The sequence below is a fragment of the Malus domestica genome, chromosome 11 (genome assembly GCF_042453785.1).
Source record: "Malus domestica chromosome 11, GDT2T_hap1".
Lineage (NCBI taxonomy): Eukaryota > Viridiplantae > Streptophyta > Magnoliopsida > Rosales > Rosaceae > Malus > Malus domestica.
The window spans coordinates 38,836,518-38,891,271 of NC_091671.1; the positions used below are offsets into that span (position 1 = coordinate 38,836,518).

The window sequence follows — 54,754 nt, forward strand, 5'->3', positions numbered from 1 at the left end:
AACTTTTATATTCATTCGTTTAAATCATTGTTTGACATTATCTAAAGTTTCTTTTTTTCTTTGGGGGTCAAACGATAGATTTGTTAAATTATATGTTAGATTAAGGAGCCAACGAAGTTCGAATCCACACCGTAGTGCAAGGGCAACATTCCTCTCCATCATTGTGGTAGAGGGTCACTTGCCCCTAAAGTTTCATTTTAAATTCTCACGTTTTAAGCAAATTTTCATCATTTCTATTGAAGGCAATTGATGTCAAATTAACATATCGATATTTACATCGATACCGATATTTTAAACATTGATCATAAAAAAATGATATTAAAAAAATCAACTAGTTTGTGATGTAGTTTTAAGTCATCTACGGAGAAGTAGATTTTAATCAGACTACTACAATGAGACGAGAACATTATTCTAACTAATTGGACTAAATCAAATCTGCAGGGTCAGCCAACCAGCCAACATCAGAGCGTTACGTGAAAAATAACTGCAACGACCAAATAGGAAGAGGGGTTTACCCAACCCAACCCAACCCACTTCCACGTCCACGTCCATTGTACACACTCAAATTACCGAAATACCCCTCATTATGATAAAACCACTAGAACAATATTATTGACATTTATTTTGAAAAAAAATAATTATTTATATATTTGGATACTTGCCAGACCCTTTATCCTAGTACAAAATTACCTTTAGGCCCTTGCATTTCTAATTTTAGATCGTTGATTTCAGAAATTTTTTGTTCACAAACTCCATGATTAATTGATATATGGTTGAACTTGATTGAAAAAATAAAATAAGGGATGGTTGACCGTCTGGACTTTGACTTATATGATCCATCGGATAAAGTGGTAGGCTAAGAAAAATCATTTGGGATTTGAATCTAAAAGAAGAAATCAGTCAACAACATGAGTTTAATACGAAAGTAAATTCCTATTGATAAGCTTCAGTTACATAAAGATAATTAAACTCGTAACTTTTCAAAATTTCAATCATGAGTGAGTTAAGGCTCTTATTATTAAATGGGTAAATAATCAAAATGGTCATTGAGATTTGCACAACTTATCACTTTGGTCCATAACATTTCAAATCAATCAAAGTGGTCCCTGAGATTGTCCACCATCCATCATTTTGGTTCTTCTGTTAAAAACTTCGTTAAGTGTCCTGGAGCTCTTGACCGGAAGTTTGGGCAATTTTCAAAGCTTCGTAACTCAATCGTTTCTTAACCAAATTCGACCCATAATATATCAACATGAAGATAGGAAAGTATAGAATAAGATTATATCATTTAGAAGCCCAATGGTTGCCGAAGATGGCCGAAAAATAGCCTCAAAATTGATTGGTCCGAGAGAAAACTAGAAAACTCGCCGGAAACTAGGTAAACTTTAAACGTTCATAACTTCTTCAATATTCAACGAAATCAAGTGATTCAAAAACGAAAATCATACTTCTCGACGAGATGAAGAGAATGGTATCTTTTTAGATGGCTAACTCACCTTGTTTTGAATCACTTGATCTTGTTGAATATTGAAGAAGTTATGAACGTTTAAAGTTTACTCAGTTTCCGGCAAATTTTCCAGTTTTCCCTCGGACCAGTCAACTTTGAGGCTATTTTCCAGCCATCTCCGGCAACCATTGGGTTTTCAAATAGGTATAATCTTATTCTACACTTTCCTATCTTCATTTTGATATATTATGGGTCGAATTTGGTTAAGAAACGATTGAGTTACAAAACTTTGAAAATTGCCCAAACTTTTGGCTAAGAGCTCCGAGACACTTAACGGAGTTTTTAACGGAATGACCAAAATGATGGATGGTGGACAATCTCAGGGACCACTTTGATTGATTTGAAATGTTAGGGACCAAAGTGATGAGTTATGTAAATCTCAGGGACCATTTTGGTTATTTAGCATTATCAAATTACTAGTTCAGTCATGTTATAACACGTATTATCGATCACTTTAAAGATTGCAATGTCAAAAGTAGCAATTAAGGGAAATCCTGGGTTCGTTTTGAAGTGCTTTTGAAATGACTAAAAGCGTTTTTAGAAAAATATTTTTGATTTCAAAAGCACCGCTTATGTACTTCTTGCATGAAGCAATTCAAATGTTCTTTTTCAGAATTTACCAGTATTTTTACTAAATATTTGATTCCAAAAATATTTTTACTAGAAATATTTTCAATTATTTTAAAACCACTTCTAAATAAGCCAAACATCCAACATTTCATATCACACATAATTGGAAAAACGTAACCTGATTTCCACCGTAATTCTAGTTGTAAACAAAGGTCAAATAACGATGTGTGTTTTTAATATCCGATAAGGAAACAAATTTACACGCGCTTTAATACTGGGTAATGTTAGAGATATTAAATTTGAAAACTAAATTTGCAAATTAAATTACGTGTCATCAATAGGTATAAACACATTTATTGACGTTTAAATAATAAACAAATTATTAACTTCCATGTCCTTTAATTTTCAAAATTTTGTCTACAAATTTAATCTTCATAATATTATCCTTAATACTGTAGATGAGGACAGAGAAAAGAAATAAATAAATTTAAAATTTTAATTTTCTCCGCATGAAAGAATCCTATTTGGTTCTGTTTCCTGCGAGAGGAGAGAGAGGGACTGAGAGAGAGAGAGTATTTAGTTGCGTTGCAGGTTAGAAGTTGGAACTCAAATTACAACTCTCAACCCTTTCTCTCTCTCTCTCTCTCTCTAAAGTGAAATAAAACCCTGTCTTTCTGTCTCTCTTTCTCTCGTTTTTCTGTCTGTATATTTCCATGGCTGCTCATGAGGAAGGAGAGGTTGGTTTCGAAGAAGGAATGTTGTGGCTGCCGTCACAAGTTTTGGATGAAGCAATATGTGACACAAAGGTTTCTCTCTCTCGTATTTTTTACTCTCTTTTTGATCGGTGAAACGATAATGGTTTTATTGAGCGATATCTCTTTTTGCTCCAAATACAGAATTTAATATTTTCTAAGTTTTGTTTCCATCACTGTTCCGAATTTATTAAAATTTGATTTATCTTATAATTTGCAGGCGTATTCGAGGCTCCATGTAAAACACCACCACTACCACCGTGATCATTTGGTACGTACTCTCTGCCATCACTTTCGTTTTCTTTTCTGTCCATCAATGGTTATCGGGTAGGTTTTGACGTGTACGGAATTGGTTATTAGTTTCTTGCATTCGCTCAAGTCACTTGTTTCATTCCTGCAATTCACGGGTTTTACATATAGGCTTAAATGGTTTAATAACTGACAAAATAAAAGTTTTTGCACGAATGTCAAACGGTACCATTGATAGAGAATTGAAAATGATTACTTTCGAAGATTGATTTTGAAGATTTTGGTTACTAGCACTACAAAAAAAACACCATTTTCCAACGAAATTTATTCATGAGTCTGTCGTTTTTCATAAATAAAAAAAATTAAAACATTTCCCATACGAAAATATTTGTGGGACAAACCTTTTAAAAAAAATTAATTAATTAATTTTAATTTTTGGCAATTAACGATTACCTACTCATGAGACTACATAATATATTACTCAACTGTCACGTTTAGGTCTTATGAATCTGGTCTACCTAATCATTTTAATTGTTAGTTTAGTCCCTCTTATTTTTGCAACTAATTAACTCTTTTTTTTTTTGAACAATGCAACTAATTAACTTTAAGGTATAGTTTGATCTTAGAAAAAGAAATTTAGTTGGAAATTTTTTGTTGAAGCAGTGTTTTTGGGGAGTCATTAATTTAGAGTTGTGATCAAGGAATCTATGAAGGTTTCTTCATAAAATTGTCAATACATGGCTTAGGCATTAAGTAAAATATTTCAAAATTAGCGTATCGAAATTAATAAGGGCTTGTTTGGGACTATGACTAAAAGTGTTTTTAGAGAAAATGCTTTTGCGTTCCAAAAGCACTTAAAGTGCTTCCTGCAAGAAGTACCATTTATATGTTTATTGCATGACGCAGTGTTTTTCAAGGATTCACCTGTCATTGGTTCTAAAAGAGTTTTCGACCATTTTAAAAACACTTCTAAACGAGTCATTAATTAAACAAATTAAGTCCCTTGGTGTTGTTTTTTGCTCGAAATATCTATCTCGAGCTTGAATGCAGTAGCACTATTGTATACTCGTATATACATATATAATTCGTTTGACTAAAAGATAACGTGCGAATTGCAGGATTCGAAATCTAGCTCGATGAGACCATATCATAGGCCAAAAGTCAATGTGAATTGGTCATCCGGAGGACCTGGAATGCAAGCCATCTTCCTGGATTCTAGTAAAAAATCATGTGGCACTGGCGTTTTTCTTCCACAACGAGCAGGCACCCACTTCCACAGAAGTAAAAAACCAGGTAGGTAACCCTAATTTCGGATTCGATTTTAATTTGGTCATTTTTTTTGGGTGTATTATTCTTAGTTTTGATTAAGGTATGTACGTGAATAATGAGCGTATTCAAATGACCAAAATCAAACGACGAAAATCAAAATACCCTTTTTAATGCTTGCTTTGCATGCAGCTTGTGCTCCCGTTCTGCTGCCCTCTCGTGTGGTTCAAGCTCTGAACCTCAACGTGCATGCACTAGGCCTGCAAATTTCACCTCGACAAGGTTAGTTATACGATCCATGCAAACATATATATAGTTGATGGCAGCTGATCCATGTCACCATTTTTTTTACATAACTTTTGACACGTTTTTGTATGGCCTACTTTAATGTATTTTAACGATCTAAACTGTCTATCTTTTAGAATATCATTCATAGATCATCTTTACAAAATATTAGATAAATCCAAAAACATTAAGACATTCATTTGTAGTGAAAAAAATAGATGAATACAATTCTATAAAGAAATCCTAAACTCAAAATCCAACTGTCATATAGTTTCATATTTGGGTAATTTTGGATCGTTAAAATATATTACGGAGTGGGCCACATAAAAACGTGTGTAAAAAAAATGTTGCCAGGAATCCGCCTGCAGAGTTGATATATCATATTTTACTTAATTTGATTGAGGTATCTTTTGTTGTTTTATTGTATGCTGCTAAGAAATTCGGGATTCTAACTTCAGATTCTAAAGAACATAAGCGAAAAAGTGAAGACTACTTGGTAGCTCGAAACAAGAACGGAAATAAGGATGTTTCATCTACTCAATGCTACATTATTTCCCAAAATCCGAATTCTTCACCGGAGTTGCTTCTTCCAAAGGAATGGACTTACTAATGGCGAATACGAACAACGATTATTACACGTATACAAGAAACTATATCATCGTATAAGGCTAAGACTCTCGTAGCTCTACGATTGATGTGTACGGCTAGCTCTGTGGAATGATCGATCTTTGATCATGTAATTGTAAGCTTGAATAAACAGCTAAATGCTTCCATTTTTATACAAGTGCTTTCAGAAATTGTATTTGCTTATAGGCTAGTTTGACATTATCCAAATTATTTTAAAAGAAGCCGACCCCAAACTAGCCTAATTATATGTAATTCTTTTGAATTTAAACTGATCTTAAGAAAAAAACATTATTGTAGTAAAATTTGGAGAAATTTTTAGTTGTGACGGGAACACGGGTGATACACCACGTGTTTTTAGGTAAGTGGTGGAAAATTTTAATTTTTAAGTTATTAACCTTTTAACACACATAACCAACCATTTATATAGAGATACGTGGTGTACCACCTCGTATGACGGTCACACTAAAAAATTTCTCTAAAATTTGAGCTTCGGAACACTAATCCCAATCATGCCTTGCCACGATGGATGGACCTTCGCCGACCTAACAATGGGCCAATAAATATCGTGTCTAATGCAAAACGAGCGAGTAAAGCAGAGGATTATTTCCTCCACCTTAAAGATGAGCCGTTTCCCAGCTTAACCGAACTGAACAGTCCCGCTGCTCCGTGTTGCTCTATCAGTCCCGCCATGGAAGCCACTCTTCTCAGCTCGCAACGCTTCCATCCCAAACTCTCGCCCGTAAAATCTCGAGGTCAGTTTCCCGTTTGTTTCCCGAGAAAACTATGGAAAATCATGGAAAATTCGGAGTATTGTTAGGTTTAGTAGTCTCTTAGTCAATTTAATCCAGTAACTCGTAGCTGTGTATCGAAAATGTTTCCGTGTTGAATTTTGTAGCTTCGGATGAAGTTTCTGATGGAGATTTTCTGGTCATTTACTTGCAGGTGCAGTTTCAGGCTGTGAAATTCAAATTTGTTGTTTGCCAATTGTTAGGAATAGTTGCTATGTTTCCCTTAGGACAAACCCTAGAAATTTCATGTTGCCAAACAGGCCCTTATTGTCCAGAGTGAACAGAAGAGTCTCCGCTAAGTTTTCGAACCAGTTCCTAAATGATTATACAAATGTTGAGGCTACGCCTCCAGAGTCTCTAAAGGTTGAAGTTAATCCGTTGAGTGGGAGTGACGGGACGGAAATTTCGAAACAGAACAAGGTTGAGAATGTAAAGGATGAGCAGGCCAGACCTATGACGTTTAGAAACCGGTTTTTGAATTTCGTGCGCCTGAGTTCAGTGGTTAGTAATGCTGCTGAGTCGTTCTTCAAGAGCGAGATTAGGAGGAGGCTGTTTGTAACAGCTGTGCTAATTGTGATCAGTCGTGTTGGTTATTTTATCCCTCTGCCTGGATTTGATAGAAGGTTGATCCCTCAAGATTACCTAAGCTTTGTATCGGGATCTGTTGGTGAGTAATTGACCGTTCTTCCTCCATGTGTATGGTCATTTTTGTAGTTATCTGATGATTGTTCGTGTTGTTTTCTGCCAGATGAACTTGGCGATTTTGCAGCAGAGCTTAAAATGTCTTTCTTTCAGCTTGGAATCAGTCCTCAAATCATAGCATCGATCATAATGCAGGTTTAATTCTTTCCGTCCGCTAGTTTGGTTTATGTTAACCTAACAGACAAATTTGAAACCAATAAAAGTAAACGGATATCTGTTTAATGTGCTTAATCTTGTGAGGAAAGTTGGCATGTAATAGAATATAGTTATATATTGAAAATCTCAAAATCGATGTACAGGTACTATGTCATGTTGTTCCCTCCCTGGTAAAGCTGCGGAAGGAAGGCTTAGATGGTCATGAGAAGATTAAGAGTTATATGTGTGTCTAGTTATTCATCTCAAGCAGTGAGCCAAGTTCTTGTTGCATAATTAGTTTGTGACTTACTTTTAGACCAGATTTGTCTTTCAAGATTTTGAACACGTTTCATGTTTCTGTCTATTCAAGATGGTGGCTATCTTTTGGCTTTGCAATAGTGGAAGCTATCATACTTGCTTGTTATTCGCTTCCATATTCAATCTATGCGGCTAGCTACAGGTAATGCAGCATATCTATTGTTATTTTCAACAATGATTGTGGTTTCGAATTTATCTTGGGTCTACTCACAAGTTCTTATAGATGTAGCTGCTTAGGTTCTCTCTTCCACAATGCCCTTAGCAGTTAGCATGGTTCTTTTTCTATTCTATTTAATAATAATCTCGTGTTCTCGTTATCATTTACATTTTTCACCCTATATGATACTCTTAACTCGTAGATCTGTTGGTTGTTTTAGTTGGTAAGCTGTATTTATGAGGTGGAACTTTTCAAGATGATATTTATCTATTGGGGAGTATGATTATGTTATGAAATTTTGCAGGGTCAAGCATGTGATGGTGACAAGTATGTTATTGGTCTGTGGAGCGATGACAATGACGTGGATTTGTGATACCATCTCAGAATCTGGATTTGGTACTATATTTGATTTGTTGATTACTTGGTTGGTATTGTAACATTGTGCTAATATTCCCCATAATTCTGTCCTGTTGTCTTTTTCCGAGCCCCTTTTTTTCAAAGAAGGATTATACTTTCATTTTCACCAGTCACTATGGTTATCATTTTTGGATGCTGGATTTAGGAAAAGTTTTTACATAGTTTAATTTTATATATACACAATTGTTCCACACAAATCTCATGCCTTGTAGTAGAAGATATGTCCACAATTAGGAGATTTGGCTTCAAAAGTTTCCATACCTCATAAGGTTTTTCCTGTGAATTAATACTACATAATTCTGTTCATCCTCTTTGATGAGGTTTTGACTACCTTGTGCATCTTCTGTCATAGTAAGCATTCACGAGTCCTTGTGGAATACTCGTTTTTCACCGATGGTGACTGTTATTACATATGTGAGGTCTTAAGATCATAGTATCATTCCAACAGGTCGCTTTTTATTTCTGTAAATGTCCAAAGTACTTTCAAGTTTCAAACAACGATAAAAATTGTTTGTTCATTCTTTTGTCTTATTGTGTATGGGATTATACTCTCTATCTTCTCTGACTGGTGGTTTATATTTCAGGTCAAGGTTCATCTCTAATTATTTGTGTACAAATATTGACTGGCTACACAGAGACGTTATACAAAATGCTGTCTCAGCTCTCAGGTATGTGATTTAATGAATTCCATTAGTTTGCCCTTTGTTGGGCACAATTAATATCCCATCAGATGCATTTAATTCTGTAACTTTACTCATCCTATCAATAGTATTCTGTCAGATGTCATTTAACTTGAAGATTTAAAGTTTAGTGATTCATGTTTTTTTATGTATTTCAGGAAGTTCTGTTAGTTGGGGGCCTTACTTATTTGCAGTATTGGGCGTTTTCACTATAGTCACTATGTGGGCAGTTGTGGTGACCGAAGGGTGCAGGAAGATAAAGCTGCAGTACTATGGTTTTAAGCTTGCTTCTGCTGTAAGGTAATACAACCCATTTGGATGGGCTGTGATCATTCTTAAAGAAAGTGACTGTGTAGTGCATACTTCTCTCTAAACATGGTGTGGTTGATTATAAAGATGGTTTTTCTTAGCTGTTATTGCTTATAGATTGATCTCATTGTCGATTAAAAGCTTAGTAGAAGCCTGTATTTTATTTCTGTTGGCCGACACTATTTTCTGGGCTTTTGTGTTTTGAGCAGAGATGACTCACCTATTACCGAAGTGGAGCCCTATATCCCTTTTACCATTAACCCTTCAGGAATGCAGCCTGTTCTCACCACTACTTATCTCTTGGCCTTTCCCAGCATTCTTGCAAGGTAAATTTTTTTATTTGGTGGCATCATTTCCTGGCCGACCCCGAAAGCTTCCTTAATTACACTTTGGCTTTCCCATTTTGAAGTTGAACTTACAACTTTCTGATAATGTGGTTTGTTGGCAGTATTCTTGGTTCACCTTTCTGGGAGCATGTTAAGGAGATATTGAACCCCGAAAATACCATTGGGGCAGGGCCCTGGGTGTACTATTCAGTATATGCATTTTTTGTGTTCTTATTCAATATATTTGACATTGTAAGTTTTCTCTTAACATTATATATAATCATTCTAGAATCACCTTGCTTTCTGTTCGTTCTTCAATCTGCAGGCTGTAATCAGCAAAAGAGTAATTTAAAACCCAACTAATAAGGATATAGTTGTAAAGCATTTTTTATATCTCTCTTTGTGTGCATTCATTTCTCGTCTTTATGTTTCTATACTTGTGCATGTGCTTAGATGTCTGAATTTGAAAAATATAGTATGCGGTCATCAGTAGTTTCAACGCTAGCACAGTCTATTATGGCTTAGGAGTTTAGCATTCGTGGTTCAAAAGTCCATAGTAACAATGATATTTGTACATTTAGATGTTAATAGAAATTATGTTAATCTCGTCTATTAAAAAGTTTGCTAGTGTTTTTAATCAATAATGCTTGTCCAGGCCAACTTGCCCAAGGAAATTGCTGATTACTTAAATAAGATGGGTGCCAGGATACCAAACATAAAACCTGGGAAGGCTACAATTGAGTACCTCACAAAGATTCAGGCATCGACACGTTTCTGGGGTATAATTCTCCTTTCATTGTGTCTTCCTGTTGTTTATTAACTTAGTTCCTTTGTTGTTGGCCCCCATTGAATTTGTTTTTGCTTGCTTTTTTCTTTCCTGTGGTGGAAATTCTGCAGGGGGGCTATTGTTAAGTATCTTGGCAACAACATCAAGCATAATCGACCATTATTTACGCAATATCAATGCAGGGTTTGCAATCGGGTTGACATCAGTCCTCATAATAGTAAGTACAATACCAATTCTGAGTTATGAAATGCAGAGTATGCCACTTTATCCACTGCTATAGCATGCTTTCGTTTGTGTTTGTGTGTGTACCTTTGTGTTGATCATTAACTGAGTAAAAAAGGTCGTACCCAGTGCACAAGGCTCCCGCTTTACACAGGGTCTGGGAGAGGTGAATGTCGGCTAGCCTTACCCCCATTTTATGGAGAGGCTGCTCCCAAGTCTCGAACCCGAGACCTACCGCTCATGGGCGAAGGCACTTGCCATCGCACCAAGTGCGACCTCTGATCATTAACTGAGTGTAACTGTATAAAAGTTCTGGCGTTTGAATGGATAGTTAGAGGGTTTGAATGAACAGTTGGAGGACGTTAAATATCTTTAGGGTCTTTATTTGTTTACTATACACATACAGATTCTAACCCGGCTTTACTTTCCTCAGCTTTTGTTTACCCAAATACACCATAAACCGACAGTGTTTATTTGATTAATAAGTTTTTCTTGCATAAACTTGATGGGATATGTTTTGATGCTAGCTTTCCTACAACAACAACAACAACAACAACAAAGCCTTTTCCCACTAAGTGGGGTCGGCTATATGAATCCTAGAAAGCCATTGCGCTCGGTTTTGTGTCATGCCCTCCGTTAGATCAAAGTACTCTAAGTCTTTTCTTAGAGTCTCTTCCAAAGTTTTCCTAGGTCTTCCTCTACCCCTTCGGCCCTGAACCTCTGTCCCGTAGTCACATCTTCAAACCGGAGCGTCAGTCGACCTTCTTTGCACATGTCCAAAACACCAGAGCCGATTTTCTCTCATCTTTCCTACAATTTCGGCTACTCCTACTTTACCTCGGATATCCTCATTCCCAATCTTATCCTTTCTCGTGTGCCCACACATCCCACGAAGCATCCTCATCTCCGCTACACCCATTTTGTGTACGTGTTGATGCTTCACCACCCAACATTCTCTGCCATACAACATCGCTGGCCTTATTGCCGTCCTATAAAATTTTTCCTTGAGCTTCAGTGGCCTACGACGGTCACACAACACGCCGGATGCACTCTTTCCATCCAGCTCGTATTCTATGGTTGAGATCTCCATCTAATTCTCCGTTCTCTTGCAAGATAGATCCTAGGTAACGAAAACGGTCGCTTTTTGTGATCTTCGCTAGATTGCTCCGGTCATTAGTGTGGATAAGTATATAAATGGATAGAGATAGGAAAGCAAACACAAGATGTACGTGGTTCACCCAGATTGGCTACGTCCACGGAATAGAAGAGTTCTCATTAATTGTGAAGGGTTTACACAAGTACATAGGTTCAAGCTCTCCTTTAGTGAGTACGAGTGAATGATTTAGTACAAATGACATTAGGAAATATTGTGGGAGAATGATCTCGTAATCACGAAACTTCTAAGTATCGGAGTGTGGTGTCGTCTTGACTTGCCTTATCTGTCTCATAGGTAGATGTGGCATCTTCTCTGGAAGTACTCTTCCTCCATCCAGGGGTGGTATCTTTAACTGGTGGAGATGCACAAGGTAATGTATCAATTTCACTTGAAGCTTACTTGTAGTTTCAGGCTTGGTCAAGCGCGATACAAACCATGTAGTAGGAGTCCCCCAAGTCGCCGAGCTAGGGGGTCTGCTGAAAGAGGTGACAGACAAGGTAAGCAATCAGAGCTCCGACTGATTGTTCACCTTCTCCCCATCTTGCAGCAGCATGAAGGATAAAGAGAAGAAAAATGAGAAGAGATGATATGAGATACTTTTGCTTTTGAAGAAGTAACTTTCCACAGGCTTATTCTTGAACTGAGCTGGAGGGTTTTCTGATTTCCTCCAGAGTATAAGGCCGACTGAAGAATTTGAGGGTCAAAACAAGTCCATCAAATCTAGAGTACGTTCCACCCTGCTGATATGGGATACTTTTGCTTTTGACAGAGTAATGGATGTATCGGCACGTGTGCTGTTACGCTTGTCTCCACATGCTTCCTTGTATCCTTCGCACTTGCCCTATCTGTTCCTCAAGCAGATGCGGAATCTTCCCTGGAAACATAAGATGATGAAGATGAGTACTCGAGAGCAAAGCCAGGTAAGTAATCAGGTAAGGGGTTCCAGGCAGTCAGTTCCTGGCTGGAAGCTTGATTCCAAGTGCTGACTGATTGCTCTCTTTCTCCTTGTCTTGCAGGTAAAAACAAGGCCAAAAGAAAAAACAGGGAAAAAGCATGATATGGGATACTCTTGCTTTTAACCCTGATGATATGAGATATTCTTGCTCTAGTATAGCTTGTTTGCAGAGGTATTATCGGGGGGAAAGAAAGCTGAATATTTCGAAAGGCTTTGTTGGGAGTGCCCTCTCAGATATGATGAAGGGTTGAGCATTTTTGCAGGTCTGCCTGTCCGTTGGGGATGGAGGTCGACATATATAGGAGTCTCCCTAACAACAAGTAGTAATGCTATTCCTTTACCCTGCTTGGTCATAGCACGGTAGTGGGAGCTGCCAGTTTCACATGTTTTAACTCTGTCAGAGCACTTTGAAAAAGTGGTCTGTGGTATCTGGCTCTCGAGATTCGGAGAACGATGCCTCTTCGATTTTTGAGAAAGCAATCATGCTGGGGGTCTGACTCTCGAGATTCGGAGAGCAGTGTCTCTTCGATTTTTGAGGAAGTAATCATGTTGGGAGTCTGGCTCTCGAGATTCGGAAGGCGGTGCCTCTTCGATTTTGGAGCAAGCAATCTTGTTGGGAGTGTTGTCTCGAATGTGAGTAAAGGTTGGACATGTTTGCTAGTCTACCTTGCCACGAAGCACAAAGGTTGACACACAGGGACTTTCCAATTATCCAGCAATGGTACTGTTCCTTTACCCTCTCTTCGATTTTGAGAAAGTAGTCATGTTGGGAGTCTGGCTCTCGAGATTCGGAGGACGGTGCCTCTTCGATTTTGGAGCAAGCAATCTTGTTGGGACTGTTTTCTCGAATGTGAGTAAAGGTTGGGCATGTTTGCTAGTCTACCTTGCCACGAAGCACAGAGGTTGACACACAGGGACTTTCCAATTATCCAGCAGTGGTACTGTTCCTTTACCCTTGTGGGTAATAATATGGTAGCTAGACCTTCAAAATTTATGTGTCTAAACTTTGTTAGTGTTGTTTCTTTGCTATTCTTTTACCTTTCTTGGTCAGAGCGATGTAGTGGGAGCTGCAAGCTTCACGTGCTCAACTTTGGTAGAGAACTTTGGCAAAGTGATCTGTGGTACCCATGAGTTATTGTTGCGTGTGGGAAGTGGGTGATTGAACAGTAAGATTCATGTGCTTTCTACTTCACCAGAAGTCTTCGACAGAATGCCCATAATTTCTGCAAAGCTGAGTGTGCGTGTGACAGGTGCTGACAAGGCTAGAAAAGTAGATGCCTCTTCGATTTCTGAGATCGGCCCTCGTGGTCTCTGAGCAGCCCAGCTTTTGAGAAAGCGAGCGCCTCTTCGATTGATTCGGAGAACGGTGCCTCACCGATTTTTGAGAAAGCAATCATGCTGGGGGTCTGGCTCTCGAGATTCGGGGAGCAGTGTCTCTTCGATTTTTGAGAAAGTAATCATGTTGGGAGAGTGGCTCTCGAGATTCGGAGGGCGGTGCCTCTTCGATTTTGGAGCAAGCAATCTTGTTGGGAGTGTTTTCTCGAATGTGAGTAAAGGTTGGGCATGTTTGCTAGTCTACCTTGCCACGAAGCACAGAGGTTGACACACAGGGACTTTCCAATTATCCAGCAATGGTACTGTTCCTTTACCCTCTCTTCGATTTTTAAGAAAGTAGTCATGTTGGGAGTCTGGCTCTTTAGATTCGGGGGACGGTGCCTCTTCGATTTTGGAGCAAGCAATCTTATTGGGAGTGTTTTCTCGAATGTGAGTAAAGGTTGGGCATGTTTGCTAGTCTACCTTGCCACGAAGCACAGAGGTTGACATACATGGACTTTCCAATTATCCAGCAGTGGTACTGTTCCTTTACCCTTGTGGGTAATAATATGGTAGCTAGACCTTCAAAATTTATGGGTCTAAACTTTGTTAGTGCTGTTTCTTTGCTATTCTTTTACCCTTCTTGGTCAGAGCGATGTAGTGGGAGCTGCAAGCTTCACGTGCTCAACTTTGGCAGAGAACTTTGGCAAAGTTATCTGTGGTACCCATGAGCTATTGTTGCGTGTGGGAAGTGGGTGATTGAACAGTAAGATTCATGTGTTTTCTACTTCCCCAGAAGTCTTTGACAGAATGCCCATAATTTCCGCAAAGCTGAGTGTGCGTGTGACAGGTGCTGACAAGGCTGGAAAAGTAGGTGCCTCTTCGATTTCTGAGATCGGCCCTCGTGGTCTCTAGGGAGCCCAGCTTTTGAGAAAGCGAGCGCCTCTTCGATTTCTGAGATCAGCCTTCGTGGTCTTTGAGCAGCCCAACTTTTGAGAAAGCAAACGGCTCTTCGATTTCTGAGATCAACCCTCGTGATCTCTAAGCAGCCCAACTTTTGAGAAAGCAAACGCCTCTTCGATTTCTGAGCAGGCGCCTCTTTGATTTCTGAAGCTCCGTCGAGTGCAGATTTTTATAGAGGCTGGCATTAAGTTCCAAAGCACACTTGAATCTCCACCAGTAGAAGCTTCATTCTTGCACTTCTAAGATCTTGATTTGTCCGACCTCTTCTCTCTTCAACACCTTTGAAAATGTCTGGCCCCTCCGACCGTCGTTTTGACTTGAACCTTGTTGAAGAGGCAGCCCCGCCTTCTCCAGACAACATATGGCGCCCATCCTTCGTCTCCCCAACTGGTCCTCTTACCGTTGGGGATTCCGTGATGAAGAATGATATGACTGCTGCGGTGGTGGCCAGGAACCTTCTCACTCCCAAAGATAACAGACTACTTTCCAAACGGTCTGATGAGTTAGCTGTTAAGGATTCGCTGGCTCTCAGTGTTCAGTGTGCAGGTTCTGTGTCTAATATGGCCCAACGCCTATTTGCTCGAACCCGCCAAGTTGAATCATTGGCGGCTGAAGTGATGAGTCTCAAACAGGAGATTAGAGGGCTCAAGCATGAGAATAAACAGTTGCACCGGCTCGCACATGACTATGCTACAAACATGAAGAGGAAGCTTGACCAGATGAAGGAAACTGATGGTCAGGTTTTACTTGATCATCAGAGATTTGTGGGTTTGTTCCAAAGGCATTTATTGCCTTCGTCTTCTGGGGCTGTACCGCGTAATGAAGCTCCAAATGATCAACCTCTGATGCCTCCTCCTTCTAGGGTTCTGTCCAGTACTGAGGCTCCAAATGATCCCCCTCCGGTGCCTTCTCTTTCTGGGGCTCTATCGACTGCTGAGACTTCTCCTAAGCAACCTTTGTGAAGGCTCCCTCTTGTGTGTTTATTTTGACTCATGTATATGTACATATTTGTAGCTTATCGGGGATATCAATAAATAAGCTTTCCTTCATTTCAACGTATTGTGTTAAATACACCAAAGCCTTCTTCGCTAAGTTCTTTGAATTTTCTTTTGTTGAAGCTTGTATGTTGAAGCTTTCTGAGTGGAGCATGTAGGTTGGGGTAGTGTTCCCTTAATTTCCCGAGTGAGGAAAACTTCTTGGTTGGAGACTTGGAAAATCCAAGTCACTGAGTGGGATCGGCTATATGAATCTTAGAACGCCATTGTGCTCGATCCTGTGTCATGTCCTTCGTTAGATCCAAGTACTCTAAGTCTTTTCTTAGAGTCTCTTCCAAAGTTTTCCTAGGTCTTCCTCTACCCCTTCGGCCCTGAACCTCTGTCCCATAGTCGCATCTTCTAATCGGAGCGTCAGTAGGCCTTCTTTGCACATGTCCAAACCACCGTAACCGATTTTCTCTCATCTTTCCTTCAATTTCGGCTACTCCTACTTTACCCCGGATATCCTCATTCCTAATCTTATCCTTTCTCGTGTGCCCACACATCCAACGAAGCATCCTCATCTCCGCTACACCCATTTTGTGTACGTGTTGATGTTTCACCGCCCAACATTCTGTGCCATACAGCATCGCCGGCCTTATTGCCGTCCTATAAAATTTTCCCTTGAGCTTCAGTGGCATACGGCGGTCACACAACACGCCGGATGCACTCTTCCACTTCATCCATCCAGCTTGTATTCTATGGTTGAGATCTCCATCTAATTCTCCGTTCTTTTGCAAGATAGATCCTAGGTAACGAAAACGGTCGCTCTTTGGTATTTCTTGATCTCCGATCCTCACCCCTAACTCGTTTTGGCTTCCATTTGCACTGAACTTGCACTCCATATATTCTGTCTTTGATCGGCTTAGGCGAAGACCTTTAGATTCCAACACTTCTCTCCAAAGGTTAAGCTTTGCATTTACCCCTTCCTGAGTTTCATCTATCAACACTATATCGTCTGCGAAAAGCATACACCAAGGAATATCATCTTGAATATGTCCTGTTAACTCATCCATTACCAACGCAAAAAGGTAAGGACTTAAGGATGAGCCTTGATGTAATCCTACAGTTATGGGAAAGCTTTCGGTTTGTCCTTCATGAGTTCTTACGGCAGTCTTTGCTCCTTCATACATATCCTTTATAGCTTGGATATATGCTACTCGTACTCCTTTCTTCTCTAAAATCCTCCAAAGAATGTCTCTTGGGACCCTATCATACGCTTTTTCCAAATCTATAAAGACCATGTGTAAATCCTTTTTCCCATCTCTATATCTTTCCATCAATCTTCGTAAGAGATAGATTGCCTCCATGGTTGAGCGCCCTGGCATGAACCCGAATTGGTTGTCCGAAACCCGTGTCTCTTGCCTCAATCTATGCTCAATGACTCTCTCCCAGAGCTTCATTGTATGACTCATTAGCTTAATACCCCTATAGTTCATGCAATTTTGTACGTCGCCCTTATTCTTGTAGATAGGCACCAAAGTGCTCGTTCGCCACTCATTTGGCATCTTCTTCGTTTTCAAAATCCTATTGAAAAGGTCAGTGAGCCATGTTATACCTGTCTCTCCCAAAACTTTCCACACTTCGATTGGTATATCGTCTGGGCCTATTGCTTTTCTATGCTTCATCTTCTTCAAAGCTACAACCACTTCTTCCTTCCGGATTCGACGATAAAAGGAGTAGTTTCTACACTCTTCTGAGTTACTCAACTCCCCTAAAGAAGCACTCCTTTCATGTCCTTCATTGAAAAGATTATGAAAATAACCTCTCCATCTGTCTTTAACCGCGTTCTCTGTAGCAAGAACCTTTCCATCCTCATCCTTGATGCACCTCACTTGGTTTAGGTCCCTTGTCTTCTTTTCCCTTGCTCTAGCTAGTTTATAGATATCCAACTCTCCTTCTTTGGTATCTAGTCGTTTATACATATCGTCGTAAGCCGCTAACTTAGCTTCTCTGACAGCTTTCTTCGCCTCTTGCTTCGCTTTTCTATACCTTTCACCATTTTCATCGGTCCTCTCCTTGTATAAGGCTTTACAACATTCCTTCTTAGCCTTCACCTTTGTTTGTACCTCCTCATTCCACCACCAAGATTCCTTTTGGTGTGGGGCAAAGCCCTTGGACTCTCCTAATACCTCTTTTGCTACTTTTCGGATACAACTAGCCATGGAATCCCACATTTGGCTAGCTTCCCCCTCTCTATCCCACACACATTGGGTGATTACCTTCTCTTTGAAAATGGCTTGTTTTTGTTCTTTTAGATTCCACCATCTAGTTCTTGGGCACTTCCAAGTCTTGTTCTTTTGTCTTACTCTTTTGATATGTACATCCATCACCAACAAGCGATGTTGATTAGCCACGCTCTCTCCTGGTATAACTTTGCAATCCTTACAAGTTATACGATCCCCTTTCCTCATTAGAAGAAAATCTATTTGTGTTTTTGACGACCCACTCTTGTAGGTGATCACATGTTCTTCTCTCTTCTTAAAGAAGGTGTTGGCTAAGAAGAGATCATATGCCATTGCAAAATCCAAGATAGCTTCCCCATCCTCGTTTCTCTCCCCAAAACCATACCTGATGTACTAAAGTCTACTGTGTTGAAGGGTTTGCACTAGCGCGTTATATTTTACGCAACTCTTGCAAGTAGTTCTGACTATTGATTGTGCAGGTGGGTTCTATTATTGAACTTAGAAGATCATATCAGGCATATAATGTAATGCCGAGTTTAAGCAAAGCCTTAAGCCGGTATGGTGTATAACTCCCAAATAGGCTGTGCCTTCTCGTCTTCAGGTGATGGTCTCCTATCACCCAAAAACCGATAAAGAATTTCTGCGTAGAAGGTGACACTAGTGACAACTTTTTCTCTCCCTTCAATTTGGCAGCGTTGGAATCCTTGGACTGATGAAACACCTCCAGCAGAAACCAGAAATGGTTATCGGCATCACAATATGGTGTAAGTGGTACGTAGTCCTGGCTTAGAGTAGCATCTAATGCTTCATTCCTTCGCTACGAAGCGAAGACTTATAGCCGGCATGGTTTCTGCATCAAATGGAAATGCGTCGATGGCGGTTTAGTTGAGTGCACTGTAGACCAGTACCGGTTTGTATCGCTGATATAAGATACCCCATGTTTTGTATATATAGACACTGGTTTGTATCTTGTGATGTTCTTCTGTGTCGAATGGTAACTAGGTTCTTTTTCTCCCATCACACCTGTTTAATTTTGTCGTTTTTTTCGTTTGATTTATTTAATCGGTAGATCAAAAGTAGGGGTGAATTGGTTTGATTTTCTTTTTATTTGGTCTATAAAACTGAACCAAATTGAAAATACCCGGTTTAGTATTGGCTTTTGATTTTCACAAATCGTAGGTTAACCGAACCAAACTACTTGTGATAAAACATAAAAAATAACACGTAATATGTATGGTATTATATACAAAAGAAAAATATATAATTTTATGTTTTAGTATTTTACTAATCATCTTTTTGAGAGAGTTGAAAAATGATTATCTCGTTGAAAGGTTTTATACATTCGCTCTTTCTCAAGGCATTTCTTTAGACAAAAACTTATTTTTTGTTAATTTATATTTTTGATATTTTCAATTCATTCGATTAAACGACCGAAAATTGAACGAGATGTATAAAAAAAAAAAAATGCGTAGATAACTTCAATTTTATCCCAAAAATATTTTTCACATTGGTCCACACAAATATATGACCACAAAACTTTTAAAAATATTTGCCGCCAACGTAGCAACTGGATACGGGTTTATGTGACTCGACCCGTGTCATCTTCTTCTGGGCCGTATGGTACCCGATTCCATTTGAAATTTCGGGTAGTTCGTCTTGGCTCTCTCGGGGATCGGAGAGATGGAGATCGCCGCCGACTCTCTGGACGGCTCTGTGATCTTCCACGCCATTAACGAAATCTCCGGTTTCGTGCTTTACATGCACCAGCAAATCCCTGCGTAAGTACTTCCCCCCAATTTCCCAAATCCCTAATCATTTCGATCCTTTTTTTTTTCTTCTGAAAATCCCCAATTTCCTGCACAGAATGTTGCAGGATATCACTCTGGAATTCGATTCGCTCTGTTCTGAGTACAAGGATTTGGTAGGAGACTTTAAATCTCGTGAATTTTGCGTTTTTTTGGATCCGAATTCGAATGCTTTGCCCTGAATGTGAATCTGTGAATTTTCAGGAAATGGCGGTTCAGCAAAACGAGGTGAAGCCGTCGCTCCGGAGGAAGCACGCCGGCGAAATGCGGGAGGCGAAGCGCGGGATTCGGAGATTCGAAAAGCTGATGCGTCAGGTTTCCGACCTCCAAACTGCTCTGAAGCAGATGATCAGCGAGGTTCATGAGTTCCGAGACGCGATTCTGATAGTCGGAGGGAGTCCGCTCCGACCTCAGCACGTCTATGAGCTGAGTTTTTCGAGCGGAACTGCTGTTTCCGAACTTGACTTTGCGAAAAGCAGGGCGTCGGAAGTGCTTTGTAGAAAAGCCATTCGGGGGCTGATTGCAAAGGGTGCTGGGTGTGCTGCTTATTCAGGGCCTTCCAAGCTGTTTCTGCTGGTGAAGGCTCCGGTTTCTTTCAATCTGCCTCTCCATTTTCTTCCAAAGCGTGATTTCCGATACAGCAACAAGGTCGTTTGCTATTAACAATTCAGCTTCCATTATCTACCAATTAGCTTACAACTCACTCGTGCATTTTCTTAATTGCAGATTGTGCCTCTGAAACTAAAGATCAAGAGCAAAACCCATGATCCGAAAACGGATGCTTCTTCTCAAACTGGCAGCTCTGATGGTGTGGTTGAGTCTACTCCAAATGATTTTATATGGTACGCCGGTCTGCGAAAAAAAAGGCTTTGAACACCCTCAAATGTCAAATATTTGCCAATCCCTGAGGGCCATATCCCCTTTTGTTCCCATAACACACATCACGCTATGTAGTCACGTTACGTGTGCTATAGGAACAACCGAACAAGGGGTATACACCCCGGGATAGGCAAGTTTTGGTGCTGTAATCTTCGCTTTTTTTCCTTGTACTTCTGCAGTTCATGTATTTGAATGTGTTTGAGTTTTGTGCTGTTTCTTGTTTGATGTTACAGGTTTCAATGCCGGCATGTAATCAAGGGCCTCGAATGTAACACACCAACCGATGGAGAATAGCCCCCAACATGGTCGTTGTGCAAACCAGTGGTATTCGCCAGTTCCAAACCGGTCAAGTTTAGCCATTCCGGCCTCGAATCCATGGTAGACTGAATTGTGCATACTATGCGGTTCGAAACATTGTGTTTTAGATTCTCTCAAACCTTGACTGTATAATGTAACTTGATTAGCAACCTTGTTTCTAACATGTAGTTAAAGAAACTTATGGTAATGGTAACTCTTGGTTTTTTATCATATAAGTAGTGAGTAGCTTGTAACTCAAGTTAATTAAGAGCGTTTAGTATTGCGTTGAAGTTCTTGGGATTGCATTCAAAGAAATACAAAGGATGCCCGTTTTATAAAAGAAAACCCTCGAGTCTGTTTTTTCTCTCTTTCCGTTTAGTTTTGGTTGACGCTCTAAGTCAGGGTCTGAACCAAAAACTTTGAGGACTTGTCTACATCCCGAGACACCACCGTGACATCCCGGCCGAAGAACACGTTGCACATGTTTTAGATTTTCATATTGCATTGTACAATTGATTCACGATTCCGTCACCTTGGCAATCTCGTTTGTAGTTAGTCATTCTCTAGAAACTTGGCCGAATTGTAATCTCGTCCACTCACTCTGCCATGAAAAAGCCCCAACTTTGGAGAGTGGCTGACATGAAACAGATACACCTTGATTGTCACATCTCGAGTTAATAAACAATGGTACGTGTTACACAAGCTTAAGACCACGGTGATAGTATACTCATTACATATATATCATTTACATTATTTGAACTTACATTGACTATTGAAAGAGTTCATAAAAGATATAGATTGAAGCCCATCTTACAATTCGACTTGTTTTATATTTTATGAACAGATGATATTGTCTACGCTAACAAGTTGAAGTGGGCTTAGACTCAACTTTAATTTAAATTCGTCTTTATTAAGAATCGAACTTTAGCATTCTCACTCTATACAGTTACAAGGGGCTACAAACCAACTTCTAACCCAACGTCTACATAAAAACCATAGCCACCGTCCCTCTCGGTCTCAGTCAGTGCCAAAACCCAAAACCTCACTAAAACCATGAAGTTCCAGGTCGAAGACGTGACGGTCTACTTCCCGTACGACCACTTATACCCGGAGCAATACACCTACGTGCTCGAGCTCAAGCGCGCCCTCGACGCCAAGGGCCATTGCCTCCCCGAGATGCCCACCGGCACTGGCAAACCATCGCCCTCCTCTCTCTCATCGCCTCCTACACTCTCTCCAAACCCCAAAACCCCGTCAAGCTAATCTACTGCACCCGCACGGTTCACGAGATGGAGAAGACGCTCGCCGAGCTCAAGCTCCTCCACAATTACCAGGTCAAGCATCTGGGTCCGCAGGCCCAGATCTTGGCGGTCGGTCTTTCATCGAGGAAGAATCTTTGTGTTAATTCGACAGTGTTGGCGGCGGAGAATCGGGATTCTGTGGATGCGGCTTGCTGGAAATTGACTGCCAGCTGGGTCAGGAACTTGGCGGCGGAAAACCCAAATGTGCCAACTTGTGAGTTTTATGAGGAGTATGAGAAAGCTGGGTCTGGAGCTGTTTTGCCTCCTGGGGTTTATACATTGCAAGTATTGCTCAATTGGGTTTTTGATAAATTTTGTTTCTTTGAATTTGGTTTTGAAAATTTTGTTTCTTTGTTTATGTTTTCGATCCGGATTGGAGTGATTGCAATTGGGTTGGTTTGTTTTGTGTGAAAAATTAGGATTTGAGGGCGTATGGGAAGCAGAGATGGTGGTTTATAGTTATCAGTACATGCTTGATCCCAAAGTGGCTGGGATTATTTCCAAGGAAATGCAAAAGGAGTCTGTTGTTGTGTTTGATGCGGCTCATATTATCGATAATGTGTGTATTGAAGCGTTTAGTGCTAGTGCGAGGAGGCAGACAATTGAGGGTGCCAGGAGGAATTAGTAAGATGCAGCATGAAATTGAAAGGTAGGTGCTTCATTTATCTGTCTCTTTATATTCAATCATGGTTTGTTTAAAAACTGGCTAAGATTATTTCGAGATAGGCTTGTTTCGAGCTTTCTTAGTTAGTGCCCTTACATTTAATACAGATTTTCATTCATTTGCTTGACATGATGCAGATAGATTGCTTAAAGAATACAACCGGCTAGTTGAGGGTTTGGCACAAGGAGGAAACCTACCTAGTATGTTGATTGCTCATTCCCTTGATTTTGTCCCAAGTTCTCATAACTTATTATTTCTTCTGTGTATGGAGTCACGGATACTTGGCTTAAAAATCTGCTCTACCTGATGATATTTTGAAGGAGGCTGTGCCTGGAAATATTCGTAAAGCGGACCATTTTGTGCATGTGTTACGAAGATTGGTCAATCATCTGGAAGTCCGTCTTGAAACCGAGAATGTTGAGAAGGAGGGCCCGGTTAGTATTGTTGCCACTATCAGTTCACAAGCTGGAATTGACCAGAAAACTCTTAAGTTTTGTTATGATCGCCTACACTCACTAATGATGACGTTAGAAATTACTGACACAGATGAACTCTTACACATTCAAACGATTTGCGACTTTACGACACTTGTGGGGACATACACTCGTGGATTCTCTATGATAATTTAACCATTTGATGAGAGAATGCCACACATTCCTGATCCTGTTTTACAGGTTAGTTTTGTGTTATTCATTCTTTTCAAATTACTTTTTTTTTAATAAAATGAACATTGAATGATTTCTGAAAATTGAAAAATTGGTTAAAAACAAAAAATATTTTACACCACTTTCAACAATTTATAAAATTTTATGTCCACTCTAATGAAACTAATGATGCGATGGTTTTATAAAATCTTCCTGCAATATGTTTCCTTGCATATTTACTATTATGAGTCTGTCTGCCTTTACTTGATCTACTTATATTGCTTCGGTAATGGATGGACTGAAGACTTATTCAGTTATAATCTAGTCTTTTCATATTTGGTATTCCAGCTTTGCTGTCATGATGCTTCACTTGCCATAAAGCCTGTATTTGATCGATTTCAATCAGTTGTGATTACATCTGGAACCTTGAGCCCAATTGATCTCTACCCCCATCTTCTTAATTTCCATCCTGTCATCAGTCGAAGTTTTACTATGTCATTAACAAGAGATTGCATATGCCCAATGGTTCTCACCCGTGGAAGGTATAACATCAGAAAAGTGTTTTTTGTGCTTACATTTCATTTCTCTTGATTCATTCTAGTAGGGGAGTTGTAAACTTGAGTACTTTACTAATCATATTGTTCTTATCAGATCATAAATTGCCTATTATATTTAGCACTTACTCATATTAGGTTGTATCTAAAAGTTGCTCACGTATGTTATTTCAGTGATCAGGTTCCAGTAAGTACCAAATATGATATGAGAAGTGATCTTGGCGTGGTAAGGAACTATGGGAGGTTGCTGCTGGAGATGGTTTCTGCTGTTCCAGATGGGGTTGTATGTTTTTTCGTCAGTTACTCTTATATGGATATGATAGTCAATAGCTGGAATGAAAATGGAATTTTGAAGGTAACTCCACTATCTATGTCTCTTGCTTTTCCTGGGTATCTATGGACTTTTCCTTTGTCCTCTTCTCCAAGTTTTCGATGAAGTTAGTTTTTCAGAAAGGTGCTTACTGCTCCCATTATTGCCACAGGAAATAATGCAGCATAAGCTTGTTTTCATCGAGACCCAAGATGTGGTAGAGACTACTTTGGCTCCTGACAATTACCGTAAGGCTTGTGACTGTGGGAGGGGTGCTGTCTTCTTGTCTGTTGCCAGGTTTTATAAAAATTCAGAATTTCTTATTATTATATTTCAAACAAATCCTGAAATTTGAAACTACCTGTTATCCAATAAAAACCCAAAATTCCTCAAGCTGCGTTATATACTCATCACCAATACATTGCAGGATTCATCATGACAGGGGCTTTTGCTCATGGAGCTATATTTTTTGTTAGAGATTACAATCCGGAACAGAATGAGGATAATGTATTCTCAAACTATGCAATTAAAATAAAAATGTGGGAGTGCAAAAAGATGGAGTACCCTTTTGCTGTTTGTGTACGCTGTCATATTTAGAAAGCTATCCATTGTTTCTTGCCACACGCAATTCAGACCTTTCAATATTACAATTGATGCGCGACACAGTTTCTGTAATGAGTAACATTATGTCTGTACTTTCACAGAGGAAAAGTAGCTGAAGGAATAGACTTTGATCGATATTATGGACGATTGGTGATCATGTTTGGCATTCCTTTCCAGTACACATTAAGCAAGTGAGTTCATTTTTTTGTTAAATCTCTTTTGTTTTATTAAGTGAAAAAGGGAATTTCGAATCAAATTTTCTGCATGTTTTAAAGTTTTGTGTTTGGGGGTTTTGTTGAACTGAAACAAATGCTACGTCTGGGGGCTTGACGTATTTTTTCTCACAGGATTTTGCTTGCACAGCTGGAATACTTGCGGGATACCTTTCAAATAAAGGAGGGAGACTTTTTGACATTTGATGCCTTGGTATCACTGCAGTGCCTTTCGTATCATCTAAGAAATATTTGTTTGTTTTTTAAGACATGTTTTCTGAACTTTTTGGGTTCTGTATGGTGCAGAGACAAGCAGCTCAATGTGTAGGCCGAGTCATCCGGTCAAAAGCGGACTATGGCATGAAGATTTTTGCTGACAAAAGGTTTGTGTTTTTTTGTTTTATCAATTGAATTCCAAAATCGTGAATTCACAACTGGAAGGTCTAGTTAAAATTTAGGCACTGATTTTTGGGTGCTTAACTTCAACTTCAGATGTAGCCGTCATGACAAGCGATCCAAATTGCCTGGATGGATACTGTCGCATTTACGTGATGCACATCTGAACTTGAGCACGGACATGGCTCTGCATATAGCACGAGAGGTTTGTCCGTATTTGTTATCACATATTTCCACTATCTTAGTATGGTCATTGATTTGCCTGAAATAAGCATATCTATTGTACTTTGTATTTGTGGTTTTACTTGCGAGTCATTTATCAACCATTTTACTAGTCTGTTGTGACCTAGTAAATAATTAGGTTCCATACTTCTATCCCCATCCCTTTACATCTGTGCTAGATGATTTCGAGATCCAAAGAGAATAAACTAGAAGGATCAAAACCGAAGCATTGAAACACAATTTTTTGGTCTGATGAAGTTTGATTGCTACTTCTTCAACTAAGTCAGAAAAACATCTGAAAGTACCTTAGCATTTACTTTATTTTTTTGCCAGAATCACCCAGTGTCATGATGATAAAATCGAACTTTCATCTTGTTAAAGCTCTTGGCTCACTTGCGATTTACCTTTTGGTATTCTAGCATGTTAATCTTCTCTTATCTTGAAAACAGTTCCTTAGGAAGATGGCTCAACCATATGACAAGGTTGGTGGCGGCAGCGGTAAGAAAACCCTTTTATCCCAAGAAGACATATAGAAGACGGGTGAAAGCATTGCTAATGGTTTGCTGTGTTAAGGACTCTGCCTGAAAGCAAAGTGAGTGTCGCGGTTTGTGGGCTATTGGTTCTTCATTAGCTAATTATCAGTCCTACACAGAGGGGTTTGGCTGCGTAGGACACTTTGTTTTCGGTGATCTGAGCATTTACTTACCGGAGCATGGCCCAGGATTACGATAAAAATTTCGCTCAAATTCAATTTCCGGGTTTCAGGACTGAAACATGCTGTACAAATTCAGTCTTGTGGGTTTTTGGCTTGTAGTTTTGTCTTTGAACCTCAGTTTTGACTCGTTATTAGATTTTTACCATCCCCATGAATTTATAAAAGTTCTGTCTAATTATCCTCATTTCTCTCTGCTGATTGGTTCCCCAATGAATTTTCCTTTTGCATAACTTACGGAGATTTTAGATGGATGCTATTATCGGCACTCCAAGACAATCATTCACTCCTCGTGTAATGATGTTCTTGAAAAGATGTAGGATGACGTTATTTTAGTGTTGGTCGTAGCTTTGATTTTAGACCATTTCATTAGGGGAAGGGGAATTCAAACTCAGGACCTCGAGTGCAAGGGAAAATATTCTTAATCAACTGAATTACATGCCCCCTGCTAGAATTAAGCACATTTAATGCATAAGATGACTATAGTTTGATGACGAATGTAATTCAAAAGACTATGCAATGACACCAAAACATGTAAGATAGAATAATTTTGGAGCTCGTTTTAGATTATGCTGAATGTCTCATAAACAATACCGTGTTAGATTACATTACAGGAGAATAAACAATAAACATAAATTAGAAAAAAGAAAAAAAAAATGTTCTACTTAATATGGTACAATGTACAGCAAGTAGTACTGATGATGCTTGCTAGCTAGAGCTACTTGGAAATATGGAATCAGAATTATTTTGGTTTCCACATTTTCCTCCTTCAAAATTCTTTAATTACGTACACAAACCCTAAATGATCCTGCAGATTTCGACACAACTAATAACATATTAAGAGTCAGATTGGGGTATAATTTGATTTATCACCCTCTTCACTTCCGTTATACTTACTTTCTTGCCACTGACGTTATCCTTCACCTGAAAAAATAATTCAAAATGTAAAAAAAATAAGAAAAAAATAATTCTCATTAACTAATATTGCATGGTGATACACTATCTAAATTATGTACCTTGGCTCTTAGTTCAGCTACGAAAAATCCGTTATTCAATGAGGACTGGACCACCGTGGTCTCAATTCTTAGCTCCCTAAGTGTTCGCATCACATCAAGCAATAACCCTTCTCTATACGGGCACTGGAGCTCCAACAACCCATCACTCTCGATTATCGACACCTCTAGAGAAGTCCCCGTCACCATAGGTGTCGGTAAAGGTTCTGGCTGAGGTGGTGGCGGGGGTGGTGAAGGCGGTGAGTCCTCCATTACTTTAGCCTTACCAATGGCGACACCGCCACTTCCCTCCACAATCCTCAACTTCCTTTTATCGGACCCGGGTGGACCTCCTTGGGTCCGCTCCACTAGCGTGAGCCCACTTCGCAACTCTTTACAACTATTGGACCTTTGCATTTCCCCGGATGATCTTGACCGTTGATCTTCCTCCACCAGCATGTTACGTGCCTCGAGATCCTGAATTTTGTTACGCAGTTGCTTTACATACTCGATTGTGTCTCCTAATATCGAAGCCTTGTCCATTTTTGTCACAAAAGGCACCAGGGACCTTAGTATAATAAACCTCTCATTAAGCTTCTCTCTACGACGTCGTTCCGCTAACACATGATTAGCACTGAGCTCGTCTTGTGGGGTCCCTTTCCTCAACCGTGTCGAGCCTTCGCCCTCCTGAAATTTTGGCGAGTTCTCGTCGCGATATTTTGAGTGGAGGAACGGTACACTAAACAAAATATATTTCAAGAGCCATTGGGACGTGCCTTCAACCGGCATGAGGAAGTGGTGATCAACCCGGCTCGACCACTTGGCGAAAGCTGATTGAGTCAAGCAAGCTGTGTAGTCGGTGGACGATGAATCCATCAACTGAGTCACCTGTCCCTGCAGTATGGTGGAGACTGTCTCCGAGTAATGTGTGTCGTCATCATGTGTCAACTCCTCTAAAGCTAGGGGTCCTGCATAAACACACCAAACAAATTAGGTTGCAATAATTTGGTCAAGAAAATACTGTAACAATTAGTTACAAATTATAATAATGATTAGGTTAAAAGCTTGATCAAGAAATACTTAATTCAACAATTAGCATTGAACTTTACGAAGGTTAGTGGAAAAGTAGCTAATCATCAAGATATAATATGAAATCTAACGAACAAATTGGCCAGGTTTTTCGCGTGGCACGAAAAACCATGCATGCAGGTTGTACTTTTGAATTAGGGTTTTATCTTTTTCAAACCATCTAGTAGAATCCCGAGAAGCGATGATGTTTTCAGGGATCGCTGCAGCAAGTGGAAAGCTCAGTTTTGGACGGGAAAAGTAGGACCTACACGTTTGAGAAGTTGACCCATCTCCAACTCCAAGTAATAAGAAAAGAAACCCTACGTTGCAGTTTACACCAAGACAAAAATAAGCAAATAATAATCTGCCTTGCTAATTTCAAGAAGGAAAAAATGTACATGTTGATATGACAACTGCGAGACTACAAGTTAGGAGACATTAATTTCTCTGAAGACAAATGCTAAGAAGAGTTAGAATTCTTGGTAAATTCTATGCCTTGCTAATTATATATTTGATATAAAATTTTATAATATTGATAAGAAAATTAACGTTAAACTGTAAAGTGACCGAGAGTCTCATCTTGAGTGAGTCTACTTAAAATTTCTCCTCTCCATGCTGCTACATAATATTATTATTTATTTACTGTATACAATAGGATATGTATCATGAGATTGATATGTTTAATTTACTATATTAACAAAAAAAAAAAAGCGTAATAATACAATTTGATGGTGTTTAGGTATTTATATATTTTAAAATAAATATGTATTTAGAATGAACACTGTTGACGGTGTATAAATAAAAGCGCCATGGCCATGTGCATAGAAAACCTTGAAGTTATGAAACCATATTGTATAATCAACATATCTAGCTCGCATTTTTAAGGAAACCAATATCTATAATATTATTGATTTTAAATTTTAATTTATAAGATTAAGAATTGAAAAAAAAATAAAAACAAAAGAAGAGTATACCAATTAATTACCAAGTTTTGTAGTACCTGTGTGCGGCGGTTGAAGGCCACTGCTCAGCGGCTCTTGTACTGACGGACGCCGCCTGGTCGACTCGGCTCGATACGAGTCAGCTTGTCTCTGCTGATCCGCTGGGTTCCTAGACTGACTCACAGCTAACAAGTGGAAATCAGAGTCCAAGTTATTTGAGGCATCGTCCGGGGAGCCTAGCCGGATGTCTTCGGACATCTCGAGTTGCATGAGCTCGCTTGGCTCGGCTACCGCGGCCAAAACCTGAGGAGGGTTTGCGGCGGGAACAACGGCTCCACCATTGCGGCCCGTTTCGGCTTCGGAGTCGGACTCGGCTCCTCCGTCGTCCTCCTCCTGATTATCATCTTCTTCTTCGTCCTCTTCGTCTTCTTGGGCGGCGTTGAGAGGAGGGTTGGTGCACATGGCCTGGAGAAGGTGCGGAGAGTGGAAATGTGGGTGATCGGATGAGGCGGCGGGGTTGGATGTGGAGTGCTCGGAGAGGGCGGGTTTTGGTGGCGGAGGGTGGTGGTGGTCAACGAAGAAGGTTTTGACGTGTTCGACGAAGGCGTGGTCTTCTGGAACCTACATTAAATTAATACGTACAATAATAAAATAATTAATAAAAATTAAACATGCATAAATAATTGACCTTAGACTAATGGTAGGGCAAATGGTAGGAAGACAAAATTTATAACCTAAATGATGTCACCCCAATAAGAAATAATCAGTTAAATAGTAATAATTATCAATTTTCAAGTCATTTAATTTATAATTTTTTTGTCTACAATTTAGTTTCTTTGACATTACTCCCCACCTTTTAATATGACCAAACAAAAAGTGTTACATACCCTCTCTGTGGTGCCAAATTCTACGACGCCATCTAGAAGAGGAATGCACACCACGGTCTGTATACGAGCACTCTGTAGAGTCATGCAAAGAAATACAATTTAGTAGTGCATAATACGTGAAAACATAATCTCTATAAATCCTATATGGAAAGGCAGCATTATGGTACTTAGTTTTCATTTTCAAGCACGACATCCTAAACTACGTTAATTTACAATAATCGAATTTGATATATATATATATATATATATATATATTTTTTTTTTTTTTTGACAAATGATATTATCTGCATGAAAGGAGAGGGGATTGACTTAACCTCACGATGGACTAGGAATTAATAATGTGATTTAAATTTTCCTTTGACGAGAATCAAACCTAAGACCTTTCACTTACAAGTATAAGAGGAATACCACTATACCGTAATACTAAGTGGCATCAAATTCAAAATAAAGTACATGGGAATGACACATTATTCTGACATAATTATTACCTACTTATGCCAAACTTCTTTTTGGTTACATTAGAGGGTTACAAACTCTGAACCTAGCATACTCGTACTCATCACCATACATGCTCACACTCACCATTAGGCTAATCTGGATGGCTTACTTTTACCAAACTCTAGTAATTTAGGAAACATGACAACAAAAACAAGACATATATAGGGTGTGGAATTAATCCCTAATTAAGTAGCGTTGGAGGCCGTCTAGTTTATTGAGTTTTACAGAGCATGTTGTATTTATAAAGCTGCACAAAGGAAGATAGAGGTTGGCTTTGTTTAGTGTACAGATGGTACCTTTGCCAAAATAGCTCTGGAAAAGGTTTTGCTATCGACCTCGTTTGCACCGGTGAGCCATACATGCTGCCTCCTTGCGTATGCTTTCCCTGGCAACCTACGTTCGCACACATATCAAAATCTTTCTTAATCATTCTTTTAATTATTATCCTATCATGATCATGTAGTATAAAGCTAGCTATATATGCTCACACAAAGCTTTGATAGATGAAAAGGAAGTTACACATATAATTGTGCAAATAAATGGACAGGCCTATATATATAGGACGTGGGATGCATGTTGCTGCTAGGTTTAGGTCTTGTTTGAAAATGTTTTTCTGAACATCGGTTATGCTCATAACCACTTCTGATTGGAACTCGATTGGAAGAACTTCTATTACAACCACATTGAATGTTTTAATAAAATCCTAGGTACTTTTTTACAAGTATTTGAAATGCTATTTTCAACGAAGCATCTACTCATAAAAAGCACTATCGATTGCTTTTCTAACTCATAAGTGTTTCTAACCTTTTCCTTCGAAAATTATAATAAACACTTTTAATTATTTAATAGGGGTTTTAGCTATGTTATGGATCTTGAACATTTAAATGATAGAAATACCGACATGTACAAGCAAACTAAGTCGAGTGCTACCGCATGTGGTGGGTGCCGAAGGGCATCTCTAAAGCTCATGACCTAGAGCTAGAGAGCTGCAGTATTTACATTATATCTATATATAATTTAACTCATTTTTTTGAAAAAGCATGTTGTTTTACATCCAGTGGAGTTTAACAAGGGGCATAACAGTACGGGCCCGGCCGATACATTATTTGACCTACTCCACACAGAGAGAGACTTTTAGCTGTGTGCTGGCATTGATGAACACATTTGGTTGTATGTTATCCCAAACTAGTAGCAGGTGAATAATATAGTGATGAGAGTATGGAAAAAAGTTTTCAATGTGCTGGAACACAGCCTTATATACCAAGTGCCATAATACAATTGGTTAGAATTTTTTTTTTCAAGTTTGCAACCAATTATATTATTACATTTGATTTATTGAGCCGTGTGTCTGGGCAAATTGAAAAATCTCTCTCCAGCTAACTAGCTAGGTGGTAAAAAAAATTAATTTATATATAATTAATTTCACTCCATCTATAAATTGCCAAATCTCTTTGCAGAGTCCCAGAATATATTCCCCCACCAGTTTCTAAATTAAGTAGTTTCCAATCTCAAATTGTAAAAAATTTAACAAACGTACCTATGCAAACTGCCCTTCATTAACTCCTCAAGAGACTAGAATTCCATAAGTAGTGTAGTTATATAAAAAAGCAAGAAGAATATCACAATGATCAAATACTTTATTCATATAACAAACACAAAACAACATCAATAAAATTAAAGTTTGGTTAATTAGCACAAACTATATATAGGGTGGTGATATCCACACATTTTTTTGACTTTCTACACACTCCTCTTAAATTTTGGCTGTGGATCGAATGAATTGAAGAAGATCAAAGAATAAAAAATAACAAGGATGTACGATAGGTAAAAAGACGTGTGTGGAAAGCACCACTTGTATATATAGAAGCAACTTCTTTAACAAGAATTTCGTTTTACTTTAAGGTTTAGCGTTTAGGGTTTTGACAAGGAGGGACTCGTATACATATCATGTATTATCTAAAATTGACTAAAAGAACAGACATATCATTGATATCTGTATGTATACAGTTTATACGTATGACACATGTACACAAAGAGACAAAGCAAGAACAAACAAACAATACATCACCAAACTAACAACAAGGTACTTCTGTTATAAAGAACTTGTTTGGGCTTGCAAAGGTCTAGACTGACAGACATTGGAGGACGGTGGTGTTGTTGTCAGTGACTCAATGTATTGGAAGTGATGATACTTTCTCTCCAGAGAACCACATGTGCCAAGATGCACTCTTTCGCACTTACCCACAGCCTTACTCGTGTAGCTAAATAATATTTCATCTTTTGAAGAAATACAGTTCCGGACATTTACAGTGTGCCCTCTAGTCTATATATAGAAAGCAAAGTTAAGAGTATTTGTCAAATATCATAAATGTCATCGGCAAGTATCAACCAAAAATGTTGAAATGTTAGATGGGAGGCTCAATACGTAGGCCAGTGTTTGTACTCATGCAACTATACCAATTATTAAATCCATCAACCACAATACGTATGATACCAGAAAGTGAGCCCATTTTAGATAATCAAAGATTTTATTTGCGGTAGTTGTTAGTACTGATCGACAATACCTCTAAATATGTATTATGTATGTGTTAGAGGAAAGTGTATATAGAGTTGTTATCCGTATATCAAAATAGTAAATCTACTTTCATCCCTAATTATAGTACTCGAGTTACACTTAAGCTTTTGGGAATGAAAGAAGATGAGGATAAAACCAATTTGAGTTAATAATAGCAACATTGATAGGGTTTTTCATTATATATTGTAAATCAAGGAAATATTTTAACTAAAATTTTCTTTTTATGTATGCGACATAACAGCAGTGTGAAAAAATTAATAAAAGCGTTGAATATTCACAGTACTATAGTTTTTTTTTTCCTAGTAATAGTTGCAGAGTCTGCACTGAACTTACACCACAAAAGCAATAATATTTGCCATGCGATTATTAAAAATTAAAGAAGCTTGCAGAGAAGGAGAGGAGCATGGAATTCAATGCAAGCCAAGTAATTAAACAGAAGCATAACTGATGAAGCGCTATTATTTGCTTACCCGACGCCGGGGGGAAAGGAGAATGAGACGCACATCAAGTAGAACCATTCAGATTCGGTTAAGTCCTCCGGGGACAAGGAAGCGCAAGGGCGGCGTGCTGGGGGCTGGTTTGTCTCTCCAGCGGACAAAGAGTCGTAGAGTTCTCTGAGTTGCTGGCTCCTCTGGAGAGATGCCTCATCGGCACTCACTTCCATTGGTTGCACTGTCTTCCTCGTCTTGATAGCTCCATTATAGTACCCATCTGACCATACTAAGATCCTGATGTATATTACAATTTATTATTTAATCTTCCTGAAGAATTAATGAATTGAAATGAAATTGAAGGTAGAGTAGGGCTTCTGGGTTAGGTAGACGTACCCTTGTTGGGGACAGATTTGCCAGAAGAGACTGTAAGTCCATTGGACATATTGAACTGAGGCCTGCAACATACCGCGGAGGCGGCTGCTGCTTGGCGGCGGTGCAGCCATTTTTGGTCACCTGACCTTCTCTCTACCTCTACTAATCTTAATTAGAGAGAGAGAGAGAGTTGAGCTTGAGCTAGCTACCCTTTTCCCCTAACTCTCCCTCTGAAATAACATCTAGATTAAGCAAAAATTAAGGATTAAGAGAGAAGAAGAATAAGGGAGTTGTACTTTTGGGGATTTGGGTTTGATTGGTTAGTGAGCAGGCAGCAGAAAGGAGGAGGTGGATTTGCAGAGCTAGCTAATGATCAAACACCTTTGATGTTTGAGAGGTAAACTAACATATGATGAGTACATACAGAAAGGGGAAAGAGAAAGTTGGAGGACTTTAAGGAGAGAAGAGAAGGTGAGGAGAATAATAAAGCAAACCTGCTGAGACCTGCAGGTGTGAGGGAGAGAGAGAGAGAGAGAGAGAGAGAGAGAGAGAGAGGAGTTAAGAAGAAGAGTGAAAAGGTAGATGATGACTTTGAGGAAGATACGTTAGTTGCATCCCAAGAAATACCATCGGCCCTTATCTTTTTAAAGAGTTATATCGCACAAGCATATTATTAACTAACATCATATGACAATGATACAAGAATTTATGTAATTTTTTTTTCTACTTAACGTTTGTTATCAGTAAAAAAATATAATCATGTTACATAAGTTGTTCTCTTCTGTAAACAAGGCGACAATGTTAAAAATTCAGTGGAAATACGAAGGGTCGTTGGATATGGTTGATGGGAAGAGTTAGAACATGAGCGAGAAAGGGTTTAGATATTGTGGGGGGTTTTGACTGGTCGGTCTACCAGACAGTACTGAGTCATGCTGTGCCCGCTTCTCCTGAATTTGTTAGTTGTGCTGAGCCTGCGCGCGTGACTTCATATGATTGCAATATTGAGTGGACCTTTCTTTTGTGGTCTGAGGAGAGAGAAGGGAGTAGGTGGCCAAAGACTGGGCGTTGGAGTGATTTCAGTTTAGAATACATGAGCATGTGAAAGTCGAAGCTACCAATATTTCCACATCCACTTGTCAAAATGTGTTAAGTACATGGCATACTAAAGTTTCATTCCAAAGTCGCAAGAAATTTTTATAAGCTTCAAAAAGTCACGTAGTATACTATTTCACGTGTTATAATAAAAGTGAACGACATAGTTAACATGTTCTGTTTATGAAGTATATCTATTCATAAAAAATAAATCGTGGCATTATATAAGGAGATTACATGACTATGTTCTAAATACACTAAAATTTTAAGAGCGAAATTGATCTTGAAGTAAGACTTTTTTAGAATTAGAAATGTCACCACATAAAAATACAAGAGAGAAATTACTATTTTTCTATTTTAGTTTTCTCTTTCCTCCCTATACTATATATATAAACTCCAACTAATTAATCCGGTGAAATTCAACACATTAGTCAAATTCAAGACATTAGTCACTAGGGTTTTGTTTTTTATTTCCCAGGTCGTTGTCTTTAATTTAATTTTATAAAAAAAGGAAATCCTAGCTAGTTAACATAATCAGTGTGTCTAGTACTTCTATTTTTTTTTTTCAATTTGATTGAGATTTTATTTATGTTAAATTTGTGCTTTGTTTTTACTTAAACATTATTAAGTTGTCTCTTTTTTTGTTTTCCTTTTTTTGTCAGCAAGCATATATTGCTTTCTCGAAGTGTACGTGAACAATGAAAGATCATGTGCTACAATAGGAAAAGATAAGTTTTGCAATGAGACTGAAGCGACCAAGGAGGAGAAAAAGAGCCATAAACAAAACAAAGAATCACACTGGAAGAGTCCACTCTCAAGCCAAATATTTTGCTAAGCATGCGGTTGAGCCAACTTAAAAACAAGGATGACAACATGATTCCCCATGCTCTGGAAGAAATCATCAATAAAACACCCCACAATCCGCACTAGTCACGGAAAACACTTTAAGCTGCATAACCTGATGAGTTACCCTTAGCAAGCACACATTTGTATTTACTTTGATCCTAGGACACCGAGGAGGATGCCAAAGAACCAGAAATATAGAAGTAGCGTTGCAAAAATTACCAAGATTCTGTTAAGAGTTTTAGTTAAGTTTTAATTAAATTTTCAATTAAATAATGCTGACTAATTATGTAGAGACTTAGTCAAGCACAAGTACTAGTTTGTAGGAGTCGGATGAGGATGTTCACCATGATTAGGTTTGCTTCCATTGCTTAGGGATGAGAACTCTCCACGAAATCAGCATATGATCGTGGGAGACTTGTTATTTGTTTTCAGTCTTTCCCCTTAAAACTGTAACCTTCCTTTGAAATTGATAGGAAGAACAGTTCAATATTTTACGTGAGTTTTCATTCTTAAGAGCTCTGCTAGGGTTCTTGAAAGAGTTCTACGTTTATTAAAACCAACATTTGGTATACGAACCAGTTTTTTAGGGATCTCAGCAAGAAATAATGTCAAGTGAGAAGGCAACTAAAAGCTTTGTGCAGCTAGCCATTCCTAAGTTCGATGGTCATTACGACCATTAGAGCATGTTGATGGAAAATTTCCTGAGGTCCAAAGAGTACTTTGACCTTGTGGAAATGGGAATTGATATACCTGAAGGTATTTTGACAGCAGCATAACAAAAGAAGGTTGATGAACTGAAACTGAAAGATTTAAAGGTAAAGAATTACCTATTCCAGGCGATTGATAGATCCATTCTCGAGAAGGATACCTCCCACCAAATATGGGAGTCATATTCGAAAAGCTATGTCAATGTCTACCAAGATGAGAATCCATGGTCACAAGATTGAAGACAATGAAGTCGTGGAGAAAATCATGAGATCAATGGCTCCCAAGTTCGACTACGTGGTCTGCTCCATTGAGGAGTCAAATGACATAGAGGATATGTCAATTGATGAGCTACAAAGCTCCTTGCTAGTTCATAAGCAGAAGCTCAACCGTGGAGGCTCCCAAGAGCAAGCTTTGAAGGCTTCCACCTTCACTGAATCTTCAAGTTCAAGAGGAGGAACATGACGTGGAAGAGGTGGATGTGGTTGTGGAAGAGGACGTCGAGGAGGTCGAGGAAATCGAGATGGTGGACGGTTTGGGAATAGAGATGATAACGAATCATCTTATGTTTCCAAGAAAGATGATGATTGTCAAGGCAAAGGCAAAAAGCAGTTTGACAAATCACAGGTTGAATGTTACAGATGTGGTAACTATGGGCACTGCATAAATGAGTGCTACACCAAGCTTCCTAAGGAGAAGGGAGAGAAGTTAAATTTCATTGAGAAAAATGGGGAAGAAACATTGCTGATGGCGTTTCATGTCATGGAGAATTTTGACCAAGAAACTTGGCATATGGATACTAGTTGCAGCAATCACATGAGTGGGTATAAACCATCCTTTGTTAATTTGGATGAAAGCTTTCATACAACTGTAAGCTCTGGAGACAAGTCAACAGTGAACGTGATGGGAAAAGGAGAGATTCAAATCAAGACTAGAAATGATTTCATTGAGACAATTTCAAATGTCTTTTTCATTCCTAATTTGAAAACAAACCTTTTAAGCGCTGGACAGCTTCAAGATAAAGGGTATAAGATCACCATATTTCAAGGAAAATGTGAAATATATGATCCAAAGAGAGACTCCATAGCTGTGGTGAAGATGTCACCAAACAGGCTGTTCCTGTTAAAGCTTAAGAGTGTAAATACCTGTATGGTTGCAAAGGAAAATGATGAAACATGGCTGTGGCATCACAGGTTTGGTCACTTGCACTTCAATGGAATAAGAACACTTTATGAGAAGAAGATGGTGATTGGTTTGCCTAAAATCATAATCCAAACTAAGGTCTGTGAGGAGTGTGTCATAGCAAAGTAGCCAAGAGAAACATTTCCAAGTGGGAAAGCAACAAGGGCTCACTTAGTTTTGGAATTGGTTCACTCGGACCTATGTGGATCAATTAATCCAAGTTCAAATGGAGGGAAAAGGTATTTTATCTCATTTATTGATGATTTCAGTAGAAAAACATGGGTGTATTTCTTGCATAAGAAGTCAGAGGCATGTGATGCATTCAAGAGCTTCAAGGTTCTTGTTGAAAATGAATCTGAGAAGAAAATCAAGTGCTTGTGCATTGATCGTGGATGAGAGTTATGTTAAAAAGAATTTGAAGCTTTGTGTGATGAAAGTGGAATAAAGAGGCATCTTACTGCAGCCTACACACCGCAGCAAAATAAGGTCTCAGAGAGGAAAAATAGAACCATACTCAACATGGTTCGAACCCTTCTAGCAAAGGGATAAGTTCCAAATCACTTCTGGCTTGAAGCAGTTTATGGGTAGTTCATGTTCTAAATAGAAGTCCCACATTTTCTGTTAAAAATATAACACCCCAATAAGCTTGGAATGGAAGAAAGCTTTATGTAGAGCATTTCAAGGTGTTTGGGCGCATAACATATGCACACATTCCAGATGAGAGAAGGAAGAAACTGGACAACAAGAGTGAAAAATGTGTGTTTCTTGGTGTTAGTGATGTGTCCAAAGTTTACAGGTTATACAATCCTGAAACTGAGAAGATCATTATTAGTTGAGATGTGGTGTTTGATGAGAATGCAAAATGGAGTTGGTCAACAAACAAAACAACTATACAACAGATACAAGTTAATGATGTCTTTGATGGTGAAAACACCACGACTCAAGTCTCACCTTAAATTGAAGAAGTACCACAGCAGGTTGAAGAAGATAGATACACTAAGGGGTGAAGGTTTGAGAAAGAGGCCAGCTTGGATGATGGATTACGATACAAGCTACACAAGCTCAGATGATGACAATGCTCATTTTGCATTGTTTGTAGACAGTGATCCGATTACTTTTGAAGAAGCTTCAAAGGAGGTGAAGTGGAAATATGCCATGGAAAGTGAAATAAAGTCTATTGAAAAGAACAATACATGGGAGCCGACAAGTTTGCCTAAGGGACACAAGACTATTGGCTTCAAATGGGTCTTCAGAACCAAAGTCAATAAAAAAGGAGAAATAGAGAAGCAAGGCTCATTTGGTGGCAAAGGGATACAAGCAAAATCATGGCATTGATTACAAGGAAGTGTTTGCTCCTGTGGCTAAACAAGACTCAATAAGGTTGGTAATCTCACTTGCAGCTCAAAATTCATGGTTGATTTATCAATTGGACATAAAGTCAGCGTTTTTGCATGGAGAACTGTATGAGGAATTGTACGTCGATCAACCACAAGGATATGAAAAGAAGGGAGAAGAAGAAAAAGTGTATAAATTGAAGAAGGCACTTTATGGACTGAAACAAGCACCCTGTGCTTGGTACAGTAGAATTGATAATCATTTTGGAAGGCTTGGGTTTCAGAAATGTCCCTATGATCACTCACTCTATGTCAAGAGTGAAATTGGAGGTCAAATGTTAATTCTTTGCTTATATGTTGATAATTTGATATATACTAGTAACAATGTTGAGATGATGAAAGAGTTCAAAAAGTCTATGATGGAGGAATTCGAGATGACTGATCTCGAGCTGATGAGATATTTTCTGGGAGTTGAAGTCATTCTACTAGGAATTTTATTTGTTAGAAGAAATATGCACAAGAAATCCTTGAGAAGTTTAAAATGGCTGATTGCAAAGAGATTGGAACACCATTAGAGCCTGGACTGAAGTTATGTAAGGATATCAATGGAGTAGCAGTGGACAGTTCATTCTACAAGCAACTCGTGAGAAGTCTTATGTATTTGACTTTCACACAACCTGCTTTAATGTATGGTGTGAGTGCCATCAGCAGGTACATGGAGAGACCAACTGAAATGTATTTGAATGCAGCAAAACGTATTCTAAGATATGTAAAGGGAACAATTAACTATGAAGTGTTCTACAATAGTCAAGGAGGTTCAGATTTTGTTGGCTTCACTGACAGTGACTACGCTGGGGACATCGATGATAGGAAGAGTACTTCAGGACATGTTTTCATGATAAATTCTGGAGCAATTACATGGTCCTCAAAGAAGCAGCAAATTGTGACCCTATCCACTACTGAGGCTGAGCTTATGGCAGCTACCTCATGTGCATGTCAAGCTATTTGGCTAAGAAGGATGCTAGAAGCACTTGGTGATAAGCAAGAGGGTTCAACAATCATTTTCTATGATAAAATTTCTGCCATAAAGTTATCAAGAAATCTTGTAATGCATGGAAGAAGTAAGCACATTGATGTTCGCTTTCATTTTTTGCGAAATCTGTGCAATGATGGTGTAGTTGAGCTCGAGTATTGCAAGAGTGGAAATCAATTGGCTGATATACTCACAAAGTCACTCAAGCAGCCCTCTTTCTAGAAATTGAGGAAGCTACTTGGAGTGCATTCACTCAAACATCTTGAGAAGGAGTGGGTTGAAAACCTGGCAGGATATGTGATGGTCGAAGAAGTTGATGAAGATTTCCTGATGGTGTCTAAACCCTAAACTGTTTTCAGTAGAAATCAGTTTAAGGGAGGGTGTTAAGAGTTTTAGTTAAGTTTTAATTAAGTTTTCAATTAAATAATGCTGACTAAATATGTAGAGACTTAGTCAAGCACAAGTCCTAGTTTGTAGGAGTCGTGGATGAGGATGTTCACCACGATAAGGTTTGCTTCCGTTGCTTAGGGATGAGAACTCTCCACAAAATCAGCATATGATCGTGGGAGAGTTGATGTTATTTGTTTCAGTCTTTCCCTTTAAAACTGTATCCTTCCTTTGAAATTGGTAAGAAGAACAGTTCAATATTTTACGTGAGTTTTCATTCTTAAGAGCTCTGCTAGGGTTCTTGAAAGAGTTCTAGGTTTATTAAAACCAACAGATCCCAAGAGAAACTAATATTTCTTTATCCATAACACCACGGACATTACTTGGAGAAAGAGCTCCAACCTGCCTATGTCATATTGCATTTGCTAGTGTTCAGGGCATTAGCTTAATTAATTTTCCAGGTTCTGTGTCACTCTGTGATCATAGGCCTGGGAATTAACTTCATCAAGAAGCAGCAGCTAATGCAAGTCTCCTTCCATTTTTCTGATATGAAATGAATCTTAGCTCCGAAGTCTATATTGTCTGCTTGGCATCTGCAGTAAATTAACAAACAACGACGGCCCAATTTTTTCTCATTTTTTTTTTTTATTTTTTATTTTTTTATTTTTTAAGTTCAACTAGTATCGTTCATGAAATTTACACAACTCAGTACCTCCTCCAAAAAAGACCGAAGACTGTCACTACACCATAGAGTCGTGAAACACCAACTAAAAACATGAAACTTTTCTTCCAGTTATATTCTGGACAAGACCAAGTTGAGCTCACTTCAAGCTTTAAGAAGTCTACCTACCGGCCCTTCGGGCTTGTTTTGGTTCTCCGGAGGAACGACAAGCCCTCCATGTTGACCAAGGAAAGTGGCGAGTGCGAGCACTTGCAACAGTGTGTTAAATAGAGGCTAAGGGTACGTGTATTACCTTTCTAACATTACACTCTCTGTGGTTGTTCTTGAGACATGAATCTCTCATAATTTGGTGCATGTTATTTTCAAAGGCATGCATGGTTAAATAAGAACCACAAGTGCATGCGTCTTTATTGCAAGTCTCAATTTCTCGCAGATTGGTAGCCGTTCAAACATTATGTCTCTATGACATGTACTTGAACTAGAGAGATTTTTAGTGTGCCCGGAATATAGGGCAGAACACCACATATCATTATACAATTGGAGACACTTGAAAAAAATTAAGGAAAACTAATGAAAATGGCTTGAAAACTTTGAGTTTTAACGAAAATGACAAAATAAAGGGTAAAGTGAATAGTACCATAATTGAATTTTTAGTGTAAAATGTGGTTTTTCGTTAAAGTAAATAATACCGGGAGCTTTTTGTTAAAGTTCTCAAAAAATTAGTCCTCCAATATGTATGATGACTGGTGTTCCACTCCGTGTTTTGGACACACTAAAACAACTCTCCTTGAACTAAGAGTACTACTCAATGCAGTTCTGTACAGTTGGGTTGGGTAGGATTTATAGAGTTGGATCATAAGGCGTGGTCCATGAAGGGTCATATTAAATCAGAAGTGTTGCCTATTTTCCAAGTCACCATTTAATATCATCCACGCAAACATTAACTGAATCTAATCGTTTATTCACGTGAGGTCGCTAGCATCTCCCTCCAAAACAGGTTTTTAGTGTTGTCTTGTCTTGTACTTCCACTCCTCCACCACCATATGTCTTAATTCACACCATATAGTATTCTACATTAGTTTTGTACTATAAATTAATGGAGGTCTAATTTTTTAGAGAGAGGATTGAAATAGTGATTTGTAACTGGGCCAAATTAACATTTGCCCAATTGCCAAGCAAGACATATAGTTCTAAAGACTGAACTAATGGCCGGTCCTAAGCGCAACTTTACCATTGTTGGTCCGGGCCCGAAAAGCTATTCGATCATGTCAAACCTGGGCTCGAGAGACGTAGATCTCTGTGCGAGTACGTTATTTTGTTCGTTCCTTTCCATAAGTGCTCGCTGCACTTAGTACTAAACTTTGCTAAGTACGTTGTTCATGCTATCCAATATTTAGGAGATTCTTTCTTGAACTCATCGTGTTTCTGTAGGTCTTACTGTAACAAGTTTGTCTAAAAATATGCATGCCCGTATTTTTCCACTACGGCATGCATTTTGTGTCTTTGCTCGCCACCACGCTTGGAAAGCATACCTATCAAAGCAAATATGATTACCTCGATAAGACATTCCTTTCATTCTTTCTACGTGTTGTTTATGTGACGATGTTCGGTAGCGGAGGCAAAACCAGGAGGTGGCCCACCCCTAAAAACATAGAAAGTAGAGAGTGTGCTTACTTTGTTACGAAATTTCTTTGCTTGTATGAAATTAGGAACAAAAATATGATGTTTTAAATAAAATATTAGTAGGGTTTGAGATAATTTTCATACATGATTAAATATAGTTATTTTCTCGTTTTATGTTTTAAGGATGATTTCTTGTTAATATGTCCTCTCCCCCGCCCTCCCCTCCCCGCCTCCCCTCCCCCCCCCCTCTTCGGGGTGAAATTCTAACTCCGCCTATGAAGATGTTACTATAGATTAAACATGAATTCTCCAAGAATCTACGATCTTAAATCACATCTCCATACATAGCCAATTGACTGTAACATAGCTCAATTACTTCAACATCGAGAAGTCTCCAAGAAAAACAAAGAAGAGAACGTTCCAAGAAACAAAAAAATATAGATATATATATATATATATATATATTTTTTTTTTTTTGGACCAACAAATATAGATAATTATAAATAACATCATTGTGTGGAGAGGAGGCATAAGATCGAGTACTCCACCGAAATGGAGGAGGTGTATTAGTGGACTCTCCACTTATAATATGTCCTTTCATTACAATTTTTCGACCTTGTTCCTATCTGATGTCCTATCCTACATATATTGATATATGAATTTAAAGAGACCACGACCAAATTTTTGTGGCCCGCACAAATTTTGGGAAGATTTTTTCAATCTGCTGATAACACGGCTTAGTACACAAGGGTAACAATATAGTTGATTATAATTTTTTTTTTTAACTTTCAACCAATTGTATTATAACAATTGCTATATTGGATCGTGTTTCTGACACACTAAAAATGGCTGATACAATTAATGGGTTAATTAAGGCTCCATATGGTATTTAGTTAGGAAGAGTCACGTTGCTTCTAGACTAGTGATGCTTTTGGGATTAGAAAATATGGTTTTCTTAAATAATTAATGTAGGATCAATGATTAATCATAAACGTGTGACATGCACTTGAAAGTTGTGGTGGAATATATGATATGAATGGATCTGTTACTGCTCATATCACTATTTGTGTTCTAGACTAGTGATGCTTTTGGGATTAGAAAATATGGTTTTCTTAAATAATTAATGTAGGATCAATGATTAATCATAAGCGTGTGACATGCACTTGAAAGTTGTGGTGGAATATATGATATGAATGTATCTGTTAGTGCTCATATCACTATTTGTGTTTTGGTAAACTCCTGATATGCACACTTTTTCTACCTAACATCATATTATCATGTCAATAAGTGGTTATAATTTAAAAAAAAATGTTATTTGTGAAAATTATTTAGTTATAATTTAAAAAATGTTATTTATTGTGAATAGAATTTTTATTAAGAATGTGATTGTGTATTATTAATTAAGAATGTCATTTGAAGATCAAATCTTCATAGGTTTGTATTACTCTCAATGCAAGAAAGAGAACTTATCATGATTAATATAAATATAGGTACAAGGTCAATGGGTGAGGATACAATTCTCATACACATGATTCATTCTCTTCCTGTTGTCCCATCTCTGCACCCACTTTTATAATTAGTTTCACAACATCATTTTCTTTCTAATACAATGTGATTTGTTTTTCATGCATACTTTTGTAAGTGAATACGATCACGATTTAATTTCGTTTACTTCACACAATTTTTTTAATTAAATAAACTAAAAAAAAATTAAACTATAAAGTTGAGGGGAACGTTATGTTTGGAATGTGATGTGCGAACGATCTATGTAATGATAATTTTTTTTTTTTTGTCAACCGATAGATTTTGTTAGATTATATGTTATATTAGCTAACGACGATGTTTGAACTCACACCGTTATACAAAAGCTCAACACATTTCCACCACTTTGAAAAATGACCACTTGCTATATAATGATATTATATTTTGACCACTATTGCATTTTCATAATGTTCATCACCGAGTGATTAATTGTTTCCTACCATCAATCATTATGATTTAGAAATTTATATTGCTTTAGCCAAAAGTATATAAGTAGCTCATCCTTCGGTACGAATTTGGTACCAACCCATTATCTCAGTTAAACCTTTTAAAAAATAAATGGACCGTGAAAAATTATTAACCTTCCACTTTCAGGGCATGATTCTGAAAAATGTTTTGGCGACAAGTAACTTGGTCATATCAAATTAAGTGGTTTTTTTTTTTTTTTTTTTTTTTTAATTTTATTTTAAAAGATCAGCTGGTGGCTACTAGTCACCCTTCTAAAGATAGGGAAGACTCATATAAGCATTTCAGTATCTCTCTAACCATTATCGTGTGTGATTCTTAAGCAGTAGATTGAAGCTTCAGATTTGGTGTTAGACAAAGCATTGTGTCCATTATTCAAGCCTTCATGATCTTTTAGAAGGCGTAAAAACAACTTCAACGGCGAAAGAAATTAAGGGCATAAACATACTAAAAAATTATAGTAAATGGAGTTTTAATGTGGTACGTAATCAACATTATCAACCTTTATTTATAAGTTCAATGCGTTGGATAGTTTTTTTGACAAGCAACAATATTTGGTATTTCATTACTCAACCGAGAGCAATACATAGGCGCCAATTGGGTACAATCCTCCAATGACAAAAAAAAAAAAAAAAAGGTTTGGAGGTTAATTTGCGCAAATGAGACAATAATGGTAAACCCCTAAGCAACTATCACATGTACAGGAACTTCCTACAACACCCATACAAACCTATCACAGAAACAACATATAACAGATTTGTATAGGTGATTGCAAACAGTCACCGCTAAATAGCGCGGTCACATAAAGTCATCTCATGAGCGAGACAACATAAAGTCATCGTTAGTAGACGAGACCACATAATACAACACTTCAAGCAAAAGCCAAATACAGCCATTGTTGCGGCGCAGCCACAACACTTACTAGGTGAGACAATTAAGCTAGACTAAACTAGCTCAAAACTAAACTAACCTAAATTAAACTAAACTAGGCTAAAATAAACTAATGGAATCACAAAATGGACACTATACGATGGAAGGATAGGACCCTCAGGCAAGGATCACAGCGGTGCGACAACATAAGATAGGTCTGGTTGCCACATCCATAAATCCAGTAGAGCAGCAACTATGAACCGCATGCGGCAAAGGTTCCAGATGCGACCATTGACAAGAAGCCCAAACAAAGCCACCGCTAGATTTGCATGCCCAAACCAAAGCAACACCACTAAGGAGGCGCTACACTCTAATTTGAGCATGGATTTCGACAAGTCCATAACACCAAAGTAGAGTGACGAAGTGTGGCTCCAATCCACCAGCAGCCATAATTCCAAGCACAGATCACACGCCATACCTTGAGGCAAGGAAAATGCCTTGAGCAAGGCAAAACCCGGATCTAGGGGAGGCGTGAAGCTAAGAGTCAAAACGGCGAGAGAGAAGACCCACCTGCATCCGCAGACCCACCCTTGCACCCAGAGCACAAACGCCATAAACAAGAGAATCTTGAGAAGGGCAAGGTCTGGATCTGGAGGTTGGGGGAAAGACACGAAAAGGGGAAGAGGGTGGAGGGTTAAAAAGATTGGGTTTGGGAAGATGGCATAAAGAAACAGAGGGGGAGGTGGATGGCGAGGCTTGGGAAATCTGGGATGAAAGGGGGGAATAGAGGGGAAAGGGAGGACGGTAAGAAGGGAAGAAGGCTAGGAGAAGAAAGAGAATCTGCTATCGGCCCTCAGCCTTAGCCAGAGGCCACTAGCCATGGAAGAAGGTTAGGGTTTGAAACTGGTTTGAGAGGGTTTCTAGAGGGAAATGATTTCTAGAGAGAGCGAGAGAAATTTACTGTACCATTGTGTTAGATAGTTTAATTGTTAGTTTTCATTGTACCTGTGGGAGGTAAAGAAAACTCACAATGAGTTTGTGGCTCAAATAGTTAAAAACAATTATCTTTGCACTCAGAAATTTTTGGTTCGATTTACCCTCACTTATATAACAAAGATTATTAAAAAAAAAGAGAGAAAACAAATTTTTTATTCCCTTAAGAGATTTCAACCTAAGATTCAAGTTCTATTTCAAAGAACAAAAATGAAAAAACAACCTGATATTGACTCAATACAAAAAAATTGGTCAAGTTAATTGAAAATTCTATACATCCGATGTATGACATGCATTAGAGTAACATATTATTAGATGTGTACTCAAGAATTTTCAACAAAAAATCGAACGATCAAGAATCTCACTGTGTGCATATTAGAAATAACCTTAGGTTGACTTTCTTTGTTTCTTTTCTAAGTCCAAGAGCGTGGCGGGCATAAGCAAGGCCGGCCCTGAGAATTTGGGGGCCCTAGGCGAGCCTTCGAAATGGGGCCCTAGAGTTCTCTGACTCCCGACCCTTTGTACATTGACATGTGTAAAAAAAATTCACTAAATACATGAAAAGTCTATTTCTACATCAAATATCATTAAAAATTAATATCAAAAGAATAAAGATATACAAACATTACTCAAATATTAGTATATTACCCGTCTCGCATTTTTAGATGCAAATGCACTTATTAAGTTTACATAATCTAATTTTTCAACCAATTCAAACCGAAAGAGAAGTCCCTACCCATTACGCCGAATTCCAATCATTTTTCTATTGTTACAATGTTACTTATTATATTCAGTAAATGAATGAATAGTTGGATTACAGAGACAACATCTTACAACTAGGAAAAATACTAGAGTGAAGAGAATAGTAATTTTCGTATACACGCCTAGGCTGACGAAACGGATTTAAATAATTTATTATATATTATATAAACTAATTAATTTGAACATTTAATAATGTCATTTTTCTAAAAGGTGAGAGTTTTGGCCCTTTAGGTACATAATAATGATATATGTGGTGTGATCTTAAAATAGGATAATAAAACCCCATAAAAATAAACATAAAGGTGATATTTAAGAGAGAAGCAAAAAAGTAAAAATAAGATGGTGAAGACTATTTAAAGAGGAGAAAATGTGCAAATATATAAATAAAAAAAGATGGTGGAACCATCTTAAATAAAATCGTGCAATTAAAATGATGTTAGAAATGGGGTTGTCTTCTTCCTCGTGCGAGACTGACTCTACAACAAAAGATTTCCAAATTCCGACTTTTACATATAAGCCCGCATAGCTCCCGTCCATCATCGTCCAGACCCATCTAACTCCGCCTAAAAATTGGGGACTCTTCTGAAGTGAAGGCCTAGGCAGGCGCCTACTACGGCTATCCTTAGGGCCGGCTCTGGGCATAAGGTGGATGATTATGGATGATAGTGCCTCATCCAATAACGATGTAAAAGTAAGAGGAAATCAGAACAAAAGGCGAAAGAAAGAGACAAGATTGATATACAAGTGAAACGAATGTACGGCTGATGGTTTCCGTGGCACGGACTTAAGAGATAAAAAGTTGTTTGCCTATTGTTAATTTGGTAGGTATATGTCCCCTGTCGCCACCAAAACTTATTACAGTCGTTTAACTCTTCATCATTTATCCCAAATCCTAATTGCTTTGCTGACACATCGGAAGTCAAATATAAAAACAAACCCGAACAGTCATCTTTTTTTTTTAAAGTAAGACAAATAGTGGCAAGTTACGGTTATCCACTTCTTTCGAGGATCCCGAATGGTCATTTTTTAATAGTATTTTGAAACATTAGAGAATTAAAAAACATTTTCAAATTTTGATTAATAATATACAAGATGAATGAAAATAATACCCTAAAGTTGCTTATGTAGTCATAGGAAAAATCCTAAATGCAATTGAAAATAAAACTAATTCAAGATTACAAAAGTTCTGAAAACACTCCTAAAACTTTAAAGCTATTTTAACATTTAAACGTTGTTAAAACATCAAAATCAAACACCGAAAAGGAATCATGGGGCCAAATCAAATACCGAAAACCTTGAAAACAATATTCACTGCAACTAGCCCGAACTTGCTGTTCGAATAAGCTTTTCTAGCCCCTCGTCATTTTCTCCTTTTTGTGTCGTATACAATGTACATGGCTGAAATATGCCCTATGTAAGAAAGATTAGGGATTCATATTCACTCGCTTGAATTGCTTCCAAATAACTTACATATTATGAGGTTTACATTCTTATATTACATGAGAGCGACAAACACAAAGACGTATTCACCGTAAATTAATTATTCACCAGGATGTATACATGAAGATATGTTATGATTTGTATTACTTAATTGATATGAAGTTTTGCGTGACAACAGTTTCATGTTATGTTTTTATGAATATAAATCGTGCTCAAGGTTCAAAACTTAACATATATATTAATCTTTCTGATGATTGGAAGCTATAGCCTATATTCCTTGTTAATTTGAAGACAAATTTGGAACACTGACTTCAATTTCTTTATATTTCTATATAAAAAAAAAGGAATTTAAACTTGAAATCTCTACCAACATTACAAAATAAAAGTATACAAGGAAGACTTAAATTATATATTTGGATGGTCTTATATATGACACTTAGATTAAATTTCGTTAGTGGTTGTGACCATCATCATTCGTAAATATTTTTCAACCCCGTGTTGGATTCGTGTCCAATTAGCTTATAGATAGAGCTTTTGTGGAAGGTACTAATCGTACTTGAACAAAGATGATAGGTACTAATCGAACTTCTCCAACAAAAGTAGTTTTAAATTAAGAGCGCCAATCGTGCTATGATCTATTATTCCAAAACTTAATTAATTACACCTAAATCTAGGTTTTGCCTTTTGTTCATTAGTGGCTATGGTCTATTATTCCAAAACTTAAATTAATTAGACCTAAATCTAGGTTTTACCTTTTGTTCATTAGTCAATGTGCTAATATATGGTTGGATGTTAAGAATATGTATATATGAGTGATAAATTTTTTAGGCCCAGTATATGATTCACTACCAACATTATCAATATTGTCTCCAAATTTAATCACCAATTACTATGTGTAGGCTTTTATCACAAAAAAGTCTCGATGATATTAAGAGTATAATTTTCTCATATATAAGTCATTTTGTTATATTTTCGATGTGAGATTCTATTCTCCAACAAAGAGGATAGCGTGCATTCAAATGACCTTGTATAAGCAAGCTAAGTTGTGAGGGTGGGTAGAATGATGAGTATGAGTATGCTAGATCTAGGATTTGAAACCCATCCAATAAAAAAAAACACAAAATTGCACATAACTCATGATCATTTACAAATTTTACCCCATCTTCCCTCCCTCATTCATTACTCTTCTTTAGTGCTGGACGACAGAAAGATTTTTAATTAATTTGGTGGAGGTCAAATCTTTAATGGAAGAGCTCCACGCATGGCGCATTGTCTTGCCATTTTTAGCCAAGCAATGTAAGGTTCCCTAGTCCAACAAGTTAACAAAATTTGCTTTGAAACTTTATTAAGAACTCGTACTAGTACTATAGTTATAATCAAAGAGACACTGAGTGGTTCTATGAATTCAGTCCATGCGATTCAAGAAGTTGTTTCATTTTTATCTACAGTTGCTTAATCAAAATTTTAATAAGTGACGTTTATTAATTGATGCTCTATCCTACGCAGGTGGTTGTTAACTGAAATATCCATTTAAAAGAATTAAGAGTACATGCACATCTGTATATGCATTAATTTGATCAGGATGATGCTAATTTATCATGTAATTAACTATAAGAACAGATTCAGAAATTAAAAATTCCTGGCTAGCTCAACGTAAGCAAATTGTTGACAGCTAAAATGTATGCTGTTAAGCTTAGGCATAGCTGAATTAGGCCATGTTCATGTTATCTAACTAAAATTAGGTCATTACTTTCTTAATTTAATTTCTAAGCTTTTTATTCATAGTCTTCATTAGTTCATCCTTTCTTTTTCAGCCCAATTTACTGGTTTGTGCTTCTCATGTCTTGCCTCTTTCTTAGAATGCATGCGTGCAGAGTCATGCACCACGTATACATATAACTATCAGTTGCACAACAACCTTTATGAAAATTAATCGTAGTGATTGATGGTTCTTCAATACTCTTAATTCATATGATTTCATATATGAAGAATGTAGAATGATACGTGGACTATGTCCAGAGATTTCAAAACTGCCAATGTAACTAAAAACATATAAACTATAGCATATGTGAGGGTGTGAAGGTAAAAAGAGTCTCGCATTGGTGAAAGGAGAAACCTTGCAAAGGCTTATAAGAGGTTGGGCTACTCCCAATATTGCAAATTGGTTTTATGGTAGAACCTTAACTTTCTTCATGGTATTAGAGCTGGTTGTCCCATGTATGAAGTTTAATAGCCACACGTGTTCCACGTCATCTGAGCTCAACGGCCACACATGTTCCACGTCATCTGAGTTGTGTTGTCCACGTGCATTGCCAATTGATTTTATCGTGGAACTTCAACTTTCTTCGGGGTATTAGAGTAGGTTGGCCCACGTGTGAAGTCCAATGGCCACACGTGCTCCACGTTACCCAATTTGTGTAGTTCACGTATTTGGCTTGAAAATTTACCATACGTGAGGGGGCGTGTGAGGCTGTGAAGGTAAAAAGAGTCCCACATTGGTGAAGGAGAAACCTTGGAATGACTTTAAGAGGTTGGATTATTCCACATTGGTGAAGGAGAAACCTTGGAATGACTTTTAAGAGGTTGGGTTATTCCTCATATTGCCAATTATTTTTATGGTAGAACATCAACTTTCTCCAACATATAGTTCCCAACTTTCTGTTAATTTTGAAGGGAAACAAATCATCTTAGAAGAAGCTACTTAGTACTATGGTCTAGTGGTTAGTACTACGATCTAATAATATTTCTCTTCACTTGTAAGTGAGAGGTCTTAGGTTCGATTCTCACTGAAGACGAATTTGAAACACATTATTGTTAGCCAATAGCTTATCCCACTTTCCCATCCCTTTAGTGTGGATAATATCATTTGTTCCAAAAAACAAAATCAACTTAGGAGAAGCTAGCCAACATGATCACGTAACAGCCAACGATATCGTATATGGCCAACACAAAAAGATGTTTACCAAGAAAATGCCATAAGAACCATAGAAAATAGAGCGTGGCATCTCCACTACGAGTAAAACGTGGTGTCATTTTCTAGTTGATCATCACTGTGTGACTTAATAGGCGTCAGTGTACGTTTTTAGCATTTTAAAATCTAAAATAGTCCAGATTTTCGTCATTCAATATTATAGTTTGGTGGTATTCCTCTTCACTTAGAAGTGAGAGGTCTTTGGTTTGAATCTCGTTGATGGCAAATTTGATACCAAATTAGATTGCCCATTGTGTGGCTTAGCCGAACTCATCTCCCATTAGTGTTAAAATATCAATGTATTAAACAAAAAAAGATTTTCCAGATTTCATATCCTTTTTTTTAAGAAGAATTGATTGGTAATTTTTTCCCCTAATTTGTGATATCCGATTAATATACTTTATCACAGGATCAGCCACACGTTTTCTTATTCCAACCTAACTTTCTTAAGTATTTTATTGTACAAATGCATACACGAATATATTTTATCGAAAAAAAAAAATATATGCTAGTAATAGTCACTCGCTCACGGATGTAATTAACTCTGAATACATTAAGTTTATTATCAAGCCTACATGTATCAATGATTTGTTGATCAACCTTGCATGATAGGACATAGAAAACCTTCGCATGTTTGCAAGTTGTGAGCACTAAGCTTGGTGATCAACCACAACGATGAAAATGCGATAATAATTTATCTGCGGCATTGGCACAATATTGCGCATAGAAAAATGTTGTTGCGAAAAGACAATTCTCCATATATATTATATACTGAATTGGCATTGGCACAATATCTTGCCTGCAAGCGTGCTCCACTAAGGTGACTATAATTTTAATAATTTCATTCAAAAGTTCAAAACCCTACTTCTGATAAATGCTCCTTAAATTGAAGTGCAAAACCTCTGCTAGCTAAGCCCTGGTTTGGGATTGAGGTGATTTTAAAAATTGGGTATGAAAAAAAGTTATGAAGGTTTTTGGTGTTTGGTAAATGTGGAGCAAAAAATAATCACAAGGTGACACGTGGATTCTTGGGTAAAAGAGGACAAAAATACCCTTGAGTCATACTGAGATTCCTACACACGAGCAGCGGGCAATTATCCCTAAACCAAGTCAAAAGTGCCCAAAAAAGGTAACAAATTCAAAGTTATCTCATCCATCCTCATCTTAGGTAATTACTTCATAACCTATAAATTATTTCATATAAATAGAGATTAATTGGCTAATTAATGGATTAATTCCTAATTAATCCATTAATCACCAATTTAATCACCCATTATATCAAATAAGTCACCCAAATTAATCCCAAAAGCTAGACAAAACCGGCCACCTCCCTTTGCTCCTTACCTTTCTTATTTTCTCCACTTTATTACCTAAATAAAGTTAGTCATTCAATTCGATAACCCCCCATTTATTTCTTTCATATTTAATTAGCTAATAAATTGGCTAATTAAACCACAAATTCAACAAAAAATCCACAAGTTGGCCGGCCACTTTCTCTCTTAAGTGGACAGGCCTAACCCTATAAATAGGCTCCCATTTTCACCAAACACTCATTCCAACACTTTGGCAAAAATCTCAAAATTCTCTAAACACTCTTTATATCTAAATTCTAACTTTGGCATCGGAGGTTCTTCGGGCAAAACGCCCCCATTCATCGTGAGCACGTGAGGCTCTTGCTCTTAACCTAAGGTGTTAATTGTTTTGTAGGTGCAAAATTGTCCAAGATCAAGGAGGAAGAAATTTGCATCCACAAATTAATTAATCCATTAATCACCAATTTAATCACCCATTATATCAAATAAGTCACCCAAATTAATCCCAAAAGCTAGTCAAAACCGGCCACCTCCCTTTGTTCCTTACCTTTCTGATTTTCTTCACTTTATTACCCAAATAAAGTTAGTCATTCAATTTGATAACCCCCCATTTATTTCTTTCATATTCAATTAGCCAATAAATTGGCTAATTAAACCACAAATTCAACAAAAAATCCACAAGTTGGCCGGCCACTTTCTCTCTTAAGTGGAATGGCCTAGCCCTATAAATAGGCTCCAATTTTCACCAAACACTCATTCCAACACTTTGGCAAAAATCCCAAAATTCTCTAAACACTCTTTCTCTCTAAATTCTAACTTTGGCATCGAAGGTTCTTCGGCCAAAGCCCCCCTCATTCATCGTGGGGGCGTGAGGCTCTTGGCCTTAACCTAAGGTGTTAATTGTTTTGTAGGTGCAAAATTGTCCAAGATCAAGGAGGAAGAAAATTGCATCCACAGTAAACTCTCAAAATCAGCTCTATTTCAAAGTTTTGGATGAAAATAAACCCAAAACTTGAAGCTGCAAATAGCAACTTCCAAAAACCACCTTATTTCAAAAACACGGGTGAACAGTAAATCTTTAATGAATTTTTCAATAACCCCAAAATTGCCCTCATTTCCTTACATTTTCAGAACGCCTTTTGCATTCAGCACGCACTCGCAAAACCCGAACCAGAAAACTTCAATCCCAGATCTCTCTCATTCTACCAGCGATCTCTCTCGTTCCTCAGGTCGCGTTCTCCGGTTCGACGTCCTTCCTCAAGTACTTGGACAGCCTGACGGTGGTGGGCATCTCCTTCTGCACCGCCTTCATCTGCGAGGCGATCTCATCGACAACTCTCCAGCTTTCTTCAAAATCCCCCCTTCTCCTCTTTGAGAAGGTCACCTGCCTTGCTTCAAAATCCCCCCAGTCTCGATTGATGAATGCAATATTTTCAAGTATAT

The 54,754-nt window shown here is 38.0% G+C and overlaps 6 protein-coding genes across 7 annotated transcripts; 5 read left to right on the forward strand and 1 right to left on the reverse strand.

Annotated features, from left to right (window-relative positions):
• Nucleotides 1-2,574: 2,574 nt before the first annotated feature.
• LOC103449012 (uncharacterized) lies at nucleotides 2,575-5,474 on the forward strand. Its single transcript, XM_008388285.4, has 5 exons — nucleotides 2,575-2,883; nucleotides 3,050-3,100; nucleotides 4,197-4,371; nucleotides 4,537-4,626; nucleotides 5,088-5,474. The coding sequence occupies exons 1-5, from the start codon at nucleotides 2,791-2,793 to the stop codon at nucleotides 5,237-5,239; spliced, it is 561 nt and encodes a 186-aa protein (XP_008386507.1). The 5' UTR covers nucleotides 2,575-2,790; the 3' UTR covers nucleotides 5,240-5,474.
• Nucleotides 5,475-5,767: 293 nt separating this feature from the next.
• LOC103449013 (preprotein translocase subunit SCY2, chloroplastic-like) lies at nucleotides 5,768-18,722 on the forward strand. The gene is made up of 14 exons (XM_029089185.2): nucleotides 5,768-6,008; nucleotides 6,199-6,711; nucleotides 6,793-6,881; nucleotides 7,046-7,125; nucleotides 7,252-7,341; nucleotides 7,661-7,752; nucleotides 8,358-8,441; nucleotides 8,612-8,753; nucleotides 8,972-9,088; nucleotides 9,211-9,340; nucleotides 9,744-9,867; nucleotides 9,986-10,092; nucleotides 18,185-18,306; nucleotides 18,399-18,722. The coding sequence occupies exons 1-13, from the start codon at nucleotides 5,783-5,785 to the stop codon at nucleotides 18,272-18,274; spliced, it is 1,884 nt and encodes a 627-aa protein (XP_028945018.2). The 5' UTR covers nucleotides 5,768-5,782; the 3' UTR covers nucleotides 18,275-18,306; nucleotides 18,399-18,722.
• Nucleotides 18,723-19,256: 534 nt separating this feature from the next.
• LOC103449016 (uncharacterized) lies at nucleotides 19,257-20,976 on the forward strand. Its single transcript, XM_008388289.4, has 5 exons — nucleotides 19,257-19,483; nucleotides 19,569-19,626; nucleotides 19,715-20,158; nucleotides 20,237-20,352; nucleotides 20,623-20,976. Exons 1-5 carry the CDS (start codon nucleotides 19,386-19,388, stop codon nucleotides 20,681-20,683), a joined length of 777 nt encoding a protein of 258 aa, XP_008386511.3. The 5' UTR covers nucleotides 19,257-19,385; the 3' UTR covers nucleotides 20,684-20,976.
• Nucleotides 20,977-21,641: 665 nt separating this feature from the next.
• Nucleotides 21,642-26,491, forward strand: LOC103449056 (general transcription and DNA repair factor IIH helicase subunit XPD). Its single transcript, XM_070807655.1, is given in 15 exon segments — nucleotides 21,642-21,878; nucleotides 21,881-22,272; nucleotides 22,407-22,437; nucleotides 22,440-22,611; nucleotides 22,739-22,851; nucleotides 22,923-22,943; nucleotides 22,946-23,325; nucleotides 23,644-23,837; nucleotides 24,024-24,204; nucleotides 24,332-24,456; nucleotides 24,864-24,953; nucleotides 25,110-25,188; nucleotides 25,281-25,357; nucleotides 25,467-25,575; nucleotides 26,042-26,491. Coding segments are annotated over 15 exon segments (2,187 nt in total). The 5' UTR covers nucleotides 21,642-21,739; the 3' UTR covers nucleotides 26,126-26,491.
• Nucleotides 26,492-26,839: 348 nt separating this feature from the next.
• On the reverse strand, nucleotides 26,840-34,740 carry LOC103449015 (basic helix-loop-helix protein A). 2 transcript variants are annotated; one of them, XM_029087752.2, is made up of 7 exons: nucleotides 34,093-34,740; nucleotides 33,736-33,993; nucleotides 30,987-31,083; nucleotides 30,193-30,264; nucleotides 29,350-29,926; nucleotides 27,321-28,264; nucleotides 26,840-27,228 (listed from the first exon to the last, which is right to left on the reverse strand). In XM_029087752.2, the coding sequence occupies exons 1-7, from the start codon at nucleotides 34,200-34,202 to the stop codon at nucleotides 27,142-27,144; spliced, it is 2,145 nt and encodes a 714-aa protein (XP_028943585.1). In that variant the 5' UTR covers nucleotides 34,203-34,740; the 3' UTR covers nucleotides 26,840-27,141.
• Nucleotides 34,741-39,915: 5,175 nt separating this feature from the next.
• On the forward strand, nucleotides 39,916-40,485 carry LOC139189561 (secreted RxLR effector protein 161-like). The gene has a single exon (XM_070808538.1). The coding sequence runs from the start codon at nucleotides 39,916-39,918 to the stop codon at nucleotides 40,483-40,485; it is 570 nt and encodes a 189-aa protein (XP_070664639.1).
• Nucleotides 40,486-54,754: the final 14,269 nt, after the last annotated feature.

Coding starts and splice junctions, on each gene's coding strand:
- LOC103449012 (XM_008388285.4), top strand. CDS start 2,791: ATGGCTGCTCATGAGGAAGGAGAGGTTGGTTTCGAAGAAGGAATGTTG. Junction 4,372..4,536: donor CCACAGAAGTAAAAAACCAG/GTAGGTAACCCT, acceptor CTTTGCATGCAG/CTTGTGCTCCCGTTCTGCTG. Junction 4,627..5,087: donor GCAAATTTCACCTCGACAAG/GTTAGTTATACG, acceptor TTCTAACTTCAG/ATTCTAAAGAACATAAGCGA.
- LOC103449013 (XM_029089185.2), top strand. CDS start 5,783: ATGGACCTTCGCCGACCTAACAATGGGCCAATAAATATCGTGTCTAAT. Junction 6,009..6,198: donor CTCGCCCGTAAAATCTCGAG/GTCAGTTTCCCG, acceptor ATTTACTTGCAG/GTGCAGTTTCAGGCTGTGAA. Junction 9,089..9,210: donor TTTCCCAGCATTCTTGCAAG/GTAAATTTTTTT, acceptor GTTTGTTGGCAG/TATTCTTGGTTCACCTTTCT.
- LOC103449016 (XM_008388289.4), top strand. CDS start 19,386: ATGGAGATCGCCGCCGACTCTCTGGACGGCTCTGTGATCTTCCACGCC. Junction 19,627..19,714: donor GTTCTGAGTACAAGGATTTG/GTAGGAGACTTT, acceptor GTGAATTTTCAG/GAAATGGCGGTTCAGCAAAA. Junction 20,159..20,236: donor ATTTCCGATACAGCAACAAG/GTCGTTTGCTAT, acceptor TCTTAATTGCAG/ATTGTGCCTCTGAAACTAAA.
- LOC103449015 (XM_029087752.2), bottom strand. CDS start 34,202: ATGGCTGCACCGCCGCCAAGCAGCAGCCGCCTCCGCGGTATGTTGCAG. Junction 30,265..30,986: donor CCAGAGCTATTTTGGCAAAG/GTACCATCTGTA, acceptor ATGACTCTACAG/AGTGCTCGTATACAGACCGT. Junction 27,229..27,320: donor TAGCTGAACTAAGAGCCAAG/GTACATAATTTA, acceptor TTATTTTTTCAG/GTGAAGGATAACGTCAGTGG.
- LOC139189561 (XM_070808538.1), top strand. CDS start 39,916: ATGTATGGTGTGAGTGCCATCAGCAGGTACATGGAGAGACCAACTGAA.